Below are 72,089 nucleotides of genomic sequence, written 5' to 3' on the forward strand. Positions count from 1 at the left end.
GCATCATTGAAATTTATGCAATTAAAAATTAAGAAGTTAACCAAAGCAATAACATTGCAAAAAATCTATATGTATATTCATCATCTCCTCATGTTATTGAAATTTATGTAATTAAACATTAAGAAGTTAATGAAAGCAATAATTAAAGATTAAAGTTGGTATTTTGATTTCGGATATAGTTAAGGAGGAAAATGTCGGGATATATCGGTGATATATTGTGTATCAGGAGGGGTCGACACGATATTTTGTGGAGAAAAATCGGAGGGGAGAAATTTTTGCAAAAATCATGAAAAATCGTCAATATATCGGCGATATATTAGCTTAAGGTGATAAATCGTCGATATAATGGGAAAAAGGGCAAAAAAAGATGAAAATTGTCGATATTTCGGTCGATCAACGCGGGTCAACGCGCTACAGTGCACCCGCTACAGTGAGCTATAGTACACTCAAAATTTCCCTCTTTTTTCGAATCCCAAACATTGCAAAAGGTTTGAGGTCAACACATCCGACCACCAGGGCCAGCTTGCCCTTTGTTAAATAGATTGCACTTAAAATATATATTCAAAGTCATCATGTAAAGAAAATTTTAGAGAGCAAATTAAACATAATTATTTTATAATTAAATACAAAAATTCTTTTAATTGATTACCAAAAATATAAAAATTATCATAATAATTTTCTTCATAGTGTTTTCAATATCATTAATGAATTAATTAAATATTAAAAAATTGTACATATGTCATAATTTATTTTATATTATTTAATACAATTGAATTAAATGGATCATAATGTCAATATTAATACATATTTTTAAGTTAGACATATTCTAATTAAATATCATAATATAATTATGAAATAATATTTGATATAATTTAATAATAAATGTACACTTAAAAAATTCATATTTTTATCAATGCATACGATATTATTATTAAATATGATAAATCATATTATACATATATCAAATTCTTTAATAAAACAACTTAAAAATATCTATTATACTTCTAATTACTTAAAAATTCTTTAATAATTCATATTTTTGTATTTTTATAAATTTTGATCAATTTTAGGCTTATCGATATTTTTTTCCAAAATATCCGCCAATATATTTCTGATATATCCAATATATCTCCGATATATCTAATATATCTATAAAATCGAAGTACCGATATATCCGTGATTACCGATATTTTTATCATTGGATATGGTGACTTGCATCTTATCACAAGTTCTCATCAAAATACTACGCACATATATATTTTCCACCAAAACCCATGTGCCTTCCCATTTGCGTTTGCTCTCCTTTTAATTGTTGTGTTAGCCAAAGCTTTAGTACTAGTTTGTTATGCTTTGAATCTTTTGATGTTCTAGAAATCTTCAATCTAGAGCTTTCAAATCCTAAAGTCCCAATTACACCAAAAAGAGACTCTTTATTTTGGTCAAAATCTCTTCATGTATATATTTTCCTAATTACATAGGAAGATTCCATATAAGAAACTAAATGAATAATGGTCAAAGATGTTTTTTCCTAAAAGAAGATTTCGTAGTGGGATATTTCCTTTATAATAATAGGAAACCCACTTACATGAATATTTTCTATTAGGAAACTATCTATAACTTTCCAATTGACTCAAATATAGAATTTGAGACACTTTTCAACAATTTCTACCTTGGCTCAAATTCCCAAGATTCAAACAAATTGGAAAGTCTTCCAAGTTACTTTGCTTCCACACCCTGAAAGGGCCTTTAGATGCTACTAATACCAATTAAATCTAAGCAATACCTAAACTTAATTGTAATAACGAACTTAGTCATCATTTATGCGAGATTGTCCATTATAGGGATTTTTTTCACTGCAATAGCACCTTGTACAATCGTATCCCTAAAAATGGATATCAATGTTGATGGTATCAATGTTTACATCACCAACTCTTGTTTTGTTTTATCTTGCTTTTAGAAATCTCCACTATCATACCACACAAGCTTCGACTTCTACACCCCTCTCAACTAGCCTATGCATCTTCAATTCTTTCTTGTGTTTGATTCCTGATACTCATGGATTATTACAAATTTAATGTCCTTCCGCTAGGGGACTCAAAGAATTATTGAGCATGAAACTTAAATTCTCTGATGTAAAATTAAATCCATTTTATTCATATGAAGTACTGAAAAACATGAAAATAGCAAAGACATCTCAAGGTATTCTATCCATTATCTCAAGCTATTGAGACGCTTTTGCACAAATGCACAAAAACTGCTGCTAAAGCTGCTGATTTGCATATGGTGGATGAGGGTATGCCGTATTTTCCTTTCTTGAACAGCCCTTTCAGAAAAGGTAAGAAGCATAACAACACCCACACATTACATATCACCTCTCCTATCCTTGATTCATGCCTTCCATGAGTTAGGTTTAACAGGGCTTTAACCATTGCCACCAGGTGCACCAACACAAGAGTAGTGGCTGGAACAAAAATTGGGGACTCATTGAATGTGAATCGACCAGCATCCTTGTGGTTGTCATCGCCAGGGGCACTAGATTGGTTCTTTTGTGTAACCTCAAAGACAGCCTCGAACAAGCCCAAGAGCTTCAGTATGACATTTAAAAATCCAAAAAACCATGCAGTCATGGTGATTATTCTTCCCATCCTTTGGTTGTTCCACCATGTTCGGATTGAGAGCCCAATTCTACAGTATTCAAGTAGAGAGTGAAGGTTGTAAATGGCAAAGAGAGCTGCTAGTATCAAGAAGGCTGGTTCCTCAACCTGCATGCATGCATGAATTTGCACATTTTAGATCTTGATAGAATTTAATTCAAAAGTACCTTGCAGATTATCTAATTATAGAAATAAGATTTATAGTTCAAAAACTATTTTCCACAGATTTGGAGCCAGAGATGCTTTTGGTTAACATATTACATGAAAAGGTTTCTGAACTTAAAATTTTATTAACTATTTTAAGCAAGCTCACTCAAGATTGTACTAAGAGGCACATTAATACTTCAATACGTTATATGGGCTGATGATGGTGATTCTATAAGTAACTTTTATCTAAGTGGATTCCATATATATTAAGGCTTTATCTGGAATGGCTTGTGAGAAGCCAAAGTTCTTTGTAAATTTCAATGTATAAAAACTTTTGTACACATTTATATGAATTTGTTAAAAGAATATATGACTTAAGATAGCTTAAATGAAAGTGAGGAAAATATTATTTCTCATAGAAGTACTATTTTAGTTTATATAAGAAGTTATTTGATGTTTAATGGAACTTTTATTATATTAATATTATCCTTGGAGAATTATGACTTCAATTTCGATTCAACTTCTACTTAAAGAAGAAAGAAGTTATCAGAAACAAGGCCTAAGTCTAAGTAAAAGACATGTAGACTCATTGCCACCAATATATGTCTTGACAAATGTTGGACTAACTAGATTCAAATTATATATGTTAACATCTATACCTGCGCAAAATGCTAGCAATTCAAGACGGTTTTTTATGATATTAACTTCTATACCTTGGCATCAAGCTGGCCATTCAAATGACGAGTCGCCATAGGATATCTTGACATTATTTCATAGATTAACGTTTATCAAACCAGGGTCACAAAACTATATCTGAGTTGGACATTTCATTGTTAGATCAATTTTAATCCATAAATAGGCCAAAGTATATGCCAACATAGAATAATGGACTTATCAGATCAAGAATGAGACAAATATGAGAAATAACCATCATCTATAAGAACCATCAAATGAACATCCAGCATATATAGACCACAGAAAATTAAGTGAAGTAATTATGATATGTGAAGAAATTGGCAGGTTGTAGGTTCTCCTCACCTTGGGCAAGAAATGTGAATTGGCGATGATGCAATATGCTGGCAAAGCAGTATAGCAAAGCTCAGGAATCCACCGTAGACCCCATGAAAGAATGTACATGTATGCGAGGCATTGGCGGAATTGGAGCTTGGCAGTGAGGGTAGCAATGAATGGATTATTCTTGCTGAACAGGATCTCGAGGAGGCCTGTGACCCATCTCTTTTGTTGGGTCAATGAAGCAGGTCCTCCTGAGGGAGCACAGCCGAGAAATGCAGGTGGATCAGGCTTGCACTCGGCAGATCTCCAACCTCTTGCATGAATCCTCAGTCCTGTAAGAACGTCTTCGCTAGTGGATCCATATATCCAACCAATCTGAGATCACGGCCCGCATGGCCAATACGTCAATTAGCAAAAACACTGTATACTGGCTATGTTGTGATAGAGGTTACCATTAAACTTTCATCAATGGTGTATTTTGTTCTAGAGAAAAATTATGCTATGAAGCCTTTTGTTCAGTCTCTTAGGTAAAAGCCTTTTAACCCTAATCTTTTAAGTCCCAAACCATTCTGCTTTCAAGCATTTTTGGTTGTTCAAATTGTTTTACAACTCACCTTTGTACCCCAACTAGTGCCACACTCGTAGCCACAATCTGCAACTTGGTTTGCTGCCTCTGCAGAACTTGAAAGATCATATGGACAATCGGCCTTCCCACTCAACCCTGATAAAATCCTTTCAACCGTTTTAGAGAATTCCCTTGAATGTCCAAAAGATTGTCGTAATCCCTCATCAGTTAATTTGCCTACCAAAAAGTATAGAAAAATTATCATGCAGAGGTTTCTACAATATTTGTAATCCCAACAAAGAATTTGAATAATACATAAGACACAAAACAAGAAGAAAAATGTAATAAAAGATGATTGTCAAAAGTAGATTTGCTTACCAGCCACACAATTAGGACTTCTTCCTCCGGTTTCCATGCAGCCATCTGGCCATAACCCATAGAGAACTTTTCTCCGATGAAAACATCCAGTACCAGAATAGTAAGGTCCTTGAAGCCCTGATATTCCTTCACCGATATACTGATTGAAACATATTAATAAGAAAAAGAAAAGAAGTCTCTATATCAGCAAAAAATCTTCACAGTTCCCATCCAAAAATAGCTCATGTGCTTTATAGTATGGAAGAGATCAATTTTAAGATTTTGAATATTTAACGTACTTTCTGCGTAGATACTAGTTGATTTCCGAGTGGGTCATCCTTTAAACCATCATAGAAGATTTGTGGAGATTGAGCAAATGCAAAGTCTTGTCCTTTCTTACAACCAAGGAGCAAACACATTGCATGAAAAACAATCTGTGAATTGTTGGCGTACATATCACAGTCTACATTCAAGATGAAAGGAGCATTTGTCATTGCTCCTGAAACTCTAGTCTGTTTATAAAACAACCAGGGAAAAATAATTAGATACTAGACTTAGTATGAATAGTACTAGTTCAAGGAAATTGTTTACCAGAACATTCAGTGCCCCAGCTTTGTAATGGTGCGGATGCTTTGGGCACTTCTCTCTGGATACATAGATTAGATGTGGCAATCCATCCACGAGGCCCTCCTTGTTCTCCAATATAACCTACAAAGAAGCAATCTAAATCAGTGTGAATTGTTCAATAAATGCTCCATTTTAGGCTGCAAGTGCACCAGCGTTAATTACTAATCGAACGTCTATGGATTTAGATATCAATAGCCTATTTTAGGCTGCAAGTGCACCAGCATTAATTACTAATCGAACGTCTATGGAATACCATTAATTTGCCCAGTGATATTTCGTTTAGTACTGTTTCGGTTTCTCATGTCAACAAAAAGGTTACGGCTTTAAATTTGTTGTGTCTTTTTAAAAATAATCCAAACACTGATAAATAATATCTTCTAATTAAAGGAAAAAAAAAAGGAAAGAAAAAAGAAATTAACACACTCACTGAACATGTCAGTGCGTGTGTTGGGGCTGATGGAAAACTCATTTGATTTCTATGCAAAAAACAAATTAGTTGTACTGTCTTTCTAATCTCGAAATTAGATTAAGATTCATCGTCTATTTTGAAATTAAGTAATGATCAATAAGTGAGATATTTATATACCTTGATGATACTGGGATGATTTCTCCTTTCTATATCTGAGAAAGCAACAAACTCTTCAGAACTAAGATCACATGGTATGGACTTTTCGGTTGCATCTTCAATTTTCCTTCTGAGCACTTCATATTCATCCTACAAAGAGATGAAGACAGTTTAACAAAGGATGCACAATACTTATGGCAAATATTTGCGAAGTTTTTTTATTTATTATTCAATATCTAACCTGAAAAAGATTTTTAAAAACTTCTTGAAAGGTTTTGCAGAAGTATTGTTATTCTTTATATAAAAATCTAAGAGGGTGTTTATTTTTTTGGCTTTTTACTGAAAGCAATTTGTTTCTAGAATTTAGATTGTTTGTTTTTCAACTTTTTCATGACTTATTATAAATTTTTTACTGAATAGAAAAAACCAAAATATTTAATTTTTTCTAAATAGAAAAAATAACATATTTGTTTTTCTTTACTTTTTAATACTTAATAAAAATGAAATACTAAAAAAACAAATAACATGATATTTAACACTACTAAGCATTAAGATTCTATTTAAAATTAAGTAAAAAAACAAACACCACCTAACTCTTATAGGAATCCTATATACTTATTTTAGAAGCACTTTTTGAAATTTCTACTTGTTGGAAAGTTTAAATTAGATTTTCTAGGTTTTTAAAAATTACTATTAAAAAGTCAATATTTTTATTTTTTTCTTAAATTATTTGTCTTACTTAATGTAATTGCTTGAATCACCTTCATCTTTGTGTATTCTCGGATGAACTCTGTTGAATTATCATGGGGTGATTCCTCCTCATCGTAAAAGTATCTAAAGGGAGCTCTTGTGTGAATACCATACTTCTTACAAAAGGGAACCCAAAGCTTAGCAAACTTTGATGCTTCGAGGAGAGCATAAAAGGTGAGAGGTGAACAGCCATCATCAGATACATAGCAAGCAAGCTTGTTAGCTGGATAGTCAACTGCTAGCAAGGAGAGGACTGTGTTAACAGTGATGATAGGCGGTTCTAGAGTGGGATCTGCAGTTGTCACAAACATGTCGACTGGAGGAAGCTCATCAATCCTATTGAAAAAATCGTAGTATAAAGTTTTGGATAAACAATATGAAATATGCTATAAACATGGAGAAGTGAAGGCAAAATATCAAAGCAGAAAAGGTAATATATGAGGTAACACATTAAATGAATGATAAGAGTTGAACTCAGACAATTATTCAGATACCAAAATAAAAGGCGTTCTGGATATGTGCGGTACACCACTGGATTCCATTTGGAGCTGAGTATAACAACCCAGACAAAGGTGAACCATGATTCACAGAGTAATGCGAAGAACCAACTGAAGCCATTGCTTTTGAGGGAGAGGATACGATAAGCAAGGAGAGTGAGGAGAAGGACGAAAATGGTGACGTCCAACACTCTCTGGACTGTATTCTTCTGGGGCAACTTTTCGTAGAGAGGGAGAGAGATTGGACCGGCCATTAGAAAACGGAGAACAATAGCTTAAGGCCCTGCTAGAAGTGTGGTTTATGCGTATTGGGATTGTCAAGGCTCCATAGTTGTGCTTGGGGTTATTTATTCCGGCATCAGTACTAGTCCTTCCTTGTAGATTAGACTTATAATAGCTTGTTACCGAGCTAAGAAAATGGATTTCAATTACTATCAGCCTATGCTGTCATGGGTGTCTCATAAAATACATATACCCTATTTTCTCTTTATTCCTGTTAGTATAATATTTCAATAGGGTCTTTCACAATAACTATTAAGAAAGACTCCAGACTACCAAGTTTTTGTGTTCGATATGATGTGCAGGACTACTTTATTTTCAGCTATCAGTCCTTGTTGGCTCCTTTCGTTTGGAATGTTAGTTGAAAGTGGTGGTGTTGATTGGGATTTTTTTTGCCGCCTTTATCGTCTATCAAGTGGTCTTGTCCAATCACTTCTAACTTACGATCAAGGCTTTTTTTTTTCTTTGCGAAGCCTCGCTAAGCCATGTGTTATCAATTACAAAGATTTTTTTTTTTTTTTTTCCTTTGCAAAGCCTCATTAAGCCCGTGTCTTATCAATTACAAAGTTTTTCTTTTTTTCTTTTTCCTTTGCAAAGCCTTGTTAAACCGTGTTATCAATTAACTTATAGTGAGAACGAGCTACAAATTAATTTGTAATGAGCAATTAGCTCCATACTATCTCTACAATTAAAATCTTATCTAATAGGACTATGTTTACAAAACAAAGAATAATAATAATGTTGTATTCTTTTTATAAATAAAAATTATTTATGTATCTTGCCAAACTCTACCAAGTTGAGTTTAAAAATCTAAATTTATTCAAATATTATATAAAATCCCAAGTATTATTTAACAATATAAAAGATTGTGGAAAAATGCATCTAGATGATTCAAGAAGAGCCTTATACAGGGAGGGACAAATCTATCTGGCATTAAGCAAGCATAGGGTTGTCCTTTTCTTTATAGATGCCATTGTGAGACCACAAAGATGGTGACCCTTGGACAATTCATGGTGGAGTTAGGGAGTTTAAGTCCAAAATAATCCATTGGTACAAAATAATGGTTAGAATAGTACACATATCAAAATATTTGTCAAACTAATCTTTTGTATCCAAATAAGTATCCATATGGATTTTTTTTTTAAGTGTGTAAAATCACTGTTGGTGATTGTGATTTTAAAAGTTCCAAAAATATCTTTAAAACCACAGTTTATGACTGTGGTTTTACAATTTTCCAATTTTCCTTAGAACCATAGTTAGTAACTATGGTTTCAAAATTATTTTTAATCCATCCATGTTTTAATGTTATTATAATTTTAACATTATTTTTAAAATATTTTTTTTATCATAATAACCATAAAACCACCGTTATTAAGGAATAACCTAAAATCATAATCATTGACATTAATTTTTATATGAAAATATAAAATTTAAAAATAATATAAATAATTTATGATAAAATTCATAAAACAAATAAATATATAAATTTTTATGGGAATGCAGGTGAAATTATTTTCTCAAAATTTCAAGGAAAATATGAAAAAATAAAGATAATATATATATATATATATATATATATATATATATATATATATATAATTTTAAAACAGTTGTAAAGAAAAAATTTATTAAGGATAATTTGTAAAAAAGATAATTTTAAACTGACAATGGAAAATTGTAAGAAAATTTTCCTACTCCAAAAAGAACTTTAAGGAAATTTGGTACATCGTTAAGAAATTTTGATACATCCATAATTTACATTAAAATTAAAAATAAAAAAGCAAAGTTTTAAAATCTCATATTTTTTTAGTTGATGTATGGTTACATAAGTTCCCCTTAAAGATATTTGTGAAACCCCACAGTTAGTAACTGTGATTTTAAAGAAAATTGTAAAACCACAATCTATGATTGTGGTTTTTAAGGATATTTTCAAAACCACAATTACTAACTGTGGTTTTATGGTTATTATGATAAAAAATATTTTAAAAATAATATTAAAATCACAATACCACTAAAACGGGGGTGAAGTAAAAATAATTTTGAAACCATAGTTACTAATTGTGGTTTTAAGAAAAATTGTAAAACCACAGTCATAAATTGTGGTTTTAAGGATATTTCTAAAACTTTTAAAACCACAGTCACCCGACGGTAATTTTGCACACTTAAAAAAATAAAATTCATATAGATGTTTACATGGATACAAAAAATTAATTTGACAAATATTTTGAGATGAGTACTATTCTTATCATTTTTTTCTACCGGATTATTTTGGACATAAACTCAGAGTTAGGTGTAAAAGTACAATCATCTTGATGGAACTGTCCTCTCCACATCTTTGTGGGATCCATCAAAATTTAATTTCACCCGTATCTTTTGGAAATCTCTATAGCTTGGTTGGGACTTTGTCTCCTTGTAGAGTGTGAACTTCGAGGATAGATATGAAATATTGCTTTTTCAATGACTTGATGGTTATTGTTTTTTTTTTTTTATTTATCAAAATGGGCCAACACTGTCATTTTGATCAATAGGAGTTGGGCAACAATCTTTAGTTCAATCACAAGGTATGACTCCAGTTTCTCAACTCTTTCCTTCATATGTCACGAGTTGGGTTAACTTGTATTCACCAAGAACCTCTTAGTAGAGAAGGGAGTCCATTTCGAAGCAAAAGCAATGGAAATAATTTATTCTGGACCACAGTCGATTCCAAGGGAGTTTCAGTGAAATTTCATCCAATCAATTTTCTAAGATGATCAACACTCCAAGTTTCATTAAAAGCCAGACCGTCGTTAATGTTTTGATATGCCCACATCGTTTCTTCTCAAAGGTGGATTCATTCGTGAAGAGTTTCTCATCCAACCATCCATTCATAGATCAGAAGGAAAATATTCTGGGCCATCATCCACCATCCATCTTTGACAAACAATGCTTTCGACTCTAAATGTCTTGAATTTAATTCTCTAACAGGCTCAATTGCACATGATATATAGACTGATACTGATGCATAATGATGCATTGACTTATATATATATTGAAAGTGGATGGAGCATTTTCTGAGAAAAATGAATTGAATGAAAAATTAACTTCATATGAATCTTAAAAAACTAATTTCGGTAATAAGATTAAGGAAGCAACTTGTGAACATCATAATTTGCTAAGAAAAAAAATTAAGTTCCTTGATTTTGAATAAATCCTTAACCTCTCAAAGTTAGATGGTAGGAAAAAGATCTTTGGAAGTCAAAATACTAAAGTTTCCATCTTCACCCTAAAATTTTAAATGAAATGATTCAAAATGAGAAAGTCGAGAGACGAGTTTAGGATACATAAACAAGTCTAGAACTACTATAAGTGACAAAATTACTTTTATGAAAACCTAGGAAAGTTCCTTTTTTGGGGAATATAACTCTAAGTAAGGTCCTAAGTGCACTACATATAAGAGACCAAGACCTAATGCTAATAAGTGTTATAGTAGTAGGCTCTTTGAAAAATTTCAATTGCATGTTAATAAGCTAGTCAATGGGTCAAATTATTTTAAAATCAGATTTTGGATATTAGAAAATATAATAGGTCTCACACTAGAACTCCTCCAAAACTAGACAAATTAATTAAGAAAGCTAACCTAATTTTCAACATGCAATTTTACTTTATTAAGAATTTTATTCTATTAAAATATTATCACTCTAATTTTCAACATGCAACTTTGCTTTTTGAAGATTTTTTTTCTATTTTGACTTGATCTTTCACATTAAAATCACTTAATTTTCTATTTTGTCTTTTATTTTCCTCGATTTAATCAGTATGTTCTTGAAATTATTTCTTCTTTTATTTGTATGTGGGGGAACTCATGCTCTTCCATATTCATATTAATGAGAGTGGAGAATGAAGAAAATATATGATAAAGAAGAGAACATTTGATAAAACGTAATTTTCTTCCTTTTTTCTCATCATTTTTTCACTAATTAAATAAAAGATAATTTTCTCCATAAGAAACTTTGAAAAAAGCTAAACATTCACCACAAAATCAATACGATTAAAAAAAAATTATCTAGGTTTTAGAAAACTTTAAATAAAAAGTAAACAAAAATAATCGATTCACAATAAAATATACAATATAAACCATAGATCATTAGCATAAAGAAAAAATTTCGGAAGAAATTTTTTTACCTTATATCTTTTGAAATTAGAGAAATTACCTTTATTTTGATTGTAACAACTAAAACACAATTTGATTGAAAGAAGAAAGAGAAGGAAAAGAGAAAATATGTCCAGTTAAAAAATGATGTATATGTATTATTTCCACGTGTACAACATTGCCTTGGCTTCAGGTTTGATAAAAATAATTGGTCCATTACATAACAGTATAAACTTTTGGATGAGTTTATTAAAAAAAAAAATACATCTAACCACTTTATGAAACTTATGTTCAAATTGGCCTCTTTGGTGCCATGTTACAAAAAAATATTTTTTTTTCATCATTTTAGTTAAAGCCTCAATTGGCAACTGAGATTTCATTTTTAAACTGAAGCCTTAATTGGCAATTATGGCTTCATTTTTGAACTAAAGTCTCAATTGGTAATTGAGGCTTCATTTTTAAACTGAAGCCTCAATTGATAATTATGACTTCATTTTGAATTAAAGTCGCAATTCCCTATTGAGGCTTCATTTAATTTTATTTTTAAATTTAAAATTTAATTAAAAATTATTAAATAACAATTTATTGAAATTAAAAATACATACTTTAATAATAAATTATTTATATTTAAACTTAAGAATCTAATATTACTTTAACAAACATAAATGGATGGATAGAAGATATTATAAATGAATATTTTATTTATTAATAAATTAATAAATTTATATAATATGTAAATAAGATATAGAATTATATAATTTATTAATTTAAGATATTTTTTTTTAAGATATTAATTTATTTGTATTATATCAAATTTATCCATGGGTTCTCTCCTTGGGGAGGGAGGGATATGAAACTATACATGTTTTTTTTTTTTTTTTTTTTTTTTTTCAGCATATAAATGTTTAGTGGGTATTTTTTGTGACTTTGATGAAACTACTAAAAATTATATTTTTTAGTAGAATTTTTCTAATTAATTTCATTAACTAATTTTGTCAAAAAATCTATATATGGAAACTTAAGAGTATACTATTATTTCGATAAAGATAAATTTGTCATAAAACAAATAAATTAATATCTTAAAAAACAACAAATTAAATATCTTAAATTAATAAATTATAAAATTTTATAACTTATTTGTATGTCATATAAATTTATTATGTTAGGATTATTATTTTATTGTATTATATTTATCAATTTATGTTTATTGAAGTAATACTATATTTTTAAGTTTAAATATAAATAATTTATTATTAAAGTATATATTTTTAATTTCAATAATAAGTTGTAATTTAATAGTTTTTAATTAAATTTGAAAGTAAAAAAAAATATTAACCGAAGCCTCAGTTGTCAAATGACACTTTAGTTAAAAAAAAAAAAAAGTCTCAATTGACAACTACGACTTTAGTTCAAAAACTGAAGTCTCAGTTAACAACTACGATTTTAGTTCAAAAAGGAAGTCTCAGTTGTCAATTGAGGTTTTAACTAAAATTTTGAAAAAAAAATACATTTTTATGACATAACTCCTACGTGGCATCAAATAGGCTAATTTGAACATAAGTTTCATAAAGTGGTTATATCCAATATTTTTTTTAATAAATAGGCCATTTTTTTAAAAAAAAATATAGGATCAAACCACTTTATGAAACTTATGTTCAAATTAACCTCTTTGATGCCACGTAGACACCATGTCATAATTTTTTTTTTCATCATTTTAATTAAAACCTCAATTGACAACTGAGCTTCGTTTTTGGACTGAAGTCGCAGTTGCCAACTAAGACTTCAATTTTTGAACTAAAACCGCAGTTGTCAATTGAGGTTTCATTTTTGAACTAAAGCCTCAATTGGGAACTGAGGCTTCATTTTTTAACTGAAACCGTAGTTGCCAACAGAGACTTTAATTTTTGAACTGAAGCTGCAGTTGCCAACTGAGACTTCATTTTTGAACTGAAGCCTCAATTGACAACCGATGCTTCATTTTTTAACTAAAATCGCAGTTGACAACTAAGACTTTGTTTTAAAACCGAGGCCTCAATTAGCAACTGAGGCTTCATTTTTGAACTAACGCCGTAGTTTCCAACTGAGACTTCATTTTTAAACTGAAACCTCAATTGGCATCTGCGACTTTATTTTTGAATTAAAGTCGCAATTGTCAATTGAGGTTTTAGTTAATTTTTTTTTTAAAATTTAAAATTTAATTAAAAATTAGTAAATTACAATTTATTATTGAAATTAAAAAAATATACTTAAATAATAAATTATTTATATTTAAACTTAAAAATCTAGTATTACTTCAACAAACATAAATTGATAAATAGAAGATATTATAAATGAATATTTTATTTATTAATAAATTAATAATCTTAAAATAATAAATTTATATAACATATAAATAATATATAAAATTGTATAATTTATTAATTTAAGATATTTAATTTGTTTTTTTTTAAATATTAATTTATTTGTATTATGACAAAGTTATTTTTATCGAAATAATAATATACTTTTAAGCTGTAGTTGCCAACTGAGATTTCAATTATTATTTTTTTTTTACTTTCAAATTTAATTAAAAACTATTAAATTACAATTTATTATTGAAAATAAAAATATATACTTTAATAATAAATTATTTATATTTAAACTTAAGAATTTAGTATTACTTCAACAAACATAAATTGATAAATAGAAGATATTATAAATAAATATTTTATTTATTAATAAATTAACAATTTTAAACAATAAACTTATATAACATATAAATAATATATAAAATTGTATAGTTTATTAATCTAAGATATTTAATTTGTTATTTTTAAGATATTAATTTATTTGTATTATGAAAAATTTATCTTTATTGAAATAATAGTATACTTTTAAGCTGTAGTTGCCAACTAAGATTTCAATTTATTTATTTATTACTTTAAAATTTAATTAAAAACAATTAAATTACAATTTATTATTGAAATTAAAAATATATACTTTAATAATAAATTATTTATATTTAAACTTAAGAATCTAGTATTACTTCAACAAACATAAATTGATAAATAGAAGATATTATAAATAAATATTTTATTTATTAATAAATTAATAATCTTAAAATAATAAACTTATATAACATATAAATAATAGATAAAATTGTTTAATTTATTAATTTAAGATACTTAATTTGTTGTTTTTTAAGATATTAATTTATTTTTATTATGACAAATTTATCTTTATTGAAATATTAGTATACTCTTATGCCACAATTGCCATATATAGATTTTTTTGACAAAATTAGTTAATGAAATTAAATAGAAAAAGTCTACTAAAAAATGTAATTTTTGGTAGTTTCATCAAAGTCACAAAAAATACCCAATAAACATTAATATAGTGGAAAAAAACATATATAATCTCACACATCTCCATAAGGAGAAAACTTATGTGTAACTGGTACTCTCTTCCTTTTTTGGAGGCTCCTCTCTAACTATAGTAGGTACTACATGTGACACATGAAGAACATTTGTCTGTGATGGGGTTGGAGCTGGAAATAGAGGTGGTAGTGGAGGTAGCAATCTAGGTCGACGTAGGCCCTACCTACCCCTCGGAATGGCTAGCGGTAAATCTAGTTGAGTAGATGTGTCAATTTGCATTGATGGTGGGTCTGAAGAGGTAGGAGGTTGTAATGGAGTAAGTCTAAAGAGGTAGGAGGTTGTATTGATGGTGGGTCTAAAGAGGTAGGGGGTTGTGCTGATGGTAGGTTTGAAGAGGTAGAGGGTTGTAATGGAGTAAGTCTAAAGATTGTACTGATGGTGGGTCTAAAGAGGTAGGGGGTTGTGTTGATGGTGGGTTTGAAGAAATAGGGGCTTGAACTGAAAGTAAGTCAAAAGAAATAGGGGGTTGTACTGATAATGGGCCTAAAGAGATATGGGGTTGCACTGATGGTAGGTTTGAAGAAGTAGGGCGTTGCACTGAGGGTAAGTCTGAAGAGATGAGTGACTGTACTAATCGTGAGGATAAAAAGGTGGGAGACTATAATGATGCTGATACTGACGATGTGATGGGCTAACAACTAATATATCTACCTCTCACTTGAGATGTCGACCGACCTTGAACAAGTGGTGGTCAAACAACTATCGACTGAGCTTGTGACCTACCTCCTCCATGCTCTACATGTGGGATACAATAATCCTCTTGAATAATGCACATAACATCAGTGGCCATATGAATAATATCAACAATACCAGTGTGACAAACATCACTATCAGAGTCCTCCAATGCATGACCTCCTCGAGATATGATCGATGTCATAGTCTCAATCTGTCACATAAAATGATATATAATTATTTGTTGGAATAAATATTATACACAATATGTACATAATATTAAAGTGATACAAACCAATAAGTGGGCAGATAAGGCAATAGTCTGGTACCGCATAGGTCCAAAATCATCCATATGTGTAATAAAACGACATGTAATATGACGATACCATGTCATGTACGGAGCATGGTAGTCCATATGAGGCTCTATAAGCTCCGCAGTGACAATGTGGTCTTCCTAGCCTCCCATAATGCCACGTAGCGCTTATGATATAACCTCCAATCAAACTGAGGTCGACTACGTCGATATATGGAGTGAAGGTCAGAATCTACATAGGATGTCTAAGGAATACCCTGTATGAGTCCAAATTTTCGCAACACACTCAAAACGATGCCACTCAACAATATAAAATAAAAATAAAATGGTGACATAGTCCGCCAAATATCCTAATCAGCTAAACAAATGTCTGGAAGAAATGCTAGTATATCATCTGTGTAAGAGTGCCATAATACCTGATATATTCAAATTTTAGTATGTATTTAATAAAATATAAATTATAATATTAATATTAATAATCTTGTTAAAGAATACTAATATTTAGCCCAAACCTGATAAGATCGTTGTTTATCAAACTCATCTCTGTATGTGACCAAGACATGATGAGGAATGTCTCTATGAGATAAGGGAACTCTCCTCCTACTCTCTAGTGCATCTGGCAGGAATCTCTTATCTATAGGCACTGTAGTGTGCATGGGGAAGTGATCTACTAGGACGACCCACATGTAATCGCTCCCATGACCATAACTAAAAATGAAACAAAATTATGTTTAAATGCACATAATTATGAAAAAATTACATAATTTATAAGACTTGTAGTTATACCTGCAACAACTATAATGGTCCTGCAATAGTTTCTGCACTATCTAAGCTAGCTCAACATAACTCTCGATAAAGATGTGCTAGTGTTGCACTCCCTTAACTATATTGTGCAGTCTCACCAAAATCTCTTAACATGTGTAGAATTACTAATTGGAGGTAGGTTCCTTTCTTATCTGGAAATAATGAACTACCAACTAATAATAAAAGATATGCTCTAGCATGGCGCTATAACGTGACCTCATCTAAAACCTCTGGTGGTAAGTAGGAGAAATAGGTAGTAATAAAGCGAACTCTAAGGGATGCTCCACGAATATCAGTCTCTGTCGGTCGAACACCCAATAACTCCTCACAAAGTACATGCCAATTGATATCTATAGAACCAATGATAGGATGACCGTGTACACGTAATCCAAATAAAATGGCTATGTCCTGCAATGTGATGGTCATCTCACCAACTAGCATGTGGAATGTGTGCGTCTCTGGGCGCCATCTCTCTACCAGTGCAGTAATAAAAGGTCAATCAACCTTAACATGCCCCACTCGATGAAAGACATAAAATTCTGGTTGTATAATGTATGACCGAACACAATCATCCAAAACCCATTCTCAACGAAACCTGTGTCAACAAGTCAAAACACGACCCATATCCGGATCAACACAAATGGTGGATGATTGATGTCGATGCTGAAGAGTAAGCACAGATGTATCCTCAAGGTCAAGACGAATAGGAAACAACCGAGTATCCATGTCTGCATGTACATCAATACATGATATAAGCAAAATATGAATGAATTGACAAGAAACAACAATTTCTAACAACATGAATTTCATGATTAAAATTTTAAAAATTTGAGCAACATCTCCCCTAAATAGTAGAGATTCAGATTTTTTAATGTGACCTAATATAAGTGACAATAAACAACAATTTCTAACAACATGAATTTCATTATTAAATCATAAAAATTTGAGTTGCATCTTCCCTAAACAGTAAAGATTCAGTTTTTTTTTTCATGTAACTTGATATAAGTGACAAAAAACAACAATTTCTAACAACGTGAATTCATGATTAAAGTTGTAAAAATTTTAGCAGCATCTGCCCTAAACAGTAAAGACTCAGATTTTTTTTCCATGTAACCTGATATAAGCAAAATATGAATGAATTGACAAAAAAACAACAAATTTCTAACAAACAAACATCAATAAGATGTTCAATAAGATAATTTCCACATATATTTTAAAACGATTATGGTCAATATTAGTAAATAAGAAAATAACAGTACAATAAGATGTTCATGAAGTACATCAACTCCTCCTATCATTGGTTTCTCTATTAGAACAAGAACATTGATTGTGACCCGATTGCTTGCAAAGTCTATATGTTTGTGGAGTTCTAGTTTTCCTTGCATCCATCTCATTATGCGAACGACTTGATTTTGGTCGACCAGAAGTTAGACGCTTCATTGAGTCTGAGGGTACTATTATTGGTCCATTATATTAAGGCCACTCCAACTCATCAAATATGGGATAAAACAAGGGAGCCCATGTTGATAGGTAACCACGTGTGGTATAATAACCTTGTACAAATTGTCGAAAATCAGTTGCTCGATAATGACTAGCAGCAAGAATGTGTGAACATGGGAATCCTAACAAAAGTGTTTTGTTACATGTGCAAGACCCCCTTTGAAGGTTAACATGATGTGTGCGGGGTTTCCTATTATTGTTTCCAACAGAGTGTCTAGTTTTAACATGAAAACATCCCTCCACATGATCATACAAAACAGCCTCATGTGAACCCGCCTTAACAACTTTAGCCTTTATCTTGGCGTCAATATATGAAGTGAATTCTTTACCTGAAGTGAGTCGATTGGCACCATGATCTCGCCTGACTGTAATGTAACTATTAACCCGATAGAAAGTTAACTGGACTAAAGCTATTATTGGTAAGTTACGAGCACCCTTAAGGACACCATTAAAAACTTTAGACATGTTAGTTTTCATAATCCTATATCTCCGCCCACCATCATGTGAGAGTGCCCATTTTTCAAGAGGAATTTGCTCCAACCAATTTCTAGCCTCGGCATTTATCTAACCAATTGTATCCATGTGAGAAATAATTTTTTTAACTTTACTCTCCATTGCAACCCTACACATGAAATCCTTTAAAGTTTTATCTTTGAACTTTGTGTTGAAGTTACTCTCTAAATGATGCATGCAAAATCTATAATAAGCATCCGGCTCAGTCCATCCTAAATATGTTTCATTTACAGCTCCTATAATGTCTGGATGACGATCAGAGATCACACACAAGCCTTTTCTTTGTGTTACTCCAACTCTGGTACATGCTGAAAACCAAAACTATATGTATTCTCTCATTTTGTAATGGAGAATGCAAGTGGAAACAATTGGTTATTACCATCACATCCCATAGCAATCAGCAAAGTCCTTTTATATTTTCCATACAAATGTGTCCCATCAATACTGAGAACTGATCGATAGTAAGTAAACCCTTTTAATAGATGGAGCGAATGCCAAAAAACACGTTGAAAAATTTCTTCATTCGGTTGTTTCTAGGAACCATTTTGGAATACACAATGCATCCATGATTTGACCGCTCCAAAGCAAGGAAGAAACGAGACAACTCTGCATAAGACTTGTACCAATCACCAAATAATTGAGTCATTGCTTTTCTTTTTGCCTTCATTGTTTTTTGATAAGAAATTTGGTAACCAAATTGTTCCCCAACAACAACTTGAATTGCAACAACTGTAATGGTCATTTATGCCTTCACCAATGTTTCAATATACTCAGATACAAAGCTAAAATCCAACTGTGAATGATCCTAATTAATACATGGATTGACACATGTATGAGGATCTTCGTACTTTGTGATTCTAAACATACCTGTATCTTTCACCGTCATTGCCCTTCACTACTACAAAAAAGCAAAACAAGGACGCTCTTATCCTTGACGCTTTTGAAAAAGCGTCATTGTTTAGTTAGATATACTAAAATGTTGGCGCTTGTTTACTATGACGCACGCCTCTATAAGCGTCATTGAACTGTAAAAGTTTAAAGACGTTGGCGCTTATTTTAAGCATCATTGTATACAGATTTCAATAGGCATCCTTGGCGCTAAAAAGCGCCATGTTCTTTCTTACATAGTATGTAATATATTTCCCATTACCTCCATATGATTCGCCGCACCCGCCAAAAGACATATTTAGCACCCCAACAAGCCTTAGAAGACCAGCTGTGAGTATCAAAACCCTTCAAAGACCAAAAACCCTTAGAGCATAAAAAACCCTAAGCCTTCACTCTCGTTGAAAACCCTAAGCCTTCTCTCTCTCTATTGAAAACCCTTAACCTTTGGAAGAATACTATATTCAGACTCCGATCTACAATTATTCTTAACTTGTCGGTAATGGAGTCTCATAGATTTGAGTGGCAACGAAATCAAAAGTGAGGCGGGAGACAATTTTGTGGTGGTACATCACATCGTGAAACAACGACGTGTAGTTGGTGAGTAGCTAGAGCTGTTTAGGGGTTTTCATTTTCAAGATCCTGTTCCAATTTCCTCCGTGAAACAGCCAGAAAATGTGAAGGTTTCTGTTCTAAGACCAGCTCGAATCTGATCTGCATTTGGTTAGGAAGATTTATTTTGGGGGTCAATAGAGTTCGAATCAAAGGACCATCCAGATGAGAAGTCCATGGGTTGGAAGAAAAGGAAGCTTTATGGAGATGATGGTCACTGCAGGTAACATAGGCATGGAAATTAGAAATCTTATTGTGAAAGGTAAAAAGTTTTAGCAAAAGCAAATTTTTTTTAGCAAAAGTGAAAATTTTTAATTGGAAAGATTTTAAAAATTGGGACTCCGTGGATTGTGAATTTGTGACTTGAAGGGTTGGCTATTTGGAATGAGTTTTTGCATTTTTGTGGAAACAAAGCTGCAAATTTTCATATTTTTATGGATGAATAATCCTTTGCATGTATAAGATCCTTGTAGGATTTGAAAATGCATCAAATTTCTGTCATCACTATAGTGGCAATTCCTACTTGTATCATGATTCTTGACTTGATTCCCAAGTTTCCAACTTAGTTGGGGGTGTGGCAGTTCTGTTGCTGATTTATCTTCTATGTTAATAAGGAAAAGGGATGTTTGGTAAGTCTTGTATGGTATACGATGGAGCCTTTTCTATTGGTAAATTCACATGTTGTTTTTCCTATTGAACTGTTGTTTTTCTCTCTTTATTTCTTTAAAGCTAATTTTGGTTGCTATTTTGTGCATAGTATCTGTAACAGAGCCTCCTTGAGAGTTATTCATCTAGTTGAAGGCTTCCCTTTGTGGTATTGCTACTTTATGCTTGCTAGAAATATTTAATCATCAATTAACTATCTGAATAGTTTCACTTATTAATGTCATTCAAAATATGATTCTCTTTCTTGTGTTTATATGTTCTAAGAAGAAGATTTTCCAGCATTAACTTTTGCTCTGTTCTAAAGAATGCCATTCAACCATTACAAATGAAACTATCTAGAAATTAGGAATTAGTTATTTATATAAAAACTGAAACAACTGTTCTTTGAATTAGGTGTCAAGAAAAAGAAACACACACAATTGCAATGCTTTCTTAAAGAGGAAAGCATAAACTAGGTGTACCAGAATGTGACAAAAATCTCAAGGTAAATTCCCATTTCAATGTTGATTCCCAACACCTCAAAAATGTATAAAACAGGAAACATAATGGAATTCTTTCTAATTTTCTGTTACTTGTTCTTTATCTAGTCTCTTATGGATGGGTTTCTTTAGATATATGAGATTTGGGATTAAGAGATAGGTTGGAACCCTATTTAAGTTTCAGTTTTTTGAGAAACTATCACAATTTGGAGATCTACAACCATTCTGTCTTTACATTTTTCATGTTAAACATTGCAATAATCAATTTTCAATTTTGCCAAAAGGCCTATAATTGATATGAATGTTTATTAGAATATGTGTGGTGTTGCTGAAATTTCTTTTATTCTCTTTATTAAAAAAAAAATAGTTGGTATTTTTTCTATGGTGGTGAAGAAGCATAAGAATAAGGGGCTTGAATCACTTGTATCCTCTAATAAATAGTTTGGTCTGAATGAAGAAAAAATAAGACAAATTAGTGGGATCATGCTGGTATTTAACCTTTAGGAAAACACTATTATTAGTAGTAGATTACATTACTTCTGCATGCACCATTATTAGCTGTGCAGAGGCATTGTGAAGATCTAAGGTTGGGAAAGCTATGAGGGAAGGAGTTTGTGGAAAGAATGATGAGGGCATTATGTGTGGGTATTTTAGGTTAGATTACGAGAGGTAAAAATTGAGGAGAAGAGTAATATGAGGTTAGGTGAAGAAGCTCGATAGAGCAAAAGACTATGGATGAGGGGTTTTCTAGATAGGAAAAGTCATTGTGGGTATTCTACGGAGGAAGGAAAGAAAGAAAGAGGAGTGAGGGTGCAGTGGGGTCTCTCTCTTTTTTATGCCTTTTTTTTATTAGGTAGTGGAGAGTATTGTGGGCTTTTTGTTTTTGGCATAAAAGTGGGAGGTTTTGGGCTGGAAAAAGACTTGATGCTCAATTGATTTGTTATTATTATTATTGTTGTTGTTTTATGTTTTGGTAGGATTCTGAAGAAGTCTTTGAAGATATTTAGATTATGATAGTTAAACATGGTTTTTTCCTAATTTTGTTGATACTAGAATCTTTGAAGTAATCACAAAAATTCATTTATTTCTCTTTTTTCTTAAGCTTTTGGAATATTAATAATGGAGATGTGATGACCTAAGTATAGTTTTTGTTTATTCATTTTAAGTTTCTTATTTGTACATTTATTTTTAGTATTTGTAATTTATTATACATTGTGAAATAAATTGTAGTAAGAAAATTATTTTTATTATTTTTTTGGTATTCACTATATTTTGAGATCTTATTTCTATTTATTTATTCAATGTTCTAAAATAATTAAACTCTAGTAATAAACCGTAGAAATTTTTTTCATGTAGATTATATTTATAAATTTATTTTGAACTTTTATTAATCATTTTTGAAATTTTTTTAGGGCCAAGTCTAGATTGTGGTGGTGTCAAGGCTTCCCGAGCATTGGGTATTTCCTATGCTTAAGAAGTTCTCACATTGCATATCTCTTTCTTTCAGTTGGAGTATACATTAAATTAAAGCAAGTCTCCATCAGTTTATTTATTAATTTGTAGTAAATAAGGAGCTAGTCCTTTTATATTAAATCATGAATTAGGGATAAAAGTGTGGCCACCTCATATGCCTTTGAGATGACATCATATGGTCTTGTTAACTTGGGTTGTAGAATGTGAATTATGATGGCACTTTCAAGAATAGGGTGATTTGTTTATGTCATTTGATTTTAAGAATGCAAATTTGATCATTTTGAGAAAATATTATTTGGTTAAGGAAAATAGAGTTTTAAATTTCTCAACTCCTTGTTTTAGAATACTTTCTTAGAGAAATTAAATCATCTTGTGATTTTTAAATTAATTAGAGAAAATATGACAAATTGAGAATAGATTTTAGAATTCATTCTTCATTTTTCTTTAATATTAACGTTTTTTTTTTATTTTAATATTTAATTGGAGATTTCAATCTTCAACATGATGTCTAAGTGTTTGGAACCACATAAATGGAAGGGCTGAAACTAAAATAATTGAGATATTTTCAAATGATTGGAGCATTGAGATGCTAAAATCATAATGGGAGCTAGAGTGGGGGTGGATTATACTGCTATTGAAATTGTAGGATGTTCAAAATTTGGCATAGGCTGTAGAAACTGTGATGTTAGTCATTGATGAGGAAGGTGTTAGGATTTGATTTGAGAACTTCTTAAAGGTGATGGTAATAATCAGAACTGTTAACAATAGATTATCTATCTTCTACAAGGTTTTCTTCTCATGTTTGATTCTCTTTTGTTTCATTAATTATTGTTTGGGCTTTGTTTCTATTCTTTAATGGAAAATATTTTGTAGACTTTTTCCCATTTTCTTTTCTTTTACTAGTTTTGCTATTCTAATTATGAGAAAATTGCAAGGTGTTTTTCCTATAATTAACAAGGCAATTCAATACCTATGGGTTTACATATGTGACTTAAAACTTGAATAGTACTCAATCTCAAAGTCTCCATTGCATTGCTTAGAAAATAGCATGCATATAGGAAATGCAATTAATTAGGGAATTATAAATTTTTATTTCTATATGCTTCATTTTCACTAAAGTAATTACTTGCCAATTGAATAAGTCTATTATTGTGTATATCGGAATGATTGTGTTAGATGCTCTATTACTTAACATAAATAAAAATGGGCAAATTTAGTTTAAAGAAAGTTTGGAATTCATGGGTAAACAATCCTATTCATTTCCTACTTAAGTTTAGTTAGCATTTGAATATATATTTAGAATATTTTATTAATTTGTTATAGCCTTAATAATTTTACACTATTTTATTATCATTTTTTTAATTTTCTAATTTTGTAATTTTTTTATTTGTGAATTTTAATTTTACCAAAAGATTTCTATAGTGTTCTTAAATTTATTTGTTATTAATAACATTTGTAGGAAATGAGCAAATAATATTTGTTATTAATCCAAGATATATTAGTATTCTTAATCAATTTATTTATTCAGGCTATACATTAAACTACGAAAAAACTGCTCTTTAGTTCCTATTTCTCTTTTATTCTCAATTGTTGGTGACTCTATTAACCTATCCAATTAGAGGATAACTTATATACACAAGAAACGATAATCACAATTAATCCTCTAAAAACTAAGAATTATATAACATATAGAATTTACTAATAAATAGAAATATTAGATATTCATTGTTTTAATTCTTAAATACTCTTAAATCATGTTTCTTAGTTGTTACTCTTTTCCTCAACATTATCGACCGCTATTTCATATCTTCTAACAATGAAAATCTCTAACCATATTTTTTTCATCAATATTAGTAATGAGAAACATGTTGCTAAATGTACCAAGTTTTTGCTTAGTCCTAACTAAGAACCCACTTCAAGGGAATCCCTTAAGAAATTTTTTGCTTTAACTAGGGAGTTTATGGTGGTGAGCAAAGTTGAATTAATTTTTGTGAAGATTTATAACTTCAATTATACTTATTGATTGTTGCATGTAGTTTAAAGGTTTTGTATTCTTTCTATCTTTATTTATTTATTATTTTATTTTTTTTATATAGGTTGCAAAGGAAACAGATTTACCAAAAATAGAGAAATTGTTATGTTGAAGGAGGTGATATTGAAAACCATGAAGATTCTATCAATGGGCTAATTGAAAGGTTGAACTAGATTTTTGTAGATTATGGTTTCTCTTATTACTCATTGTATTAATGTTTGGCCTAATGTTGAAGGAATTACACATTCTTGTTGAAATCTTTTGATATAATTGATAAATTTATATGTAATTTGTAAATAAGTAGTTAAAATAATTATTCAATATTTGGAGATATTTTATTTGATAAATTTAATTTAATTTTATGATATATTTTTTAATTTTATTTAATTATATAGGAAATCCATTATTTTAGTAATATGATATAAATTTCATTTTTTAAAAAAGAAATTTTAAAGATGACACTTTTAAAAGTGCCATTGAAAAGATTAATCAAAGATGACGTTTCTATAAGTGTCAATGTTGACAATTTTATTAAAATTATTTAAAGAGAAAATGCTAGAAAATGACGCTTTTATAAGTGTCATAGTTAACATTATTCAAAGATGACGTTTCTTAAAACGTCATTGAAAGCTTAAATCAAATATGGCGCTTCGTAAAAGCGTCATTATTGACCGAAACATATAATGACAGGCCAGAAGATGACGCTTTAGAGAAGCGTCATCTTTTACCTTTCTTGACGCTTAAAAAACGTCATTATTTCCCTTTTTCCTTGTAGTGCTTAGTCGCCATTGGCATTCTGGTGCTTTGTTATATTTAAGAACTAACACACTTGCATTTGATCTATAAATAGTAAACTCTTGGTGCGACTTTATAGAAAACATCTTCACAACATGTTGCAAATTTGATTTTGAGGGAAATATTTGGCCAATTGATAACTTTCCATCAACATTTCCTAAAGTTGGCTTTTTCTATGGAGTCCAATCACTTACAACACAATTAATTGCCTCGTCCATATTTAAAAATTGTGGTGTAGGTGGCATATGGTATGAAACGGGTGCAAATGTTGCCTCTAGGTTGTCATTAGAAATATTAACTTGGGTGCCATGTGAGGAGGCAACTGGTGATGTGTTTTCAACCTCAAACGCAATCTTAGGATTATTAGACCTATCACCAACTTCAAGGTTCACAAATCTTGTGCTTTCACATTCCACAACTTGTTGGACCATTACCAAATCAATATTTTCTCTTTTACAACAATTTTCATCATCATTAGGTAAATGAATCTCATCCGTGTCGATTGCATCATCTCTATCATCTCTCTCATTTTTGTCATCAACATCAGTACCACCTATCGACAATCGTGTCAAATGACCCATTTCATTATTCAAATGATAGTGGTTGAGAGCTTGCTCTATGAATAATTGAACTAAAGACATTCCATACTTCGATGACACCACTAGCATACGTGCAACTGTCTAATCATTTCTCACCACTAATGATTGAAATTTGTTCATTTCAGTTGGATGTCGACATTTCAAGACTAATTGATAGTGTCTGTCAACACCAATGATATCATATATCATCTTCAACAACTCCAAAAAGGTCGTATGAATGGGCACATCTATAGGCTCAATCTCTACATTATTTCCAATATATCTCAAATCCGTTTATGTCCTCAAAATTGTTCAATTCCAATAACATAACACTTCTACTGTGAAATCAGTTATAATCGTCTTCACATAGATAATAACAAAAGGTTATTACATAAAAAAATAATATTTATTCAAGTAAAAAATAATACTTTACGGTCAATGATTCATAAAATACAAGAATAAACCAAATAAATATTGAAATGGAACAAAACTTCATATCTAAATAGAAAACACTTGGAAATTCTAAATACACCAAAACCTTAACTTTACTTCTTACTCCTCATTATTCTTTACTTTTTCTTCATTTTCCTCATTTCTTATCCCTTTATCTACTTTTTCTTTTTCTTTTCCCTTATTTAAGATTAAGATTTAGGATTTGAAGAAAATGAGGGCATGACAACAAATTCACATATCATTTTTTTTTCAAAAAATAAAATAAAATAGTATACAGTTTAGGTTCAATTTCTTTTATAGATTTTTAAATATTAAATGATTAGTATGTCTTAATTACTACATACTTATATACAATACAAAAATTTATAAAATATTTTTAGAAAACTTGAATAGTTAAATTTCAACTTTGAATGTCGGTGAGTGCCTACAAAGAAGTTGCTTTTTCTGGCAAAAAAATGTTGAATAGTTAAATTTCAACTTTGAATGTCGGTGAGTGCCTAGAGAACTTGTAAGCCAAAAAAAATTTCTCACACATGGAACACAACCTGTAAGCCAAAAAAATTTCTCACAAAAATTTCTCATGCATGGAACATAACTTGTAAGGCAAAAAAATTTCTCACAAAAATTTATCACACATGGAACACAACAAAAAAAAAATTCTCATGAATGGAATAGAACTTGTAAGCCAAAAAAAATTTCTCACAAATATTTCTCACACATGAAACATAACCTGTAAACCAAAAAAATTTCTCACAAATGAAGTGACCTGTAAGCCAAAAAAATTTCTCACGAATGGAACAGAACTTGTAAGCTAAAAAATTTTTTCTCACAAATATTTCTTACACATGGCACACAACCTATAAGCTAAAAAAATTTCTCACAAAAATTTCTCACACATGGAACACAACCAAAAAAATATCTCACAAAAAATTCTCACGAATGGAACAGAACTTGTAAGCCAAAAAAAAAAAAAAATCTCACAAATGTTTCTCACACATGGAACACAACCTGTAAGCCAAAAAAATTTCTCACAAAAATTTCTCACGCATGGATCACAACTAAAAAAATTTCTTACAAAAATTTCTCATGAATGGAACAGAACTTGTAAGCCAAAAAAAATTTCTCACACATGGAATACAACCTGTAAGCTAAACAAATTTCTCACACATGGAACACAACCTGTAAGCCAAAAAAATTTCTCAAAAAAATTTCTTACGCATAGAATACAACCTAAAAAATTTCTCACAAAATATTCTCACGCACGGAACACAACCTGTAAGCCAAATAAATTTCTCATGCATAAACAAAACCAACCTCAACTTTGCAACTCCAAAAATGTCTCTTATAGTGACCTACTGGTGGGGCTAGGGTTTTAAAGAAACTTTGGAGACAACCAACCATGGGGTGGGAAGCAAATGGGAAAGTTAAAAAAAATAATATAAAAAAATGTTCTTTGATTATGTGGACAGATGAGGCTATTTAACAATAGTTTCACCTTAAGCCCAATTTTAATATTAAGTTTGGGGAGAAGGTCATTTTGACCCAAAACTCCTTTTGGATAGTTTAACTGCTTGTGATCATTACATCATTTCAGTTCAAGGAGCTACTGCTACGTCAATGGTGGAAAGCAAACTGCCATTATAGTACATGTCATAACACACTTGATTAACAATTATGCTTTAATAAACTGCTACCGTTTCTACTAAAATCATTTTCTTACTGTAATAGTGCAAGCAAGAAAAAGCAATGCCAAAGCTGCTGACTTGCATATAGTGGATGTGGGTATCCCATATTTTCCTTTCCCAAACAAGCCTTTAAGAAACGGCGAGAAGCATAGCACCACCCACACACTACATATTATCTCCCCTATTCTTGATTCAATCCCGACATGATCAAATAGTCCTAACAAGGCTGTAACAAGTGCCATCAGGTGCACCAACAAAAGAGTAGTGGCCGGAACAAAAATCAGAGACCCATCAAAGGTGAACCGACCAGAATCCTTGTCACTGCCCTCCCCAGGAGTAGTATATAGGTCTTTTTTGGTAACTTCAAAGACGGTCTCCAATAACCCCAGGAGCTTCAGAATGACACTTAAAAATCCAAATAACCATGAGGTCACTGTGATTATTCTCCCCATCATCAAGTTGTTCAAGCATGCTCGGATTGAAAACCCAGCTCCATAGTATTCAAATAGAGTGTGAAATTTGTAACTGACAAAGAGGGATATTGGTATCAACACAGCTGGTTCATGGACCTGCATCAATGATAATAAAACGAAGGTTGGTGAAGTACTACTACTAATGCTATGTACGTATTTAAGAGGAAAACTGAATGGTTTTGGTTTTGCTCACCTTGGGCAAGAAATGTGAGCCGGCCATGATGCAATATGCTGGCAAAGCAAGATAGCAAAGCTCCGGAATTGGCCTTAAACCCCATGAAATAATCCACATGTATGCGAGGCATTGGCGAAATTGGAGCTTTGCAGTGAAGGTGGCAATAGGTGGGCTGTTCTTGCTGAACAGGACCTCAAGGAGGCCAGTGGCCCATCTCTTCTGTTGGGTAAGTGCAGCAGGCCCGTCTGAGGGTGCGCACCCAAGAAATGCGGGAGGGTCAGGCCAGCAATATGTGGATTTCCAACCTCTTGCATGTATCCTCATACCTGTGAGGATGTCTTCTGTTGTGGTTCCATATAACCAACCAATCTGAACATGGATAGTCACATAATGCATGTAACTTCTAGTTAAGTTTCTTTTCAAAAATAAAAAATAAAAATAGATCCTTATTTAATGAAAAATGGTTGAACTAAATGTATCAATTGAGATACTATTCTTGTTGTTCTAACTATTGGCAACTCACCTTTGTGCCCCAGCTAGTTCCATACTCATAGCTGCAACTTGCAATTTGGTATGCTGCCTCAACCCGATTCGAAAGATCATATGGACAATCCGAAATCCCGCTCAACCCTGATAAAATCCTTGCAGCTGTTTTTGTGAATTCCTTTGAATTTCCGAATGTTTTTTCTAATCTCTCATCGGTTAATTTTCCTACCAAAAAGTAGAGAAAACTGTAATGCTTAGTTTCATAGCACATTTTAAGATCCCACTAAGAAAATTAAAATGGTACATAAATAAAGTGAAGAATGACCGTGGAAAAGTTGACTGCATACCATTTTTTCCTTTAATCTCCATCCTGCCATCCGGCCATGACCCATAGATAACTTTTCTTCGATGAAAACATCCCGTTCCAGAATACAGAGGTCCTTGAAGCCCTGCTATCCCACTTCCCACATACTGATTCAGCAAAACACATTAATTAATAAGAAAAATGAAAGAGGCTTCTACTAGGTGTGCTCTATAGTATGGAAGAGATCGCTCTTTACTATTGAAATTTGGCATACCTTAAACAAAACTACCATCTGATTTCCAAGTGGGTCGTCCTTTACTACATCATAGAACATTTGTGGAGACTGAACAAACCCGCAGTCCTGTTCACTCTTGGAACCGAGGAGCAAACACATTGCATGATGAAAAATCTGTGGATTGTTGGCGTACATATCACAGTCTACGTTCAGCATGAAAGGAGCATTTGTCATAGCTCCAGAGACTCTGGTCTGCTTATCATGAAACAATCAGGGGAAAAGAAGGAATATCAGTAATTATACCAATTCAAGGGGCTTCCTTACCAGAACATTCATGGCACCGGCTTTGTAATGGTGTGGATGCTTGGGATGCTTCTCTCTGGATACATAGACTAGATGTGGCAACCCATCAGAGCTACTCTCCTTGTTCTCCAATATAACCTACAAAAATCACCATTCATTGTTATAGAAATATTGTCAAATACGTCCTTTACCACCACTCGCTCTCTCAATGTTAGCCAAAAAGTAATATCTTTTAAATTGGATGCATTTTTTTTTTCTTTAAATACTAATCCACGGGGAAAATATTTAAATCCTTATGCTTTTGAAAAAATTTAATGCTATTTCGCCTTAAGATAGAGCTCATGCCAAGCTTATTCGATTTAGTATACTGAACTTTTAATCTCAACCAACCTTTGATGCATGTAACTAAATCTACATCACTGAATGAAATATTATTTTACAGTAAAATGATAATAAGTACAAAGAAATATAAAGTACAAATAGATGAAACCTTTTTGTAATATGACTATTTTTTATTAATTCCAAAGAAGTTACTTTTCAATGATAGAGAAAAACCCAAAACAATTAGTTTCAAGCTATACAGTCACTTTAATCTCTTATGATTTGCTCTAAGTGGTTGCTTGTTTTGATATAGAATTAATGATGGTGTATATATATAAACATACCTTGATTATGGTCCGATGGTTTCTCCTTTCTACATTTGAGAAAGCAACAAACTCTGCAGTACTAAGCTCATACGGCATTGACTTTAGGGCTGCATCTTCAATTTTTCGTCCAAGCTCTTGGTATCCTTCCTAAAAGAGATGAAGAGAAACAAAATTGCTTAAGCGTAAGGCAGATATCTGTAAAAGCTTTTATCAAAGCATCACTGTACAATGATAGAGAGGAAATATTAATATGATTAATCTCCTCTTATAGTTCCAACTAGGAATAGTGAGCGTACCTTAATTTTTCTATATTCTTTTAGGAAGTCCATTGAATTATCATGGGATGAGACCAACTCGCTGGAAAAGTATCTAAAGGGAGCTCTAGTTTGAATACCATACTTCTTACAGAAAGGAACCCAAAGCTTGGCAAACTTGGATGCTTCAAGGAGAGCGTAAAAGGTGAGAGGGGAAGCCCCATCATCGGACACATAGCAAGAAAGCTTGTTAGCTGGATAGTCAACCGCCAGCAGGGAGAGGACAGTGTTTACAGTGATGATAGGAGGTTCCAGGATGGGATCTGCAGTTGTCACAAACATGTCCACTGGAGGAAGCTCATCAACCCTGTTCAGAAAATCATGAGTATAGTTATATATAAAAATTGAAGGCATAAAAAAACGCCAAAGCACGTGAAGAGTTTTACTAAGAGAAGATATAATTGGATACCGATGACACTGTAGAAGGCGTTCAGGGTATGTTTTGTAGGACACAGGATTCCATTTGGAGCTCAAGTTAAGAACCCAAAGAAAGGTGAACCATGACTCACAGAGGAAGGCGACGAGCCAAGAGAGGCCATTGTTTTTGAGGGAGAGGAGACGATAAGCAAGGAGAGAGAGGAGAAGGAAGAAGATGGTGAGGTCCAAGGCTCTATGGAGTGTGTTTTTCTGGGGGATTTTTTCATAGAGAGGAGAGGGGATTGATTTGGCCATTGGAAAATGGAGGAGGATACCTTAAGAGTTGTCTTATTAGACAGATATATGGGACTCTAGTTTGTGGAGGTGTTAATAGATGCTTGGATTTATCCCTCCTTTCATAACAGCCACTCCTTGGAAGCAACCCTACAATAGTATTTCCCTTTCATTTTTATGATTGGACAAGTATTAGGACCAATGTTTTCATAATTGGACCGGTCATTGAATCGAAAAAGTTATCGGTTTACGATTCACTGGTCGGACCAGCGGTCGAACTAGTGACATCATAAATATATATTTTATATATTATTAAAATTAAAAAAACAATAATAAATAAAAATAATAAATTCTATCTAAATTTTGATAATATCTACTATATTTGTTAAGTTTTTTCACAAAATTTTTTACATGTAAATGTCAATCACCTAACATTTTCAATAATTTCAATCAATTAAAATTTCAATGTGTAATAAATAAAACAAAAACAAAAAAATAAATATTAAACATACCACTACAATTATAATCAATAAAAAAAAATTTAAGAAATTAAATATAAAACATCAAAATTTGGGAGGTTTCCCTTTTCCAGCGCATCATCTAACTTTTCTGGAACACTTCCAAGTCTTCCATCTTTCTTCTTCAGCTAAAGATTCATCCACCAACCACACATAACCTGCCTCAAAACACTTTGATAGGGAGTTGGACTTCATTACTTCAGCCAAGTACGGATTTTTTCTATCAAAGGTGGCTTGAACAACTACATTTTTCAATTGTGGGAGCTTTTCAGCATGCTGTTGGGGGTGGGGGATGGTGGGGAGCGATGGGGATTTGCAGCCATTTTGGGGTGGGGTTGGGAGGTTTCTAGCGCACAGCGCTGGGTGGAGGGGATTTCCAGCACACGGTGGGGGGCTTTCGATCGTGCGACGCAAGGAGTGGGGTTTCTAATGTTGGGGATGTGCTGTCGATGGGACGATGATACAGGCGACAGTGGAGGTACCACTGCTGATAGGATGATGCTCTAGGCGACAGTGGAGGTACCATTGTCGGTGGACGATGCTCTAGGCGGGGGAGGGGGATGGGAATAACTAAAAAAATAAAAAATGGTTGAACCAGACGGTTCAGAGGGAATCGGTTGGTTTGTCTGGTTCGCCAATCGGACCGCCGGTTCAAGCGGTACAATTTCAGTTTGATCACTTTTCGATTTAATTGGTCGGACTGGACTAGAATCGTGACCGGCTAAAGGTTAGATAGGCCAGTTCGGTCTGATTTTTAAAATCATGATCAGGACTGTATTTCTACATTATAAATGTGTTATATCTGACAAAATAAAATTATTGGTAAAGTTTTAAAAATTACACTAAAAAACTTGAGAAAATCACTTGAACCCATCCTTGAATTAGTCCTCACATGAGGTTTTTTTTTTCTTTCTTTCAAATGTTCCTTACATAACATATTACCAAATTACTATAAAAATAATTTTTCTTTTTATCCAAACATCACGTCTTAGTGTAAGTATTTCTAATTAAAGTGTTACTAAGAAAAACATTATAGGTTAAAAGTGTTTTTATCATAGTACTCTAGTTGAAATGGACATTTAAAGTAATAGATTAAAAATATCGCCTTTACTGAATTCAAGATAGTCCCTTTCAACTAATAAATTAAAAAGATCATCTTTATGAGTTGAATTTTAAGAGACAATTATGTTTTGAACCTATGAGACCTAATAATTTGTCTCTATCAAATATATATATATATATATATATATATATATATATATATATATATATATATATATATATATATATATATATATATATATTGGGCACAAAAAACATAGTGAAATAATTGCTTTGAAGGATTTATAGTTTGTATAATACCAATTAGGCGGATGTTGTTAACATCACTCTTTACATGACGTCCTTCGCGTCAATTATCTATCTCTACCACCCCTCAAGCACAATTATTCCTAAAATTAACTCTATTTCAATTTCTCATTAATTTTCTATCACAATTGCATCTTGCTTTCTTGCATCTCTTAAGCCCTTTGCTTAATATAAGAGAATATGTTGAATATAGAAGTTTCAAAAGTTTATAATTTAATTTATTAAGCAATTTTAACATTTAAAGTAAAAATTTGATAATAAGTTTCAACTCATGAAATTTAGTAAAACTCGTATTAAATCATCTTAAACAATTAACTATTAAGACTATGTTTGGTTTTTGGAAGGTTCGAAGGAAAATGCAAATGAAATAAAATTAAAAGAAAAAAAATGAAAGAAAATAAAAATTAGATTTAAATTTGATATATAGTTTTTATGTGCTATTTCAAGCTTATTTTATTGATTTGACTTTTTATATAAAGATTATATAATTTAAAATCATAAATTTTTTTTTAATAATTTTAATTATATTTAATTTTCTTTCATATGTTTGACGCAAAACCAATCCCAAAAAAATTATTTTCCTTTTTTTTTTCCTATTTTTTTTTTCTAAAAATTAAACATAGCCTAAGTTTTTAGTTTTATCAAGTGTCACTTTAATTTATTAATTCTTTAACTCACTTGATAAGGACCATTATTGTATAATTGTCGATCTAATGGAATATTATTGTAGAAAGTTAAGACTTAGCTTAATTAAGTTTGCAACCCCTACATGACAGAGAATTCAATGTATGTGGGAAAATCATCAACCACTTTCCAGTAACGTACAACACAGAAACAGAAGGGCTGCTGTGATGTGATGTTAGTGCGATTTTTTACCACAAAATTTAATAGAAAAGTCTAATTTTCTGGACAAAGTAAAAAAGACAAGGCATCTCTACGATGGTTAAGCTGGTTGAACTTAAAGTAGGGAAAGTTTTTCTTGCAGAATCACATGGAGAAAAAAAACAAAAGAAGGAAAAGATCATGGTGGGTTGTAGTGTTTGTGATATGGTGACTCCACATCACAAGTGGAGTACTCAACTTACCAAGTCAATAATGGATCAACTCTACAACCACCATTCAACGATGACCCTTAACAGAAAGTCTATTTCAAACCAAAAATCAGACACTGATGTTGAACATGTTTAATATAACCTCCAATGGGACTTTGTAATTAAATTTCATACGACAAGATTATCAACAATGGAAGCTTAACTATATATTTTTTTACTTTCAAATTCCATTTAATTTCTGCTCGTAAATAGGATTAACTCATGAAGAGTTTTTTTTTTTATTTTTTTAATCATCTATCAAATTTAATGAGAAGGGCAAAAGCCATCATAACCATAACTAACCATCTTTTTTATATTTGTTTCGAAGATTAAGTAGCACATTATTGTTGAAGTAATAGGGTTGAAAAAATACACAAACATTTACAAAAAGAGATGAATAATTGAGAAAGATTAAGAACAAATTATTATCTTCCATCATCTTTCTATACATACTCGTATTTAACAAAATAAAAACTCCAAGTAATAAAATGTGACCGAATTACTCAAATTAAAATATTTCTATTGACTTTTAGAAACTAATTAAATCAAATTATTTTTTTTATTGGAAACTTTTTTATCTACTCAAATTTATTTTCTAACATACTCTCTTAAACTTAATTTGTAACTTCAAGTAGTGTTCTTAATCTTCTAAAATCTTCCAATTTGGGAGGTTTTGTATCTATTTACTTTTCTTTTTGTTTTCTTCTTTGTTTTGTATATTTGTTTTACTTCAAATCTCTTTCCCCTTCAAAAGAGATTTTGCTTCAATATTATTATTTTTTATTTCCTCATCTATAGCATCTTTCATTTTTAGTCTTACACAGCTTCTTCAAAATCTAATGGTTCATAATCTCATGCTGACTTACAACCCCAAGCTGGTTATTCCACAAATGCTACTTGCATATATGAAAAGTTCTGATCTTAATCTTCTAAAATCTGCAAATTTGGGAGGTTTTATATTTGTCTACTTCTCCTTTTGTTTTCTTCTTTGTTTTGTATATCTGTCTGTCTTCAAATGTCTTTCTCTTTTGAAAGAGATTTTACTTCAATATTATTGTCTTATTTCCTCATCCCTAGCATCTTTCATTTTTACTCTTACACGGCTTCTTCAAAATCTAATGGTTCACAATCTCATGCTAACTTACAACCCCAAGCTAGTTATTCCACAAATGCTACTTGCACATGCGAAAAGTTCTGGCCCCACCGGCAACTTTGAACTGTTTTAGATTTGAATTTCAGAGTTGGATAGGCTTTTAGGTGTTGTAACCATTTGAAGACATGAATCTATAACCACTTCTTTTTTTGCTTCTTTTTGCTGCTTTTCCACTAAATGCAAGCTTGCAACCATTATTATAAGTCCACTAAATCCTTAAAAAAAATTGTAAGAGTGGAGAAAGGGATTAAGAGCTCTTCTATTTATAGGTGCATTATGGTTCTATCCATCAATAAACCACTAGTTAAATACTTTGAACATTTTTTAATTGATAATAATAACAATTGGAACATGAACTTAATAAGTATTATGAATTTCAAAATGAACTAATTTAATTTCGTCAAAATTCATACATGAGAAAATAAATCCAAACATTTTAAGATTTTTTTTTTTATTTATAAGAAAACTTAATGTGGTCATTAAACCACTTATGGTTCTAACATTCTCCTACTTTGTTTATAATGATGACTTTAAATTTTCCTTTGTTGGATTTATTATGGGTTATCCATACTCACAATTACTTTAAATTTCAAAATTATATGACTTGAATAAATAAATTGCTAATATGGATTTAGTAGTCCTACATTACTCTTTTCATGTAAGTTTGGACATACATTACAATATTAATGATCTTGTAAAACCTCCATTTTGTCCTCCTAGCACATGTCCTTTTACGTGTTTGTTCGGTACTTTACAACAATTCCTTAGTGGCCCATTACTACTCGTGCAGCTTACATTTTCTAAACCACTTTGAAGAATTTGGTTGAAGGGTTTATTCGGTTCCACATTATGACCTTAGCTGTCTTTCAAGTTTAGATTAGACTTCACTTAGGTGCACTTTAGGTTAGACTTAGTTAGACCCACCTAGTCTCACCCTAGGCCCATATAGGTATACCTGGCCCATTAGGCACTACCTTAAACCCATTTAGATACCTTAGGCCAGTCTAGTTTCACTTAAGCCCCTTTAGACACTTTTAAACCTATTTAGGCACGCTTGGCCTATTAGACATTTTAGCATGACTCATTTATTTCATTTATTTATTTATTTTTATTTTTTATTATTATTGTCAATCACTTTTATTTATTTAGTTAATCATTTTTATTTATTTATTTTGTTCATTATTTTGTTATTTATTCATTTATAAATTATTATTATTTTATCATTCTCCGATTTATTTATTATTTTATTTATTTATTATTTATTCATTTATCTGATTTAATAATTTAAGTTTTATTTTTATTATTATTGTCAGTCACTTTTATTTATTTAGTTATTCATTATTTTTTATTTATTTTGTTCATTATCTTGTTAATTTATTCATTTATCTATTATTATTATTTTATCATTCTCTCATTTATTTATTTTTTATTCATTTATTTGATTTAATAAATTGAAGTTTTATTTTTATTATTATTGTCAATCACTTTTATTTATTTAGTTATTCATTATTATTATTTATTTATTTTGTTCATTATCTTGTTATTTATTCATTTATCTATTATTATTATTTTACCATTCTCTTATTTATTTATTATTCATTTATCCGATTTAATAATTTGAAGTGTGATAAGAAAATCTACCAATGGAGAAGATTTTGGAAAATGTAGGACAAAGGACTTTTTTTGGTGGATGAGATAGAATTTGGCAGAGAAGAGGAGTCCACAGTTTGGACGACTCCAATTGATATTAAAACACAGGCGGGTGGTTTTAGGGGGATTCGGAGATTGTTTTCATAGGCAAAAGGAGATAGCAAGAGAGATAGCAAGGAGATATAGCAGGAGAGAAAAGGAAGAGATATAGAAAGCAGGGAGGAACGAAGGAAAAAAGGAGGCTTATTTTGGTTCTGGATAATTTTCTTTGGAAGAAGAGGTATGATCACTGTTGGCTCTAGATTCTCATTCTGTTTTATTTCTCCGCTCTATTTTCTGTCGATTTTCTGGACTTTAACTTGTTGATTGGCATGGACTTTAAAGTTCAAATGGTGGTTTTCCTGAGTTTGATCCTGTTTTCATATCTACTCTGTTTTGGTTCTATTACGCTCTCTTTGACTTTTCCCGAAGATAACAGATGTATGGGTTGTTTTTGAGCTTGATATTTAATTCATCATATCACTGCTCTCTGCTTGTCCCACCCGTTTGGTCCCATTGAGGGCGGCATGAAGTGGAGTCCTGATTGAATGTTTGATTTTTTATTTTTTTTTATTTTTGTCTTGAGCGTGCTCTGTTTTTTTTGTTTAAAATCCCCCTTCATTTCCAAAAAAAAAAAAAAATACCAACCTTTATTCTTTGAAAACTATCTGGTAGTCTTGGGCTAATGGTAATAATAATAAAAAAAAATGTTTTTCATGAACTCCAAGTTGTTTCTGGGTTTGATGGACCGTGGAAATCAAAAGTTTAAGCTACTGGTCTGGTTTTTGTTGCTGCCAGAATGGTTGGGGGAATTGGCTTTCGTGAGGTTCTTCAAGATTTCTCTTTGTGTGCTCATGGTGCATATGCTGTTTAATTATAGCATCTCAATAGGCTAAGAGAGTTCAAGATATGACAGCAATCACAGTTCCATAGGAACTTGGGGGCGTGTGCTAATAAAAGTGTTTCTGTTGGAGACACCACTTTGGTTGTGTAGGAGAAGGGTCGGCACTGGAAGATGTGCGATCGTCTAGAACTTACATCTTCGCGACAGAAACTACCTGTGGGCTCGATGACACCGCTGAATCTGTAGTATTCTCTGTTTATGGGGGGCAATTTTCATATTCCAGATAAATCTTTGAAGCTTGACGTCGGAGAGTGGAAACATTCACTTTCACGATAAGATTCTGGTGCGTGTGACAACGAGAAATCCCAAGTTCCAAATTGGGTAACAGCAACCTTCCTCGCCATCTGGCCGCTACAAGTGGATCAAAAATTGAATCCCGATCTTGCAGAACAATTGAAGAAGTATAATGTCAGTAGGCAGCAGACGTCCATAACCATTGATGATGATGAGCAGAACGATTGCAGTCCGCATTGTAATTACCTCCAAAGCATATAGATATGCGTGAGCAGAAGAGACTTATTGAGATTGTTTGTATTTATATCAGGAACCGACTTCCATCTGAAACAATGCATGCTATCCTACAGCTGTACACTACCCTTACCAGAACTCATTCCATCCCTTTTAATTTTCTTGATGACGGAGGCTTACCCATGCTTTTGCCTTTGCCAACAAGAGCCCCCTTTCTGGGTTTGACAATGTTGCTGCTACTATAATCCGGCATGTCCTTGAAGATCCTCACTTGGCACGAAGATCACCAAAGAAATTGATCTTGGTTCGAAGATTGGTCAGAGCAAGACATTCATAAAGTCACAGGACGTTTGACACAGAGAGAGTTAAGACTCTGGAAAATGGACCTCAGGATGCGATAAGTTTGAAACAGAAAGTGGTTGTCGATTGCCTCCTGCCTTTAGACCCTGGTATATTGCCCTCAAAGGTACCCCGGAGTGCCTTCCAGGCTCAGATGCATTCAGGTTTACAGTTGCTTATGATAACAGATGGTATCCGATACTGATTCACTAGGTCAGATTATGCAAAATCCTGCTATCTCGCAAATGACGCAGTGCTCACTTTCCAGATTTCCTGGAGATAAGCAAATCTGAAACCAAAGAAACTTTCTAAATTGGCCTTTGATTTGAGTTCATGCGCAAGTGGATCTGCAGAAGAAGACTCATGCACGATCGAGTTGTGACCAAACTCTTCAAACCAAGAATTTGGAACCCACAAACTCCTTTCGCAGAAACTGCATCTTCTCCCGGACTCCATTCCTTCATGGACACCTTTTTTAGGTGTGTAATTCCTAAAGCTGAAGATGATGCTAGTACAAGGCTGGTTTTGACTAGTGAAAGCTTTGAATGTGGAATCGGAACTCTTCAGACTATTCAAAATGAATCTAAGGGCTTGAAGAAGTCACTCAAGGATGTTGTAACAGAAAACGAATTCGAGAAAAGGCTTCTAGTTGGTGCCATTCCTTCAGTATCTGTCATTGAGGTGGACAGTTGGAGTTCCAGCAGGGACCCACGAAGTGGCTCTCAAGCTTCAAGTCACAGAACCAGTTTCAGCTCAAGTGCAAGTGACAACGATCCCCCAGTTCAAAAGATTGAACCTGCATATTCCTTTGTAGGAATGCATTGCATCTTTGACCAATGCAAAGCTTCTGTTACAGTTTTGAAGTTTGGGAACAAGAGTTCTGATCTACTAGCATATGGAGCAGCAGATGGAACCCCTACATAAGAGATTTTTTTCTTTTCTTTTCTTTTTTCTCAAAAATTCTTCGTTGCTGCCAGTTTTAACTCAATCACTGACCTTTTAGTTTTAAAATTCGTTTCAACAACTTCAAAATGCTTTAAAAAAAATTCAAAACTTGTATGACTTTCCTCACTCCTTGAACTTGAATTTTAAGTTTCGTTTGAGTTAGAAAACCATTCTAGAATAGAAGATATAAATGAGTCTTTAGGGGGGCTCTGTTTTCACCCAGTTCTGGAAACCCGAGATCTTTTTGCAAAAATAAAATACCAGACAACTTTTTAAATTTGATTAAATATTTTTCCTCAATTCTACGCTTCTTGAAATTGATATTAGACACATAAAATATTAAAAAAATATGCCTTTTTGAGGGAGATATGATTTTTCAAAGTCATACCTACTGTGTATGCTAGATTCTGGACATCTGATTAATTTGAGTATTTTAAAAATATTTTTAAGTACTATCTGACCTTGGATTCAGTTTTTATGTGATCATTTATTATTTTTAAAAAATTCGTTTATGCATGTCACTTTTTCTTATCTAATCTGGACTTTGTAGAACCTTTAGGTGTCTTTGCTGCAATCTATCCTTTGAATGAGTGTTCGACTTTCGGTATGTTGATCTAGATGTGTAGGAGTTATTTCCTGAAATTTTTCGTAATCAAATCCCACTCAAAGCCATTTTTTAGAAATTGTTTTATGATGCTTCTTTTTCTAACTACATGTCGATGGTTTTATACTTTACTTGAAATTGTTATTATTTTTGGAGTCATTTTATTTATCTTAGCTCAATTTTGGCTTTGACACTATATATTAGACATAATGAATATTTTATATAATTTATGCTTGCCCTAACCACTCTAGCATTTTTGGAGGAATCTTATAAAATATACTTGCTATCTAGGTAAGCTCTCTATCCTCTAATTCCAAAATTCTATGAAAATGCATGTTATCATGAGCTATATCCATGTTTGAATGTTATCTTTGATTGCCTTGATATTTGTTTGATTATCTCTAATAAAACGCATGTTGAGTGATATACTATTCAAATTAACTTTGATTATCTTATGATAGCAAGTAAGAAGCAGTTCAGGTACACACCCTAACTCTTCTTTATGATTATAATTTGATTTCTTATTTGACATGATAATATTGATAAAATCTTGAAATCACCTTAGCCTACCTAGGTATATATAATCAACCAATTAATTGCCCAATTTCCCTCAACAAGGTCAATAGAGACCTCTTTAGGGCTTAGAGGGGTGCTACATTTTAGAGGTACCTTCCCAATAGGTAACTTGATCCCCGCAAAGACACGCATTTCCAAAAACTATGAAGTCACTTCTTTAGAGTTTTTTTTCTTATTTTATTTTATCTTTAAAATAAAAATAAAATAAGTGGCGACTCCAACTTTTGTAAACTAATTCTTCACAAATAAAAACGGGTCTCGCCGATTGAGTGGGAACACCCGTGAAAAATGCGGGTCTACATATCTTCTTATTCAAGCAACCTTTAATGAAGAATTTGGGATAAAATAATTCTATTATGCCAACAAACTTTAATGGTCCAACTCTATAGGTTGGTGGGGACCTCTACTCTCTTTGTAGAGTGTGATCGACTTCAAAGATAGATGTGAATTGCTTTTTCAATGACTTGATGGATATGGTTTCTTTTATCAAAATGGGCCCTGTCATTTTGAGCAATAGGAGTTGAAGCAAATTAAAGCAAAGGAAATAATTTATTCTGAACCACAGTCGATTTCAAAGGAGTTTCAGTTAAATTTCATCCAATCAATTTTGTAAGTTGATCAACACTCCAAGTTTCACTGAAAGCCACACCATCTTTAACGTTCTAATATGTCCACATCATTCCTTCTCAAAGGTGGATTCATTCATGAAGAGTTTCTCGTCCATCCATTCATAGATCAAAAGGAAAATATTCCGGGCCATCATCCACCATCCATCTTTGACAAACAATGCTTTCGGTTCTAAATTTATTGAATTTAGTTCTCTAACAGGCTCAATGGCACATGGTATAGACTGATATTAATGCATAATCATAAATTGATTTATTAATGTCTATTTGGAGAAAGGAATAACCTAATAAAATGTATGTCAGACATTGGTCTTTCCATGAGTTTGGACAATACACACATACACGGCTTCTTCATTTTTACTCATCCATAACATCTTTCATTTTTACTCTTACACGGCTTCTTCAAAATCTAATGGTTCACAATCTCATGCTAACTTACAACCCCAAGATAGTTATTCCACAAATGCTACTTGCACATGCGAAAAGTTCTGGCCCCACCGGCAACTTTGAACTGTTTTAGATTTGAATTTCAGAGTTGGATAGGCTTTTAGGTGTTGTAACCATTTGAAGACATGAATCTATAATCACTTCTTCTTTTGCTTCTTTTTGCTGCTTTTCCACTAAATACAAGCTTGCATCCATTATTTAAGTTCACTAAATCCTTAAAAAATATTGTAAGAGTGGAGAAAGGGATTAAGAGCTCTTCTATTTATAGGTGCATTATGGTTCTATCCATCAATGAACCACTAGTTAAATACTTTGAACATTTTTTAATTGATAATAATAACAATTGGAACATGAACTTAATAAGTATTATGAATTTCAAAATGAATTAATTTAATTTCATCAAAATTCATACATGAGAAAATAAATCAAAACAATTTAAGAATTTTTTTTTTTTAAAGAAAACTTAATGTGGTCATTAAATCACTTATGGTTCTAACATTCTCCCACTTAGTTTATAATGACGACTTTAAATTTTCCTTTATTGGATTTATTATGGGTTATCCATAATCACAATTACTTTAAATTTCAAAATTATATGACTTCAATAAATGAATTGCTTATATGGATTTAGTAGTCCTACATTACTCTTTTAATGTAAGTCTGGACATACATTACAATATTAATAATCTTCTTATTCAAACAACCTTTAATGAAGAATTTGGGATAAATTAATTCTATCATGCCAACAAACTTTAATGGTCCAACTCTATAGGTTGGTGGGGACTTCGTCTCCTTGTAGAGTGTGATCAACTTCAAAGATAGATGTGAATTGCTTTTTCAATAACTTGATAGATATGGTTTCTTTTATCAAAATGGGCCCAACTCTGTCATTTTGAGCAATAGGAGTTGGGCAACAATCTTTAGTTCAATCACAAGGTATGATTCCAGTTTCTCAACTCTTTCCTTCATATGTCACAAGTTGGGTCAACTTCTATTCAACAAGAACCTCTTAGTAGGGAAGGGCGTCCATTTTGAAGCAAATTAAAGCAAAGGAAATAGTTTATTCTGGACCACAGTCGATTCCAAAGGAGTTTCAGTTAAATTTCATCCAATCAATTTTCTAAGTTGATCAACACTCCAAGTTTCACTGAAAGCCACACCATCTTTAACGTTCTAATATGTCTACATCATTCCTTCTCAAAGGTGGATTCATTCATGAAGAGTTTCTCGTCCATCCATTCATAGATCAAAAGGAAAATATTCCGGACCATCATCCACCATCCATCTTTGACAAACAATGCTTTCGGTTCTAAATTTCTTGAATTTAATTCTCTAACAGGCTCAATGGCACATGGTATATAGACTGATATTGATGCATAATCATAAATTGATTTGTTAATGTCTATTTGGAGAAAGGAACAACCTAATCAAATGTATGTCAGACATTGGTCATTCCATGAGTTTGGATAATACATACATACATACGTGTGTGTGTGTCTATATATATATATATAGCTCAACCCGACCTCATCCAATATTTTTAAAAGTAGATGGAAGCATTTTCTGGGAGTTTTTAACTATCGAAAGTTATGGAAAAGAATAATAATAATGAGAAAAATGGATTAAGAAAGTATCTTTTTTTTATTATTATTATTATTATTAACAACATAATAGAGGTTTCTCCCAAAAATGTCCTCTCTTGAAGTTTTTTAGTTTTCTTCTTGAGAATAAAGGTCAAGGCTCTTGTGTTATAAAAATCTTGAGTTGTTCTTGCATTCATAGTCCCATGCATGACTTGGGGTAGAAAACTTGTCTATGAAACAATCAAATTGGGATTCTTAGGCATCTCTAAAGGTAATTTGATTTTTTTATTAACTATATATTAATAACCTAGGATGATGTTAAATACACTTATTTTTTTCTCTTGGACCTACTCTTTCTTTTTTAATTTTCTCAATAAAGTAGCTAGGCGTGAAGAGAGGAATGGTGGATGTGTTTGATAACCCTTAACCTAAATCAAATAGGAAAATGTTTTTACATGCTCTACTCCTTGTCAACTATTTTCATTCTTAGATAAAGCATTACCAAAATAGAGTTTCATTTCAAATTGGGTAGGTAGTGCTTGTATGGTTTCAAAGATGAACCACATGAGACAACATTGGGTATGCAACAATAACTATGGCAAATGCAATTGCACAAGGAGGTTGATTTCTCTCTCTCTCTCTTTCTCTCTCTCTTTCTCCATACATACATACATACATATATACCACTTGATCTTAATCCCCACTGGTGATTTTTAAAGCCACTTTTCTTTCCTCAAAGACAATATCAGAAATCCTTATAGGATTAACTACACACCAAAGCTTGTATTACAAGAGTGAACTGATTTCTTCTCATATGAATTTGTTGATGTATTAGATTTAGTTTGCAATTTTGTTATATTTCTTATTGACGTGACATATTTCCTTAGGTCTTATCACCTTCTATTTAACTTCAGACTTCTTCAAGGCTAACCTTGAATCTTTTCAATGCCGATGTTTTTCGAGATATGTATGCATCTAAAGTTGATAAAACTTATGGAATGACTAAAATATGAAATTGGGATGAAACATATGGAGAAAAGCTCGAAATATTGCAAAAACTAAAGAGATAATTAAAGGTGAGCATTCAAATGTACTGAGGGGTGTTCAAATGCTTCTGAAGGACATTTAAGCTTTCTCCCCCCTCCCCCCCCACCACAAGCCTTCAAACATCTTGTTGATGATTTTTTTGTCTCTTCCTTCATTTCTATTTTTAAAGTGGTTTAAAATTCAGAAACTCTCCATAATTAATTATTAGGGTTTTGCAAGTATACATAGATTTGTTTTATTAAAAATTGGTGGACCCTTAAACCTTAAAAAAATATCATTATTTTTAAAGATTGTACATCCAACTTTGAAACCTTTCAAAATCTTTCTTACAAGAACCTTTCATCTACAACAAAGGTTTGACACACACATAATGCAAATTTTGATAAGGGTTTCAAGGGATCCATTAGGGAGTATGAGGGACTGTTGCATCAGGGACACAAAAAATGAGTGTAGGTACTAATGGTATAAAACCTTAGGAAATAAGTGCATCCGGTCAAGTAAAACTATATATGTACCATTTTTTTTATATTTAATGGCCGAGTGATCATCCATAGTTTTTTACACCTAAGGTTCTAAGTGTTTTTTTTTTTTTTAATGTTAGATTTTGTGTTCATTCGTGTGATTGAATTTACATTTGCATGAGATTCATTAACTTTTACTCGATATTAATTATATGATTGATAAAGAAAATTAAAAGTTGAGGTTTATTCCTTGGACTACCCATTCACCCCCCTTTAGATTCTTTTATATCAAGACACAATTTTTTTCAAGTGTTATTAAAGTGGGTTAAGTTTTAAAAATAAAAAATTATTTATTCTCACTAATTAATATTGGTTAATGGAATCACAAAAAGTGGGTACTTTAATTATTCATCCCCCATTCTTTGACGGAAATAACTACCTCGACTAAAAGGTAAGAATGTAATTCTTTATGAGAATGCAAAAAGAAAAAAAAAAAAAATGGAATACAATGGAATTTGGGTGGTTACCCCCACTAAAGAATAAAAGCTCATATGGTGAACTTAAGCTAAAGATAGATCACAAACTGAAGATAGTGAGACGAATGCTTAAGCCTTGACTATATTTTCAATAGGGTCCATCTTAACATGTTTTGTAGGATTAGTACTTGCAAATATGCTAAAGAGGTTTGGCACATCATAGTAGTAACACATGAGTCCATGTTGAAGTTAAATGCTTAAGTTTGAAAGTATTAGCATGAAAGATGATGAAAGCACCTTTGTGTTTTATATTGAACCTAGTGAAAATATTAATTTATGTTTTAACCTAGGAGAAATAATCTCTAACTCTAAAATAGTTAAAAAGATATTGAGATCTCTCTTACGGGATCTAGATATATTTAAAATGGTCGTAATAAAGGAAAGTAAAAATGTAGACATGTTGAAAGTATATGAACTTGTAGATTCTTCACAAACCTATAAGATGACTTTGCCATCTCCAAGGAGACCTAAAAGGGTAACCCTAAAGCCTCTTTGAAAGAAAAGAATGAGCTTGAGGCGTGGACCCATTCTCACTCCATAAGATATTTTGGCATTTGTTAAAAAAATTCAATATTTTAAGAATAAAGAAAAACAAACTTGAAATAAAACTTAGAGAAAAACAAGAAATCCTTCTACAAAATTTAAAAATAAAAAATAAAAAGTTCATCCAAATCACCATAAGTTGAATTTTTCAATTCTGTAAAAAAAATATATATATATTTTGCTACTAATTGTCCTACTCCCAAAGAGAATAATAATAATGATAATTGAAAAAAAAAATAAATAACAGCAGTGACTTGGGGCAATTTTGAGTCTAATGACATTAATAAGTCAATAGGCTCAATTGACAATGATGTTGTAGTATGCGGCTCATATTGAGTAAAAGACATATGGAGAAAAATGGGCAAATGTCGAAGTGGAACGATGACATTTGCCATTTAATTTTGTATTTTTATTGTTAAAGGCGAACGATAGGTTGGGGGTACGGGGGGACAACGCCTCCCCGTGGTATGGTTCAGGGGTATTTTTGGAATTTCAATACCTAAGGGTTAGTATCAATACCCTTTTATGTAAGAAAACCAGTTAAATAAGGGATGAGTGAGAGAGCGAGAGAGCGAGTGAGGCTGCCAGCGGCGAGAATGTTCACCGTGCGGAGAATAGGAGGAAAAGGAAGACGAGGAGCTTCGGGGTGGAGTCCAAGTCCTTTGAGCTGGAAATGGTGGAGAGGGGAGGAAAAACCATAATCACCATCACGGAAAGTAAGAAAGGGGTGTCGTTTTGGGTGTGCATGGGGTTGTATAGCATAGGGTTATTCATGGAAGGCCTGCATCAGTGCATCGAGGATGTGAAGGAAGGAAGGTGGGAAAAGGGTTGGAAGGAGAAGGGGAGAAGCTTCTCCCTGGTGCATGTTACTAACAGGGGGGTTGCTTTTTGCGATTGGGGGTTGTTGATTTGGAGTTGAAAAGATACAGTATTTGTATTCCGAAAGGCAAAGGGGACAAAGGGGGATGGATGGCGATGGTGGAGGCTCTTCATCAGATGGATTTCAGTTTTGACAAAAAAGATCAACAAGAAGAAATGACGGCAATGGGAAGGCCGCGTCCGGAGATGGTGAAGGGAAGGTCGTTTGCGGACACGGTGAAAGGTTGGTGGAATAAGGGGTCCAAAAACATTTGAGTGGAGGTGGGACGGGAGGAGTTAAGTAGAAACCTGAGTAGGCTGGAGCATTGCCTGATCGGAAGTTGGTGCCCTAGCAAGGCAACAGGGGAAGATCTGGAATACTTGGGTTGGGAAATGGCAAAGACATGGGGATTGAAAGGCAAGATGGGGATGGCGAGCCTGGGAAAATGACGAGTTTTGCTGGAATTTGAGTTTGCGGAAGAAGCGAGACAGGTTCTCCTCTCTGGTAACAAGGCGATGGGAGGAGCTCAAATGGAATTGGAGCGATGGAATCCAAGATTGGGTTGTTTGGAGGAAGGTGAGGTAAGAAAGGAAGTGTGGGTGAGGATTTTAGGGCTCCCAATTTTGTTATGGGTCCCGTCGATGCTGAGAAGGGTGAGAGACGCGTGCGGTGGGTTTTTAGATGTCGACTCACAGACGGAGAGCATGGAGGAGTTGCAGTGGGCCAAGATACTGGTCAGATCGGATGGCGAGTATTTCCCTGGCATACTGGAGATAGGGGTTGAAGAGATGACATATACCCTAACCCTATGGTGGGAGGCGGTGCCGTCGTTAAGGCAGGAAGAGGGGAGGAAATAGGGCCTGTGGAGCAGTCCAAGAAGGGAGGTTGGAGGTGACGAAGATACACGCGCCGGTCCGCGAGTGAAGGAGATGACGTGTGCGGGGTTCGAGGCGCAGCGTTAGTCAGAGGACGGGACGGGTCGTCAATCGTAGGATGTGGGCTCCACTGTTAAGGGCTCACAGGCGCAAGTGGGCTTGCTGTAGGGGTCCGGTTCGAAGACTGGGCCCTTAGATCCAGGCAGGGAGATGAACTGGGATTATGGCCCCTTTTTGTCTCCAGTTAGTGAAGTCTCTAAGGGGAATCAGTTTGGGCTGCGGCAATCCAGATGTTCGGGGCGGGCTGCAGGACTGGGCCATATTTATAAGGGAAAAGCCATCTTAAACCAGACCCATCTATTGGACAATGGGCTCCTTTTAAAAGCTCTTTCTTCTGGCTCTAACGGTCATATTAAATATGGCAACCTGGAGAGAGAGTTCGTCAGATGCAGAGAAGAAGAAATGGGGAGAAGGCAGCAGCCGGAACTAAACCATCAGAGGACAGAAAGGGTGCTAGAAGAAGAAGCTGAGAGATATGGTTTAGAGGTAAATCTGGGGGGTATCAGGGCATAAGGGTCTTCGTCTTCTAATCTCTTTTGTTTATGTCGGACTCCGGAGAGGGAGTGTTACGACCATTCTGGGGTGTAAAGGGAAGGAATTCTGATTGGAAGTGGGTCACGAAGACCAAGTGCAGAAGAACATTCAGGGAGAAGGGATGGCTGTTGGGACTTGGTTGAGGCCAACAGTGTCGATCCTATGGGTAGAAATTCGGGGTGGACTGCAGACCAGACGGTTTTCCGAGAGGGTAGGAAGGAAGATCAGCTCAATTGGGAGGAAAGCAGCCTGGTTAAATTTAGTCATTTTCTGGGTTTCTCAACGGAAGGTCTGGAGAAGGAAATCCTGAATTTTTTGGGCAAAATCAAGAAAAGGAGGGAGAAGATAGTAGACAAAGGTCTGTTGGAGACTTCAAGGTTCGAAAGGGAGTTCAAGAGGTTGGAGTGCTCTGTTAATTATGAAGGGGATTCTAGGAAGAAAGGCCCTCTCCAGGGCAGAGGGAACCAAAGCACAGTTGTCCAATGAACTTAAGAATTCTGAGTTGGAATGTGAGGGGTGTGAATGATAGATACAAGAGGAAAGTAATCAAGTCAGTTATCAGAAATCAAAAGGTGGATCTGTTCTGTATTCAAGAAACAAATATGCAAGTTATGTCTGAAGAGGTGGTGAAGAGTCTAGGACCGGGGAGATTTCTTGAGTGAAAGGTTTTGAATGCTATGGGGACGGCAGGGGGTGTCTTGATTTGTTGGGACAAAAGATTGTTGGAGATGTTGGGGGTGGAAGAGGGCCAATTCTCCATCTCCTGTAGATTCAGGAATGTGGGAGATGGAGCAATCTGGGTGTTCACAGGGGTCTATGGCCCTTTCTCCAGAGATGATAGGGAGTGCTTGTGGGAGGAGTTCGGGGCAATTAGAGGACTGTGGGAGGAGCCATGGTGTTTAGGAGGTGATTTCAATTTAATTATGTACCAAGCTGAAAGAAGTAGAAATGGGAGGATCACTTCAGCTATGAGGAGGTTTGCCTAGATCATAGATGATTTAGGGCTAGTTGATATTCCTTTACAAGGGGGATCCTTTACTTGGAGTGGGGGGCTCAATAATCAATCGTGGGCCAGGCTGGATAGATTTCTTATGACTCCCAGTTGGTTAGACCAATACAGGAAGGTTAATCAAAGAAGATTGCCCCGTCCAACGTCCGATCACTTCCCAGTTCTACTTGAGGGTGGTGGGCTAAGGAGAGGCCCTTCCTCTTTCAAATTTGAAAACATGTGGCTCAAAGCTGAGGGGTTCAAAGATCTGATAGAGGGGTGGTGGCAAGGAATAGTGGTTAGAGGCAGGCCGAGCTACAGGTTAGCGGCGAAGATGAGGGGATTGAAACAAAATTTAAAGATTTGGAACAAGGAGGTTTTTGGAAGGTTGGAGAATAACAAAGCTAAAGCTCTTCAACAAGTGGAGCGTTGAGATTCAGTGGAAGAAGAGAGAAATTTAACAGAGGAGGAGTCAGGCCGCAAAAAAACAGCTAAGGAGAATTATGCTAAGTGGGTGTCGATGGAAGAAGTGCACTGGAGACAACTATCTAGGGAATTATGGCTTAGGGAATGGGATAGGAACACGGGGTATTTTCACCGCATGGCCAATGCCCGTAGGAGAGCCAATGCCTTGGATAAAATTAAGATAAATGGGGTGAGGCTTACAGAGGAACAAGAAGTGAGGGAAGGAATTGCAAATGCATACCAGCAGCTCCTTTCGGAAAGCTCGGGTTGGAAGGATGATATAGGGGGCCTTTTGTTGAAGCAGATCAGCCTTTCAGAAGCGGAAGCCCTTGAGCTTCCTTTTTCTGAGGTTGAGATCTATGCAGCATTAATGGGGTGGAATGGGGACAAAGCCCCAGGTCCGGATGGGTTCACAATAGCCTTTTGGCAAAGATGTTGGGAGATTGTCAAGGAGGACGTCTTGGATATGTTCAAGGAGTTCCATGAACAAAACTCCTTCATTAAGAGTCTAAATCATACCTTTTTGGTCTTGTTACCGAAGAAAGGGGGGGTGGAGGACTTGGGTGACTATAGGCCAATCAGTTTGATTGGGGGTTTGTATAAATTATTGGCTAAGGTGCTGGCCAATAGGCTTAAAAAAGTTATAGGAAAGGTGATTTCTCCTGATCAGAATGCTTTCATCAAAGGGAGACAGATTCTTGATGGCTCCCTAATCACAAATGAGATAATAGACTCTTGGCAAAAAAGGGGAGAGAAAGGTCTAATCTGTAAATTGGACATTAAGAAGGCGTATGATAGCATCAATTGGCAATTTTTGCTAAAGGTCATGCAAAAGATGGGCTTCGGGTCAAAATGGATAGGATGGATATGGAGCTGTATCTTCACTGCCAAATATTCAGTGTTGGTGAATGGGATTCCAGCTGGGTTCTTCTCAAGTTCAAAAGGGCTAAGGCAAGGGGACCCCTTTTCCCCTTACTTATTTGTCATGGGAATGGAAGTTCTAAGTATGCTAATAACGAGGGTTGTTGAAGGGGGGTTCATCTATGGCTGTAGGATATGGAAAGGTAGAGGGCAGGCCGTCAATATCTCTCATCTCCTGTTTGCGGATGATACAATAGTATTTTGCAAGGCAAAAAAAGAGTCCTTGTTGTATTTGAGTTGGATCCTCTTTTGGTTTGAAGCCGCATCAGGCTTAAAGATTAATTTGGACAAAAGTATGGTCATTCCGGTAGGGGAGGTGGAAGGGGTGCTTGAAATGACTGCTGAAATTGGGTGTAGGGTGGGACAACTGCCTACTGCTTATTTGGGGCTGCCCCTTGGGGCGCCTAATAGGGTCTTCTCCATTTGGGATGGGGTGGAGGAGAAAATGAGGAGGAGGCTGGCCCTTTGGAAACGCCAATTTCTGTCCAAAGGAGGGAGAATTACTCTTATAAAGAGCACTCTAGCCAGCATTCCCTCGTATCAAATGTCATTATTCCGTATGCCTAAAACATTGGCAAGAAGGCTTGAAAAGCTTCAAAGAAACTTTTTGTGGGGAGACGCCAATGGAGGGAACAAGGCTCACCTAGTCAAATGGGAGGTGGTGTGCGCGGATAAAGAAAAGGGAGGGTTGGGGTTAAGGAAGCTTGATTGGTTGAAAAAAGCTCTTCTAGGCAAATGGATTTGGAGATTTGCGCGTGCGAAGGAGGAGCTTTGGAAAAAAGTGCTTGAGGCTAAGTATGGGCAAGAGGAGCTTGGGTGGAGGACAAGGAAGGCAAATGGGGTGTTTGGAGTTGGAGTTTGGAAGGAGATTTTGAAGGAGTCCGCTTGGTGTTGGGAAAATATGGTGTTCAAGGTGGGAAAAGGCAATAAAATAAGGTTTTGGTTAGATCCTTGGTGTGGAAACAATGTGCTGTCCCAAGGATTCCCAGACCTCTTTTCCATGGTTGCCCAAATGAACGTCACAGTGGAGGATTATTGGGATCAGAATCTGGGTCAAGGAGGGTGGAATTTAAGGCTGTTAAGAGACTTCAATGATTGGGAGTTGGGGTTGGCGGGCAATCTTTTAGTTGAGTTGAGGAATTATAGAGTAACTTTGGAGGAAGACTCGGTTCTTTGGAAGGAAGGAGCGGACGGGTTGTTTAAAATCAAGAAAGCGTATAGGGTGTTGGATAATGCTGAAGGAGCGGACTTCCCTCATAGCAATGTTTGGGTGGACAAAGTTCTAACCAAAATTGCTTTTTTTGCTTGGGAAGCTACTTAGGGGAAGGTTCTCACGTTGGATAGGCTACAGAGAAGAGGGTGGCAATTCCCTAACCGGTGTTTCTTGTGTGGATGTGAAGAGGAAACAATCAATCATATCTTAATTCATTGTACAGTGACAAAAGGATTGTGGGATATCATTCTTGTGTTGTGTGGTGTACAGTGGGTCTTTCCAAATTCTGTAAAAGAGGTTCTTAGGAGTTGGAAAGGCTCTTTTGTGGGGAGGAAAAGGAAAAAGGTGTGGAAATCCATCCCGTTTTTCATTTTTTGGACAATATGGAAGGAGAGGAATAGGCTAGCTTTTAAGGGGGGTGTGTTAGCTTTTCAGAAGTTAAAAACTTCGTTTGTGTATAACTTTTGGGGTTGGGCTAAAGTGTACATTGATATGGAGTCGAATTCCTTAATAGGTTTCTTGGAGTGGTTAGCCTCCAATTAGGGGTTGGGTTGTTTTGTTTTTTGATTGAGGGGTTTGTAGCCTCGTGTACTACCTGTATGCTTTGCGGCTTCTAAGCCTTCTTTAATACATTCGCTTGCTTATCAAAAAAAAAAAAAAAAAACCCTTTTATGTAACATTAATTGAAATATAGTGAAAGTCCTTTTCCTTGTTTCCATGGACATAGGCAATCTACTTAACCACATTAAATATGTGTGTGTTTTCTTTCGTTTTTCTTTAATTTCTTCACCAGGAATCATTACACGAAGATCAACAAAAAAAGATAATGATAACTGTGAAACCAAGGTTTGGTTAATCTTGATTTTGATGATAACAAAACAAGGTTTAGAACTAATGACTATATTTCAAGTGTGATTAGGCAAGACGATTTTCAAAGTGACAATCACAAAGACAAATCAAGCCAAGGAGAAATCATGAAGAAGAAGACCACCTCAAAGAGAAGTGTTTTTCAAGACCCAAGCTTCATAAGATCTCTTTGTAAGGTTGTTGGTGCACTAGGATTTTCATGCATTACATTCTTTACTTATGCACCAAAATCATTCAAGAGTTATTTTGTTTTAAATATTTTAATAATTGGATGATTTCATGTTTTCAACTAAAACCTTGTGTTAAATGTCTTTCAAACTTGTTTTAAAAGGTTTTAAGTTGAAAAAGTTGGTTGTTGAGCCAAAAAAAGGCTTAACCGGTTGAACCGGGTGAAGAACCGATCGATCGCAAGCTCAACCGATCGAGGTCCTGGTCGACCCCCAGCTCAATCGGTCAAGGTCCGGGTCGACCCACAGCTCAACCAGTCGAGGCCCGGGTAGACCCCCAACTCAACTAGTCGAGGGTGCAAAAAACTTTCTCTTTTTTCCAGAAGGGTTGTTCAACCGGTCAAGGTTGAACTTCAACCGGTTGAAGTCCAGTCGAGGTCCGGTTGAGGTCCGGTCGAGGTCCAACGGTCACCTGCCAAGCATTAAATGCTAACGGCTAGTCAACCGGTTGACCCCTAACTTGACCGATCGAACCCCCAAACGGCTAGTTTGACTTTTCTATTCTATAAAAAGACTTCAATCTTCATTGTTTAAAAAGCTTAACCTTCCCAAATCTTTCTTGATTATATTTGAGCCTTGGAAGAGTGTTTTTGAGTGCACCATTGTTCTGAAACTTGCATATCCTTAGTGCACATTTCAATCCTAGTTTTCTTGTATCAATTGAGCTTAAAGTTCTTGTGCTAGGATTTTTGTGAGATCTTTTATTTGTAAATCCTTGAGACGAAGTTGTTCAAGAGTGGGATATCTCTTGAGAAGTGTAAAGGGTGCTTGGAGCCAAAAGTCCAAGAGAGTGAATTGGAACCATAATCCAATTGTATTGCTTGAAGGCTTGGTTTGGAAGCCTTGAATTAGTGGAACCTCACGCTCGGGATTGAAGCTAGAGGAGAGTGGATGTAGCCTGGGTTGCGCCGAACCACTATAAACTCTTGTGTTTGCATTCTTTTTTCCCTATTCTTTAATTTATATGCAATTGTCTATATATTGCTTATTATATACTTGCATATAATTGTCTCTTACATTTACATAGTTTAAATTTGCAAAAAGAGACTATCACCCTATTCACCCCCCTCTAGGGTGATTACCATAGGTTGGATTAGCCTAATATTCATAACAATAACCTTATTGCCTTCACTGTTTCACTATCCTCAAGTACTAAAATTAGTTCTATTGAATCTAGTGATTAGGAAGGAGAATTTAGGGATATTTGTGTAACTTAAATATTTAAAAAGATTTACCTTATTTAGGGATATTTATATATTTTAAAAAATTGAAAAACAAATTAAGTGAGATATTTTTGCTCCCTTTAATTGCCCACCAACTTTATTTTGTTATGAATTATTCATATTATCAAAAAATTGAAAACGCAAAATAAAGAAGAAAAAAAAAGTCTTCGAAGAACTTTGATTCGAAGAGTTAGAAAGAAGAAGTTTTAGTATTTGCTTCATATTGCTTCGTTCTATAATTTAAAGGTGTGGATTAATTCTTCAAGAATTTAAGTGGCTTCTTCAAGGTAAGGGTTAATAGTGTAGTGAGTTATTTTCTACCTTTTTATTTGTCTTCCTCTATTTAGTAAAGTATCAAAATTGTTTAAATTTCATAAAGTGGATTAGGTAATATTTTTTTGAAATATGTTGTGTTTTGTTCATAAAATAAATTAGTAACATCATATGATTTGTTTGATTATTATGTAAGTGAATTTTACCTTTTTTCTAATTAATTAAAATGATCTTAGAAACTCTAAGTGGCTCTAGTCAATAAGGGATAAGTTGTTGACCTTTATTACCCTTAGTGAAGGTAATAATACAACACAACCCTAGCTAATAGGGGTGTTATTGGCCTTTGGTATATTATGGATTGGAATCCGTTCCATTCACTAATAACATTTTGAGGCTAGCCACCTAATACAAATTCAACTATTTGGGCATGGTATTATTGTGAGTGGATTAGAGTAAAATGTTTGTTTGTGAAATTCTTTTTTATATGAATTATTATGCAAAGTGCATTATGTTGTTTAATCTTTCAATAGAAAGTGTTAAATTTTTCAAAGAAAGTGAACTAAACTATTGAATTAAAAGAGATTACTCACTAATTGATTTTCGTAAAAAAAAAATGATATCTCTCAGTGTTTAATTTTATACTATTTTAACCATTCTTATTAAATTATTTTTTATACTGAGCTATCAAGTTCACCCTTTTCTATTATTCCCATTTTCAAGTATAATTGACATCAATGAAGAAAAATTAAGATAGGAAAGATGCTTCTATTATAAACTACTTTAGAATTGATTTTTTTCTTTTTTAATTTTTTTATGGGATTGTTTACTTAAGATTGAATTCATTATTAATTTTTAGAATTTTGATTTAAGTGTTTGAGAAAATTATTGAATTTGTGGCTAGATATTTTATTTTAGTTTTGGTTTCAATTTGATATGGAATGACCGTAGGGCCCTTGGCCTCCGGGTATAAGGTGTTATAGTTAAGCTTAAAATTATTTTAAACAAAAAGATTTCTCACATTAAATATCTTGAATATGAGAAAAATGAATTGATTGAAAAATTAAGTTCCTATGAGTCTTAAAAAAACTAATTTGGGTAATAAGATTAGGGACACAACTAGTGAACATTACAATTTGCTAAGGAAAAATTAGGTTCCTTGATTTTGAATATCACATTGTACTTGAAAAGAATAAATCCTTAACCTCAAAGTTAGACCATAGGAAAAAGATCTTCGAAAGTTGACATGATAAATTTTTCATCCTCACCCTAAAATTTTAATGAAATGATTCAAAATGGGAATGTTTAGAGGCAAGAGAGGTTTAGGATATATAATTATATCTGAAACTCCCACAAGTGAAAAGACTACTTTTATAAAAACATAGGAAGGTTGTTCCTCTTATGGGAAATCTAACTCTAAGCAAGACCCTAAGTGCACTACATGTAAGAGGTTAAGACATAATGCTAGTAAGTGTTGTAGTAGTAGGCTCTTTGAAAAATTCAGTCGCATGTTAATAATCTAATGAGTATGTCAAATTACCTTAAAACCAAAATTTGGATATTAAGAAAGGTAATAGGTCTCATATTAAGATGAAGAAAGGAAAGAGTCTAAGTAGCATACCTCCAAAAACTAAGCAAATTAATCAAGAAAGATAACCTAATTTTCAACATGCAACTTTACTTTTCTAAGATTTTTTTCTATTTTGACTTGATCTTTTGAATTTAAATCACTTAATTCTATTTTATGTGTTTTATTTTCCTCGGTTTAATCAATTTATTCTTGAAATTAATCTTTTTTTTTCTTATATAGGGAACTCATGATCTTCCATATTCATATATATTAATGAGTGGAGAATGAAGAGAATATATGATAAAAGGTAATTTTATTTTATTTTTTTTTTCTCGTCTTTTTTTCACTAATCATTACTTCAAACTCACGGTTGTGATCATTACTCATTTCAATTCATGGAGGTACTGCCGCTACGGCAATGGTGAAAAGCAAACTGCCATTATAATTGCATAAATTAATTTGTTCGTACATTGAACCGGATAATACATGTCATAACACACTTGACTAACAATTATGCTTAATAAATTGTTACGGTTTTTAGTTTTTACTAATGTCATTTTCTTACTGTAATCGTGCAAGCAAGAAAAAGAAACGCCAAAGCTGCTGACTTGCATATAGTGGATTTGGGTATCCCATATTTTCCTTTCCCAAACAAGCCTTTAAGAAACGGCAAGAAGCATAGCACCACCCACACACTACATATTATCTCCCCTATTCTTGATTCAATCCCGACATGATCAAATAGTCCTAACAAGGCTGTAACAAGTGCCATCAGGTGCACCAACAAAAGAGTAGTGGCCGGAACAAAAATCAGAGACCCATCAAAGGTGAACCGACCAGCATCCTTGTCACTGCCCTCTCCAGGAGTAGTAGATTGGTCTTTTTTTGTAACTTCAAAGACGGTCTCCGATAACCCCAGGAGCTTCAGAATGACGCTTAAAAATCCAAATAACCATGCGGTCACTGCGGTTATTCTCCACATCCTCAAGTTGTTCCAGCATGCTCGGATTGAATATCCAGCCCCCCAGTGTTCCAATAGAGTGTGAAAATTGTAACTGACAAAGAGGGATATCGGTATCAACACAGCTGGGTCTTGGACCTGCGTCAATGATAATAAAACAAAGGTTGGTGAAGTAGTACTACTAATGCTATGTATGAATTTAAGAGGAAAACTGAATGGTTTTAGTTTTGCTCACCTTGGGCAAGAAATGTGAGCCGGCCATGATGCAATATGCTGGCAAAGCAAGATAACAAAGCTCCGGAATTGGCCTTAAACCCCATGAAAGCATCCACATGTATGCAAGGCATTGGCGAAATTGGAGCTTTGCAGTGAAGGTGATAATGAATGGGCTGTTCTTGCTGAACAGCACCTCAAGGAGGCCAGTGGCCCATCTCTTCTGTTGGATAAGTGCAGCAGGCCCGCCTGAGGGTGCGCACCCAAGAAATGCAGGAGGGTCAGGCCGGCAATCTGTGGATTTCCAACCTCTTGCATGTATTATCATACCTGTGAGGATGTCTTCTGTTGTAGTTCCATATAACCAACCAATCTGAACATGGATAGTCACATAATGCATGTAACTTCTAGTTAAGTTTCTTTTCAAAATAAAAAAATAAAAATAGATCCTTATTTAATGACAAATGGTTGAACTAAAGGTATCATTTGAGGTACTATTCTTGTTGTTCTAAACTATTGGCTGCTCACCTTTGTACCCCAGTTAGTTCCATACTCATAGCTGCAACTTGCAATTTGGTGTGCTGCCTCAACCCGATTCGAAAGATCATATGGACAATCCGAAACCCCGCTCAACCCTGATAAAATCCTTGCAGCTGTTTTTGTGAATTCCTTTGAATTTCCGAATGTTTTTTCTAATCTCTCGTCTGTTAATTTTCCTACCAAAAAGTAGAGAAAACTGTAATGCTTAGTTTCATATAACATTTTAAGATCCCTGTAAGGAAATTAAAAGGATACATAAGACAAATAAATTGACTGCATACCAATTCTTCCTTTGAACTCCATCCTTCCATCTGGCCATAACCCATAGATAACTTTTCTTCGATGAAAACATCCCGTTCCAGAATAATGAGGTCCTTGAAGCCCTGCTATTCCACTTGCTAAATACTGATTCAGCAAAGATATCAATTAATGAAAAAATAAAAGAGGCTTCTAGTACGTGTGCTCTATAGTATGGAAGAGATCACTCTTCACTATAGAAATTTGGCATACCTTATACAAAACTCCAAACTGATTTCCAAATGGGTCGTCCTTTAGTCCATCATAGAAGGATTGTGGAGTCTGAACAAACCCGCAGTCTTGTTCATTCTTGGAACCGAGGAGCAAACACATTGAATGATGAAAAATCTGTGGATTGTTGGCGTACATATCACAGTCTACGTTCAGCATGAAAGGAGCATTTGTCATAGCTCCAGAGACTCTGGTCTGTTTATCATGAAATAATCAGGGGAAAAGAAGGAATATCAGTAATTATACCAATTCAAGGGGCTTCCTTACCAGAACATTCATGGCACCCGCTTTGTAATGGTGTGGATGCTTGGGATGCTTCTCTCTGGATACATAGACTAGATGTGGCAACCCATCAGAGCGGCTCTCCTTGTTCTCCAATATAACCTACAAAGTCACCATTCATGGTTATAGAAATGTTGTCAAATACTTCCTCTACCACCACTCCCTAGCCCTCTCATGTTGTAACCAAATGGTTATAGCTTAAATTGGTTGCCTTTTAAAAAAAAAAAATACTAATCCACTGGCAAAATTAATGTTATTTAATTTTGTGTATAACTAGAGATCATGGCAAGCTTATTAAATTTAGTATCATATTGAACTTTTAATCTAACCATACAACAAGTACAAAGAAATGGAGTATAAATCAATGTACGGAGAAATGAGACTTTTTTTCATATGACAATTTTTTATTAATTAAAAAAGGTTACTTTTTATATATATATATATAATATAGAAAAAGACAAAAACAAATAGATTTATACTATCATTTTAATATCATATAATTAGCTTTAGTGTCCCTTATTATGTAACAATTGAAAACCTCTGAGGTTGTTTGTTTTTATCTTTATCTGCAACATAAAATTAAACCTAAGATCATAATTTTTTAAAAGTGGTATTGATATCGTAAAGTTTTTATTAAACAAAGAATATGACATTTTCAAGACTTTTATATTGAGCACTTTCTTAAGCCATAAGCATAAAATTTATCAAATATTTATAGAACTTTTTAGTGAACTTAAAAAATTTGCTTTTTAGCATATGAGAAATCAATCCAAATAGACCTAATAATGGTAATAATAAGTAAACATATCAGCTAGTTGTATCTTTTAACATACCTTGATTATAGTTGGATGGCTTCCCCTTTTTATATTTGAGAAAGCGACAAACTCTGCGGCACTAAGCTCATTTGATATTGACTTCAGGGTTGCATCTTCAATTCTTCGTCTAAGCTCTCCATATTCTTCCTAAAAGGGGATGAAGAAAAAGAAAATTGCTTAAATGTAAGGCAGATATCCGCAAAAGCTATTCTTAAAGCATCATTGTACCATGATGCAGAGGAGATATACTTGGACACGTAACTACTTGCTAGTGGAATTTTATTTTAATTTTTAAGGAGATTTTATATATAAAAGAATAAAAAGAAAAAGAAAAAGAAAGATAGTCAATAAATTAAAAAAAAAAAAAAATTCTAGTTTCAGATCATCTGCATTCTAATAACTGTTATTATATGAAAAAATAATTGCAGTAAGTTGAACTAATATAATTAATCTCCACTTATCGTTCCTACTTCCTACGAGGAATAGTGCGCGTACCTTTATCTTTCTGTATTCTTGCAGGAACTCCATTGAATTACCATGGGATGGTAACAACTCTCTGGAAAAGTATCTGAAGGGAGCTCTAGGTTGAATACCATACTTCTTACAGAAAGGAACCCAAAGCTTAGCAAACTTGGATGCTTCAAGGAGAGCGAAGAAGGTGAGAGGGGAAGCCCCATCATCGGACACATAGCAAGAAAGCTTGTTAGCTGGATAGTCAACTGCCAGCAAGGAGAGGACAGTATTTACAGTGATGATAGGGGGTTCCAGCATGGGATCTGCAGTTGTCACAAACATGTCCACTGGAGGAAGCTCATCAACTCTGTTCAGAAAATCATAAGTATAGTCATATATAAAATTTGAAGACAGAAAAAACCACCAAAGCACATGAAGAATTTTACTAAGAGAATTATTGGATACCGATAACATTGTAGAAGGCGCTCAGGGTATGTTTTGTAGGACACAGGATTCCATTTGGAGCTCAAGTTAAGAACCCAAAGAAAGGTGAACCATGACTCACAGAGGAAGGCGAGGAGCCAAATGAAGCCATTGTTTTTTAGGGAGAAGAGACGGTAAGCAAGGAGAGAGAGGAGAAGAAAGAAAATGGTGACGTCCGAGGCTCTATGGAGTGTGTTTTTCTGGGGGATTTTTTCATAGAGAGGTGAAGGGATTGGTTTGGCCATTGGAAAATGGAGAAGGATACTTGGTGGACAGATGGTGTATGTAGTTTGTGGAGATGTTACTGGACTTAATAGTTGCGCTGGCCATTCCTTGCAAAGCAAACCTAACAGTAGTTTCTCCTCTTGTTTCTTGACTTTTTTCTCATTGGACATACAAGTATAGCCTACACATATATTACTGCTACAATATAAATGTTTTGTCTGATTACAAGAATTTATTCAACACGTATTCATTATTTGTGCCCCATCACGTCTATTAACCGCATGCCATTTGGAGTTTTCTGGGGACAGTCGACAAAATATGATAATTAATATTACTATTAACTTCATATATTTGAAGGTCACATGGGCTGCTATGTGTATGATATATGAAACTCAGGGCTTATTCTTTCCTTCAAACTAGCCACTCCTTGGAAGGCAACCCCATCAATCGGTTTTCCTTTTTGATTTTTTTCATTGAACACGTATGGCCTACACAAGAATATTACTATTATTACTGAAAAAATATAATTGTGTCTTGTCTTATGCACATGGATTTTATTCAACATACACTGCATGGTTTGGAAGATTTCTCTCTACCACTGAAAAAATAATGTTTCTGATAATGTTATATATTTGAAGGTCCTGTGGTAACACAACGACTCAATAGTATTATTTGAAGTGCAAAAAAACTTAAAGTTTGTTTGGGAGTGACTCGGATAGATCAAGTAGACGTAATTTGCTTTTTAAAAATAAGTGTTTGACTAAGTTTAAAAGATTATTTTCAGTTAAAAATCTAGAGAAGACTTTATTGATGTTTCTTCTAAAAATCACTTTTTATTATATAAATTGCCAAAATACCATTGAAGACTTCTTTTTCATTTATTTTCAAATACTAAAGATCTTATTAGGAATGTTTTCAAAAATAATTTTCAAAAACCATTTTTGAGATTGGTTTTCAAAACCAGGCTTTGATGTTATTTTAAACAAAAGTCTATCTAGAAATTTAGAATATTCTAATAGTGTTTTTTATGTTTCCAAATATTTTATTAAAAAAAATAATTCTTCATATTTGTATAACTCTTTTTTTAAAATACTCTCGAGAAAATAAGTTAAAACAACTTAAAATAATTAAAATATGTTTTCAAAAAAATCCTTTTTTTCATAACAAGTTTTCAAAAGATTATTTTTTGTCAAAAAATTATCAAATGTGTTTTCAAGTTTGAAAAATAATTTTTTATTTTTAAAAACAGTTCTCAAATAGACTCTAAGTTTCCCTAATAGTAATTTTTTTTACACAATGTTTCCCTAATAACATTGTAGAAGGCGCTCAGGGTATGTTTTGTAGGACACAGGATTCCATTTGGAGCTCAAGTTAAGAATCCAAATAAAGGTGAACCATGACTCGCAGAGGAAGGCGAGGAGCCAAGTGAAGCCATTGTTTTTTAGGGAGAGGAGACGGTAAGCAAGGAGGGAGAGGAGAAGGAAGAAAATGGTGACGTCCGAGGCTCTATGGAGTGTGTTTTTCTGGGGGATTTTTTCATAGAGAGGTGAAGGAATTGGTTTGGCCATCTAATGGAGGAGGATTGCTTAAAGTTGCCTTGTTGGGCAGATGGTGTATGTGGTTTGTGGAGGTGTTAATGGACGTTTGGATTGATTTATCCTCTCCTTCATATCGGCCACTCCATGGATGGCTACCCTACCATAGTTTTTCCCTTCGTTTTCTCATTGGCCAACAGAACTGTTCTACTGCATAATAATGTGTTCAGACAATCACTTGTGTCTTGGTTTTTACTTTCGAATGTTACTTTTGGTTTTGTACTTATATATAAAAATAAGTTAATTTAAATACAATTTAAATACAATTAATAGTATTAAGTATTAAATTCTTTGTTTTTATTATTATTTTATTTTTATTAAGTATTAAGTATTAATACAATTATAGTCATGTTGAGAATATATTTTGAATGTTTTAAAAAGTTATTTTTAATATATAGTAAAAAAAAAACAAATATTTTAATTTTTTATTTAGTAAAAATCTTTTAAAAATAAGCAATAAGTAAAAGAAAAAATTAAAAACTATTTTAATATTTAACTTAATGATTTAATAATAATTTTCAACTCATCAAGTTTAGTAAAAGTCGTATTAAAATCATCTTAAACAATTAAGTATTAAGTTTCTAGTTTAATTTATCAAATGTCACCTTAATTTATTAATTCTTTGACTCACTTGATATCTGCCTCAAGTGCGCAGCCCCTACATGACAAAAAATTCAACGTACACATTTGGGAAAATGAATGTAGACACAAGCATGGTCTTAAAGAAAGGTAAGTTTGAATTATTGCAGCTTCGCAACGAAATCCGTGACTTAGTATTTTGCAGCCAACTCCGTGACACTTTTGAAGACCACTGAGGTCGACTGTTCATTGACAACACAGAAACTGACCTGGAACATGAACCTAGCTATCTTTGAAAAAATCAGTATTTAGAGGCTGCCTGAAAAGTCTGTTCCGGTAGTGGAAACAAGACTTATGTGGTGTGATGTTAATGCCATTTTCTACCACAAAATGTAAGACATAAGCGGGATTTTGTATTCTGGGCACAGCATGAGGCAAGGCATCTCTATGATCATTAAGTTGAACTTGAAGTTGGGAAAGTTTTTCTTGCGGAAGCATACGGAGAAAAAACGAAAGACGAAGACCATGATGAGTTGTAGTGTTTGGTGGGGTATAGAAGAATCACCACTATGCGACAAATGAGATTAAGGCATTGTTTCTATTCATGAGCACTGATTGATTTATTATGCTGACTCATTGCTATATATTTTATGTCTAACTGATAAGTGACTATGGTATTAGAGTTTTTTATCTCAGTGTTTATAACTCAAACCTCCTTGTTTTCTATTTATTGAACTCAAGAAGTGGAGCAGCACATGAAATGGAGTTTTAAATAGTACTTGAATATATTAGTGTTTTTTATAAGTGTTTTTAGAATCCGTTTGATAGTAATTTTAAGAAACATTTTTAATATTTTTAATACTTAAAATTTTTTATCATTCAAGTGTTAGAAGTATTAAAATCGCTTTTAAAATTATTCTTAAACGCACTCTTATAATGTGTTTGATAGTAACTTTAGGAAATGTTTCTAATTTTTTTAACACTTAGAAACTTTTTATCTATTAAGTATTAAAGATGATAAAAATAATTTTTAAAATCACTATCAAACAAACTTTTAATATAAATATTTTTTTTTACAAGAGAATCATTTGTAAAATGTTTCTTTAAAAAAATATATAATAATAAGTGATTTTTAAAATTTAGTTAAATGTTTGATTTTTGTTTTTTATTTTATTTTATTTTAAAAAAACATTATCAAACAAACTATTAATGGATTTGATATACAACATTAAAAGCTAAGCTAATAAGTAGCTTAACATTTATACTTTGGAGAGAACATCGCTTTATTGTCCCCACATTCATCAAAAGTGGAGTCAACATTCCCATTCAATAATGGATCAACTCTACAACATCTATTCAACGCATGGATCCCACTACAACCACCATTCAACAATGACCCTTAACAGAGAACCTATTTCAAACCAAAACACTGATGTTGAACACCTCTGATATATATATCCTCCAATGGTACTTTGTTCAAATATTATACTACCTTTTAAATTATGCTTGTATTTAACAAAATAAAAACTCCTAGTAATAAAATATGACTGAATCACTCAAACTAAAATATTTCAATTGACTTTTAGAAACTAAATCAAATTATATCTCTTTATTCGAAACTTTTCTCCTCAAGTTTTTTTTTTAAATTTTTTAACATATATAATTTCTTAAACTTAATTTGTAACTTCAAATAATGTTCTTAATCTTCTAAAATCTTCAAATTTGAGAGGTTTTGTATTTCTCTACTTCTCTTTTTGTATTCTTCTTTATTTTGTACATCCATTTTACTTCAAATGTCTTTCCCTTTTGAAAGATATTTTACTTGAATATTATTTCATTTTTAGTTTTGCATGGCTTCTTCAAAATCAAATGGTTCACAATCTCAAGTTCACGACTTATAACCCCAAGATAGTTCTTCTATAAATGCCACTTGCATATTTGAAGAGTACTATAACTAATCTTCTTTTGTAATTGTTTGTGTTTCTCTCTATCAACTTTATTACTCCAACAAATTGGTATCAATACTTTTCCATATCCAACCTATATGATATTAACAAATTCTTTAATTCATAACTTTATGTTATGTAATTTAAGTTAATTTATACATAACTTTGGACCATCATATGTGCAAATTCTTTTATGCACAACTTCTAGTTATAGATGTATAAATGTTATCATAGCTTTGGGCTATGAAAAATACAATAATTTATTCATAATGTCTAGTTATAATATGTCACATCAAGAGATTTTCTCCATAACTTTAGGTTATAGTGTTTCTTGATCTATATCCAAATAAAAAATTAAACACACAAATGATTAACCTCACTCTAATACCAAATGTTAAAAAGTACTTCACTTGATATTTAATATCAAACTTTTATATATATATATATATATATATAGGATGTGAAGAAGAAAGTACACCTTGATCTGTATCTCTAATTTCAAGAAAACTTAAAGTTCTTGAAATAACCGTTTTGAACTCTTTCACTCTTGATCTTTACTCTCTTGCTCCCCCTTTATACACTCCTTAGTGAGAAATAAGGAAATACTTTTGAAAAAAAATATATATAAGAGTGGAGAGAGGGACCAAGAGCTTTTCAATTTATAGGTGCATTAGAGTTCTTCTCATCAATGAGCCATTAGTTAAATACTTTAAAACTTCTTATTAATTAAAATTAATAATAATAACAATTGGAACACAAACTTCATAAGTATTATGAATTCTAAAATGAATCTAAATTACCTTTACAAAAAATTTATACATATGGGAAAATGAATGAAAACTATTTAAGAAAAGAGAACTTAACTTTTAAGAAAAGAAAACTTAATATGTTCGTTAAGAACACTGTGATTCTAATTGTGATGGCAATGACTAGCCATGAAACCAATGCTCCGGTACCAATTTGCACTGGGATAAAGTAGAGAAGAAATAAAACATTGAGAAGAACACCGAAGTGATGCAAATCAAGGAATCACCACCCTTATAAGCCCAACTTCACCTTAATCGACTTCATTTCCTTGAATTTTCAATCTTGCTCTTGAAGTTGATTAGTCTCTTAAGTGGTAGCATTAAATCAAATTCTTTTGGAACAAAATTGTCAACCTAATTTAATATCACCACCAAGATTTCATTTCCCCAAGTTGCAGTTGCGGCTACTATGAAAGGCAAAACGGCAAGATACCGTCTTATTTGGGAACAAAGAGTGTCAAGATAGAGACAAGAAGGCAGTAAAATGGTGCATAGTTGTAAAATTTCTCTTACATTTAATTATTGTGATAATGCATGTCACAACAAATTTGATTAATACTTATGCTCTTCAGCAAAGTAAAGATTCCTCCATTTCAATTGACTTACTAGAAACTCTTTCTTTCACTTGTAATGATGCAAGCAAGAAAAAGCAGTGCCAAAGCTGCTGACTTGCAAATGGTGGATGTGGGTATCCCGTATTAATAGTGTATATTTGGTTGCATCTTAGAACATTTTAAAGTAGAAATCATTTAGAATTTAAGTTATTTTCAGCAAAATTAGAATTGATATGTTATGTATGCATAATATAGCTAGCTAGTAGGACCATAAAATGATAACAAAACAAATATTGGTGAAGTACTAATGCTAAGTATGTATAAAATGATAATAAAACAAAGGACGGTGAAAAGCAAAAACAAAGCAAGACCAATATCTTAGAACACTAGCTATGCTGTGTAAGTGGAAGCTTCAATGGAAACATGTTAATACAAGAACACAAAAATCAAATAATCCACACATAGAGGTACATGACGTTTTTCGACTAATCATGTCTATATTATTAACATATGAAAAATAACATTTCACTATACTATAGAAATGATTATAAAGGATAAAAATAAATTAATTATTAGATCAGTAAATATCTTATGTTTTTTCACTCTTTGTATCTATACCTTAAATAATTAGTCCTCTTATTCCATCTAGTATCATTCACTCTTCCTCATATCTTTGGATAGTCTTCACAAGCTTATCTTTATTTCATAATTTTTCCCCTCGTAATTTATAATATTTATATAGATATTTTCTAATGACTTTCCTTATTTTATATAAAAAAAATTATAATGACATATGAATTTAGAAAATATTCAATAAAATATTTTTAAAAAATAAATAAATATATACTAATTAGAAATTTGAGACGTTTTCCAACAATCCTCACCCTTGATCAAATTTTATTAAGTTAATCTATCAGTTATTTAGGATAAACTCTTTTACAAAGCTTGTTTTAACCAAATCCTTATTTTATACCCAGCTTCCTTGTGTACCAGGCTCTTCTCGCATGTCACAATTGCTTTCGTGTACCATGATCTTGTCATGCATCACGATCCTCATGCTTCTTGTATCACATTTTTGTGAGAGAAACAATTGACTTTACCTTCAACAAAAATTAATTTATTTTGTAATCCTTTTTTGTGTTCTATTCTTGTTGTCCTTCCAAAAATACTCAATCAAATCTTTGATACCACTTCTTGTGTCAATGGAAGCTTTAATTCAACTTCACCAAGTGTCTTCCATTATTTCTCACATCTCTATTTATTACGTATATTCTTCTAAGTTCTTCATATATTCTTCATAAGTTCATTTTTATCTCATGACATTTTTTTGATCATGACTTATGCTATTTATCAAGATATTTTTAATAGTTCCCCTTATTCCATAAGGAATCCAATTATAATGACTTGAGCTTAAAAAATATTCTATACAACAATTTTTTTTTAGAAAAAGAAATATATGTCAATTAAGAATTGGAGATACTTTCCAATATCCTCACCTTGGGCAAGAAATGTGAGCCGGCCATGATGCAATATGCTGGCAAAGCAATATAACAAAGCTCAGGAATTGACCGTAGACCCCAGGAAAGAATCCACATGTATGCAAGGCATTGGCGGAATTGGAGCTTGGCAGTAAGGGTGGCAATGAAAGGGCTGTTCTTGCTGAACAGGACCTCAAGGAGGCCGATAGCCCATCTCTTCCGTTGGGTAAGTGAAACAGGCCCTCCTGAGGGTACGCACCCAAGAAATGCCTGTGGGTCAGGCTGGCAGTATGTGGATCTCCAACCTTTTGCATGTATCGACATACCCGTGAGAATGTCTTCTGTTGTGATTCCATATAACCAGCCAATCTGATCACAAAACATCAGGCACCTAAAACCATTATACAGTGAGAATGCCTTATAGTAGAGTTAATGTAACTTTCACTGAGAAAATAAAAATAAAATAAAATAAAATAAACGAAAATCCTTATTTACTGAAAAATGTATGAACTTGAGGTAAAAAAGGAAGCGTGGATTTTATTCAAGGTACTACTCTTGTTGTCCTAAATATTTACAACTCACCGTTGTACCCCAGCTAGTTCCACACTCATAGCTGCCAGTTGCAACTTGTTGGGTCAAAAGATCATATGGAGAATGGGAAATCCCCCTCAACCCGGATAAAATCCTTGCAGCTGTTGTGGTGAATTCCTTTGAATTTCCGAATGTTTTTTCTAATCTCTCATCAGTTAATTTTCCTACTAAGAAGTGGAAAATTGTAATGCATAGTTTCATATAACATTTTAAGATCCCCCTAAGAAAATTAGAATGATATGTAAGACAAATAAATTGGCTGCATACCACTTCTTCCTTTGATCTCCATCCTGCCTTCTAGCCATAACCCATAGATAACTTTTCTTCGATGAAAACATCCCGTTCCACCATACATAGGTCCTTGAAGCCCTGCTATCCCACTTCCCACATACTGATTCGGCAAACACATCAATTAATAAAAAAAAAATGAAAGAGGCTTCTATTACGTGTGCTCTATAGTATGGAAGAGATCACTCTTCACTATTGAAATTTGACATACCTTAAACAAAACTACTAGCTGATTTCCAAATGGGTCGTCCCTTAGTCCATTATAGAAGGATTGTGGAGTCTGAACAAACCCGCAGTCCTGTTCATTCTTGGAACCGAGGAGCAAACACATTGCATGATGAAAAATCTGTGGATTGTTGGCGTACATATCACAGTCTATGTTCAGCATGAAAGGAGCATTTGTCATAACTCCAGAGACTCTGGTCTGTTTATCATGAAACAATCAGGGGAAAAGAAGGAATATCAGTAATTATACGACAATTCAAGGGGCTTCCTTACCAGAACATTCATGGCACCGGCTTTGTAATGGTGTGGATGCCTGGGATGCTTCTCTCTGGATACATAAATTAATTAGATGTGGCAGTCCATCAGGGCGACTCTCCTTATTCTCCAATATAACCTACAAAGTCACCATTCATGGTTATAGAATATCACCACTCCCTAGCTCTCTCATGTTAACCAAATAGTTATAGCTTAAATTGGTTACTCTTTTTTTTTTTTTTAAATACTAATCCACGGGCAAAATATTTATACAATCATTTTAATCTCATATGATTAGCCGCACGTGTTGCCTTTTTTTGATATACAATTAATAGTAGTAACAATGAGTAAACATACCTTGATTATGGTCGGATGGTTTTCCCTTTCTACATTTGAGAAAGCCACGAACTCTGCAGAACTAAGCTCATACGGCATTGACTTTAGGGTTGCATCTTCAATTTTTTGTCCAAGCTCTTCATACCTTTCCTAAAAGAGATGAAGATGAACAAAATTGTATAAGCATAAGGAAGATATCTGCAAAAGCTTTTATCAAAGCATCACTGTACACTGATGAAGAGGAGATATATTTGGAGAAGTAGCATACTGGCTAGTGGAATTCTTTTCTGAAGAAGGTTTATGTATAAACAGAAAAGAAAAGGATCAATACTCAATATACTGAAAGAAAAGAAAATTCCAAATTCCAAATCATCTGCATTTTAAAAATTGTAATTAAAAGTAAAGAAGCAAAAATTAAATTGCACCAAGTACTTATGGTTCATACTAGGAATAGTTTGTGTACCTTTATCTTTCTGTATTCTTGTAGGAACTCCATCGAATTATCATTCGATGATACCAACTCAGTGGAAAAGTATCTAAAGGGAGCTCTAGTTTGAATACCATACTTCTTACAGAAAGGATCCCAATACTTAGCAAACTTAGATGCTTCAAGGAGAGCGTAGAAGGTGAGAGGGGAAGCTCCATCATCCGACACATAGCAAGAAAGCTTGTTAGCTGGATAGTCAAGTGCCAGTAAGGAGAGGACAGTGTTTACAGTGATGAGAGGGGGTTCCAGCATGGGATCTGTAGTTGTAACAAACACGTCCACTGGAGGAAGCTCATCAACTCTGTTCAGAAAATCAAGAGTATAGTCATATATGAAAATTGAAGGTAGACAAAAACGCCAAAGTACATGAAGAGTTTTACTAAGGGAATTATTAGATACCGATAACATTGTAGAAGGCGTTCAGGGTATGTTTTGTAGGACACAGGATTCCATTTGGAGCTCAAGTTAAGAACCCAAAGAAAGGTGACCCATGACTCACAGAGGAAGGCGACGAGCCAAGCGAAACCATTGTTTTTGAGGGAGAGGAGACAATAAGCAAGGAGAGAGAGGAGAAGGAAGAAGATGGTAAGGTCCAAGGCTCTCTGGAGTGTATTTTTCTGGGGGATTTTTTCATAGAGAGGTGAGATTGGTGTGGCCATTCGAAAGTAGAGGAGGATACCTTAAGAGTTGCCTTGTTAGACAGATGGTGTATGTAATTTGTGGAGGTGTAAATGGCTTTATAGTTGTGCTGGCCATTCCTTGCAGAGCAAACCCAACAGTAGTTTTTCAATTTTCCTCTTGTTTTTTCTCACTGGACATACTAGTGTAGCTTAATTAAACAGCCATATTCCTATTATTACTACTACAATAGACTCAATAAGGCTATTTAAAGTCAAGAATACCTAAAAGTTTATTTGGGTATGATTCTGAAAATGCTAAAACTACTTATTTTTAATATGTATTTGATGAAGTTTCAAAAACTATCTTTGAGAAATTTTAAAATCACATCTTATACAAAAATTTGGTAAAAGTTTTTCTAAAAATCACTTTTTTATCATACATATATCATCAAAAACTTCTTTTTTTCATTTATTTCCAAATATTAAATATTTGTAAAAGTATTTACTATAAAAGTTTTCCTAACAAAGAACTATATTGGTCAAAAGGATCCTTAGAGTAAAAAAAGACAAAAGAAAAGGAAAAAACAGTTTTCAAGATATTTCTCATCAATTTTATATCACAACTATTACTCTTGCTCCATTAATTGTCTCTCTCATTGGTCATGACTTAATATTAATAAAAAAAAATTTAGTTTTATTAAGCAATCTTGATGCTTAAAAATTAAGATTAAATGGTAAGTTTTAAGTCATCAAATAAAGAAATTTTCATAAGTTGTTTTAGGTAATTAAATATTAATCTTTGAATTTAATG

At 33.3% G+C, this 72,089-nt stretch overlaps 3 protein-coding genes, 1 long non-coding RNA gene and 1 pseudogene across 6 annotated transcripts; 1 reads left to right on the forward strand and 4 right to left on the reverse strand.

The window, feature by feature from the left end:
• Nucleotides 1–2,123: 2,123 nt before the first annotated feature.
• Nucleotides 2,124–7,517, reverse strand: LOC117927058 (cellulose synthase-like protein H1). Its single transcript, XM_034846432.1, has 9 exons — nt 7,174–7,517; nt 6,691–7,015; nt 5,951–6,079; nt 5,329–5,445; nt 5,037–5,249; nt 4,759–4,897; nt 4,430–4,617; nt 3,840–4,190; nt 2,124–2,762 (listed from the first exon to the last, which is right to left on the reverse strand). The coding sequence occupies exons 1-9, from the start codon at nt 7,428–7,430 to the stop codon at nt 2,217–2,219; spliced, it is 2,265 nt and encodes a 754-aa protein (XP_034702323.1). The 5' UTR covers nt 7,431–7,517; the 3' UTR covers nt 2,124–2,216.
• Nucleotides 7,518–19,949: 12,432 nt separating this feature from the next.
• LOC117926385 lies at nt 19,950–25,270 on the forward strand. Of its 2 annotated transcripts, XR_004653122.1 has the most exons (3): nt 19,950–21,113; nt 21,359–21,449; nt 25,014–25,270. It is a non-coding gene; the product is annotated as an uncharacterized LOC117926385 (long non-coding RNA). The 2 variants fall into 2 exon arrangements; XR_004653123.1 differs by lacking the exon at nt 21,359–21,449.
• Nucleotides 25,271–28,289: 3,019 nt separating this feature from the next.
• Nucleotides 28,290–32,279, reverse strand: LOC117926285 (cellulose synthase-like protein H1). Its single transcript, XM_034845370.1, has 9 exons — nt 31,807–32,279; nt 31,380–31,704; nt 31,102–31,230; nt 30,458–30,574; nt 30,173–30,385; nt 29,942–30,065; nt 29,632–29,819; nt 29,127–29,477; nt 28,290–29,029 (listed from the first exon to the last, which is right to left on the reverse strand). Exons 1-9 carry the CDS (start codon nt 32,067–32,069, stop codon nt 28,484–28,486), a joined length of 2,256 nt encoding a protein of 751 aa, XP_034701261.1. The 5' UTR covers nt 32,070–32,279; the 3' UTR covers nt 28,290–28,483.
• A 25,158-nt stretch (nt 32,280–57,437) lies between these two features.
• Nucleotides 57,438–61,629, reverse strand: LOC117926286 (cellulose synthase-like protein H1). Of its 2 annotated transcripts, none has more exons than XM_034845372.1 (9): nt 61,276–61,629; nt 60,853–61,177; nt 60,376–60,504; nt 59,528–59,644; nt 59,243–59,455; nt 59,014–59,137; nt 58,721–58,896; nt 58,215–58,565; nt 57,438–58,117 (listed from the first exon to the last, which is right to left on the reverse strand). In XM_034845372.1, exons 1-9 carry the CDS (start codon nt 61,536–61,538, stop codon nt 57,572–57,574), a joined length of 2,244 nt encoding a protein of 747 aa, XP_034701263.1. In that variant the 5' UTR covers nt 61,539–61,629; the 3' UTR covers nt 57,438–57,571. The 2 variants fall into 2 exon arrangements, with proteins under 2 accessions (XP_034701263.1, XP_034701262.1); XM_034845371.1 differs by having other exon boundaries at nt 58,721–58,908; nt 61,276–61,628.
• A 6,832-nt stretch (nt 61,630–68,461) lies between these two features.
• LOC117926049 lies at nt 68,462–71,317 on the reverse strand (annotated as a pseudogene).
• Nucleotides 71,318–72,089: the final 772 nt, after the last annotated feature.

This window comes from Vitis riparia, chromosome 12, assembly GCF_004353265.1.
Source record: "Vitis riparia cultivar Riparia Gloire de Montpellier isolate 1030 chromosome 12, EGFV_Vit.rip_1.0, whole genome shotgun sequence".
Lineage (NCBI taxonomy): Eukaryota > Viridiplantae > Streptophyta > Magnoliopsida > Vitales > Vitaceae > Vitis > Vitis riparia.

Coding starts and splice junctions, on each gene's coding strand:
- LOC117927058 (XM_034846432.1), bottom strand. CDS start 7,430: ATGGCCGGTCCAATCTCTCTCCCTCTCTACGAAAAGTTGCCCCAGAAG. Junction 4,898..5,036: donor AACTAGTATCTACGCAGAAA/GTACGTTAAATA, acceptor TGTTTCAATCAG/TATATCGGTGAAGGAATATC. Junction 4,618..4,758: donor AAGTCCTAATTGTGTGGCTG/GTAAGCAAATCT, acceptor ACTTTTTGGTAG/GCAAATTAACTGATGAGGGA.
- LOC117926285 (XM_034845370.1), bottom strand. CDS start 32,069: ATGGCCAAATCAATCCCCTCTCCTCTCTATGAAAAAATCCCCCAGAAA. Junction 30,066..30,172: donor AGATGGTAGTTTTGTTTAAG/GTATGCCAAATT, acceptor TTGCTGAATCAG/TATGTGGGAAGTGGGATAGC. Junction 29,030..29,126: donor GCTCACATTTCTTGCCCAAG/GTGAGCAAAACC, acceptor TCATTGATGCAG/GTCCATGAACCAGCTGTGTT.
- LOC117926286 (XM_034845371.1), bottom strand. CDS start 61,538: ATGGCCAAACCAATCCCTTCACCTCTCTATGAAAAAATCCCCCAGAAA. Junction 59,645..60,375: donor GCCATCCAACTATAATCAAG/GTATGTTAAAAG, acceptor GTGACTTTGTAG/GTTATATTGGAGAACAAGGA. Junction 59,138..59,242: donor AGTTTGGAGTTTTGTATAAG/GTATGCCAAATT, acceptor TTGCTGAATCAG/TATTTAGCAAGTGGAATAGC.